General features: G+C 46.4%; 1 protein-coding gene and 1 long non-coding RNA gene across 35 annotated transcripts; one reads left to right on the top strand and one right to left on the bottom strand.

Annotated features, from left to right (window-relative positions):
* Window positions 1-31399: 31399 nt before the first annotated feature.
* LOC125515307 (uncharacterized) lies at window positions 31400-40486 on the bottom strand. 25 transcript variants are annotated; one of them, XR_007286954.2, is made up of 11 exons: window positions 39950-40484; window positions 39363-39482; window positions 38228-38397; window positions 37901-38079; window positions 37397-37493; window positions 36767-36835; window positions 35169-35356; window positions 34744-34861; window positions 33704-33800; window positions 33000-33630; window positions 31400-31863 (listed from the first exon to the last, which is right to left on the bottom strand). XR_007286954.2 is itself a non-coding variant. In XM_087528860.1 (7 exons), exons 2-6 carry the CDS (start codon window positions 39477-39479, stop codon window positions 35217-35219), a joined length of 549 nt encoding a protein of 182 aa, XP_087384986.1. In that variant the 5' UTR covers window positions 39480-39482; window positions 39950-40380; the 3' UTR covers window positions 34868-35010; window positions 35169-35216. The 25 variants fall into 25 exon arrangements, 4 of the variants coding, with proteins under 4 accessions (XP_087384986.1, XP_087384987.1, XP_048536712.2 ...); XR_007286958.2 differs by having other exon boundaries at window positions 35169-35230; window positions 39950-40483; XR_007286945.2 differs by having other exon boundaries at window positions 35169-35332; window positions 39950-40482.
* Window positions 40487-40556: 70 nt separating this feature from the next.
* LOC125515104 (uncharacterized) lies at window positions 40557-47005 on the top strand. 10 transcript variants are annotated; one of them, XR_015608883.1, is made up of 16 exons: window positions 40798-40932; window positions 41011-41149; window positions 41548-41603; window positions 41745-41882; window positions 42035-42114; window positions 42216-42354; window positions 42441-42760; window positions 42851-42975; window positions 43285-43371; window positions 43449-43527; window positions 43658-43732; window positions 43838-43929; window positions 44317-44436; window positions 45051-45613; window positions 45771-45830; window positions 46577-47005. It is a non-coding gene; the product is annotated as an uncharacterized LOC125515104 (long non-coding RNA). The 10 variants fall into 10 exon arrangements; XR_015608891.1 differs by having other exon boundaries at window positions 43658-43929; window positions 45064-45160; window positions 45235-45613; XR_015608890.1 differs by having other exon boundaries at window positions 43658-43929; window positions 45058-45160; window positions 45235-45613.
* Window positions 47006-72089: the final 25084 nt, after the last annotated feature.

Raw genomic sequence — 72089 nt, 5'->3', positions numbered from 1 at the left:
CAGATCATGAAAGTCCAGCCCTTAGTAGAACATGAGACCACAGACGAATGGATGGAGGGGAAACCCTAGTCCATGGAGGAAGTGGTGAAGGAAAACTACCCTCTCGTAAGGTTATGGGGTAGGGACGATCTGCCCTGCAGCGGGCAGCCGATGCGCGATGTTCGCGGCTAAGTATCCGGCTCTGCGCAGTTTTTTGATGTCTCCCTCCATGACGGAGGAGACCATCCACTTGCCTCCCGCTCCGGACATGGTTGGAGAAGGTTGAGGTGGAAGTGTGGACTTGGGCGCTAGAGCTCGAGTGTGCGAAAACGGATGAACAAAGGAGGAAGAAGGCGTGGATAGAAAGGTGAATCCTTATCCCTTTATATGGGCGGACGAAACTAAGCGTCCCCACTTGCCTGGTAAAACTCGCTTATCCCCCAAGCGCCGCAATTGATGGCGCGGTTGGGTTACCCACGCCCGTATTGATGAGAATCCCGTAATAAGGGGACACGATCTCTGCTTTGACAAGACGTGTTGAAAAACTGCCTCGCATTATGTGCGGGGCTGGTTAAAAGAAACGGTTCGAATAATCATCGGGCCATGACATAACGTCATGCTGCCAAAGCAAGCCAGCAAATTAGATCTGCGAAAATATTATTCTCTCTACGGTGGAATGTGGAACTTATTTTGCAGGGTCGGACACTATCCTCGTATTCAAATTCTTCTGTGATGTATTCGGAGAAGGAACCCGCCTTGCAATGCCGAAGACAATACTGCGCGCCGGACTCATCGTCATTGAAGCCTGGTTCAGGGGCTACTAAGGGAGTCCTGGATTAGGGGGTCTCCGGACAGCTGGACTATCTCCATTGGCCGGACTGTTAGACTATGAAGATACAAGATTGAAGACTTCGTCTCGTGTCCGGATGGGACTCTACTTGGCGTGGAAGGCAAGCTATGCAATACGTATATGGATATCTCCTCCTTTGTAACCGACCTTGTGTAACCCTAACCCTCTCCGGTGTCTATATAAACCGAAGGGTTTTAGTCCGTAGGACAACAATCACAACATACAATCATACCATAGGCTAGCTTCTAGGGTTTAGCCTCTCTGATCTCGTGGTAGATCTACTCTTGTACTACCCATATCATCAATATTAATCAAGCAGGACGTAGGGTTTTACCTCCATCAAGAGGGCCCGAACCTGGGTAAAACTTCGTGTCCCCTGCCTCCTGTTACCATCCGGCCTAGACACACAGTTCGGGACCCCCTACCTGAGATCCGCCGGTTTTGACACCGACAATAAGCAACTACAATCTCTAATTGTCATTGCAAACATGTTTATTCATAATAGGCCGAATCAGGAACGATGAACTAATCATATTTACAAAAACAAGAGAGGTCGAGTTCATACCAGCTTTTCTCATCTCAATAAATTCATCATATAATCATCATTATTGCCTTTCACTTGCACGACCGAATAGTGTGGATAATAATAATAGTGCACCTGCATTGGACTAAGCTGGAATCTACAGGCATTCAATTCAAGAGAGAAGACAAGGTAATATGGGCTCTTTGTTAGATCAACAATAATGCATATGAGAGCCACTCAAGATTTTAATCATGGTCTTCTCCTCTCAACCCCCAAAGAACAAGAAATAAATAAAACTATTTACACGGGAAAGCTCCCAACAAGCAAAAGAAGAACAGAAAATCTTTTTGGTTTTATTTTTAATTACTACTACAAGCATGGAAATTAAACTAGCTAAAAGCTACAACTAATTTTTTTTATTAAGGTTTATCAAACACACAAGAAGAAAGCATAAGAACAGAAAATAAACTAGCCTGGATGATACAATGAAAAAGTATGAGCACCGACAACTAGCAATGAGTGTGTGAACATGAATGTAATATCGGTGAGAAATACGTACTCCCCTAATCTTAGGCTTTTGGCCTAAGTTGGTCTATGGCCATGGCTGGCCTAGCGGATATCCAAAGTTGTAACTGGAGTCGTACTGTGAAGGATACTCAGATTGCCACTGGCTGGCGAGCTCTTCTGGATTCCACTGGTAAACAGACTGTCATAAAGGATCGAATTGTGGTTCCGGCTCTGGCTCTGTAGGTGGCTTGGGGCTTTGGTAAGCCTGAATGACCTTCGGCGGAACAAGGTACTTGCCTGTAGATAAATCAAACAAAGAGGGAGCAGGCAAAGTAATAATCTCAGGGCGAATTTTATCAAATATTAGTTTGTACTTAAGCGCCTTTTCCCTATTCTTAACGATAAAATCATGTGCTACCATACTCTTATAGTCTAGATAAACAGGAGGCAACAACTTTTCTTCCTTCTCATAATGCCTAATAGGTATGTTAAAATGTGAAGCTAGGCGCAAGGCGAAGATACCTCCCAAGATGGGGCCCTTTGTACGGTTTAGATTTAACCGTTTAGCAACAATAGCGCCTAGACTAAAAGAATTATCACGAAACAAGGCATGGCCCAAAATAACAATGTAAGGGGCACTAAGATTTCCACAGTTTCCGTGACCAATTAAACATCTACTAGCAAATATTGCAAAATAACATGGAACAGGAAAATGTATGCTAGTGATTCTTGCATCAGAAATTTTCCTAGTTTCCCCTACAGCAATCATATCAATAAATCCCTCCACATCTTTACGATGTGGTTCCTCTAAGCTGCCTGTAAAGGGTATCTTACATACCCGACAGAAATCAACAAGAGACATTTCCGTATGCTCATCATATAAATAAAATTCCACTGAAGGTATAGGTTTCCTAGCATGGAAATTAAAATTTTGCACGAAAATATTAGTGAGTAAGAGATACTGTTCGCACTGGTCGCGGAGGAAGTTGGTGAGGCCCGCATTCTCAACCAAAGAATAGAAATCATCATAAATCCCGGCTGCTGTTAAGAACTCATCACAAGACCATTCGCATGGTCAAACCTCCGCGGTGCAAGGGAAATTATATTTGGGCCTCTTATCCTCTTCACTTTGCTTGTCCTTCGAGCTTCGGCTCGACGGGCCCCTCAAAAATCTCTTCATCTTTTTCTGAAAATTTCTGAAATTTTTAGTAACTTCAAAATAAAAGTGAACCAAACTCAACAAAATTGGTAGCAACTACTCCTACGAGTGCCTAGAGACTATATCATGCATTAGAACTACTTGGAACCATATAAATTTGACATGCAAGCTCAAGAACAGGGTCACCTAAGCAGCAAAAATTTGCAATAATTAAAGCACTAGAACAAAGACTAATTGTACCATTGGAGGAGTCACATACCAAAGGACAATCCCCCAAAGTAGTTTTGTGATTGGAGCTTTGAGCAAGGAGATCGAAAATGGCAGCAAGATGAGCTAGAACTTGTGCTTGAGCTGGATGGTGATTTTTTTGGGAGGAAGAAGGAGTGTGTGGTGGCTGGAATAAGTGGAGGGGAGCCACCGCGGGCCCACGAGGCAGGGGCGCGCCCTGGACCCTCGTGGCCAGGTGCTTGCTCCCCCTGATGTGTTCTCGGTGCCAGATATTCTCAAATATTCCAGAAAAAATCATATTTAAATTTCAGGGCATTTGGAGAACTTTTATTTTCAGGTATTTTTTATTGCATGAATAATTCAGAAAACAGACAAAATATACTATTTTTTCTTTATTTAGTATAAATAACAGAAAGTAAAAAGAGGGTACAGAGAGTTGTGCTTTCTAACTTCATCCATCTCATGCTCATCAAAAGGAATCCACTAACAAGGTTGATCAAGTCTTGTTAACAAACTCATTCCGAATAACATGGAACCGGAGAAATTTTGAATAACACTACGTTGCCTCAATGGGGATATGCATGTACCCAACAATAAAAATATCATGTTTCTTCTTGAAAGTAGGAAGAGGAAATTCAAAACCTCCAATAGTAATAGTTGGAGTTTTTCCAATAGAATTGATACTATGGACTTGAGGTTGTTTCCTCGGAAAGTGTACCGTATGCTCATTACCATTAACATGAAAAATGACATTGCCTTTGGTGCAATCAATAATAGCCCCTGCAGTATTCAAAAAGGGTCTTCCAATAATAATAGACATACTATCGTCCTCGGGAATATCAAGAATAACAAAGTCTGTTAAAATAGTAACGTTTGCAACCACAACAGGCACATCCTCACAAATACTGACATGTATAGCAGTTGATTTATCGGCCATTTGCAAAGATATTTCAGTAGGTGTCAACTTATTCAAATCAAGTCTACGATATAAAGAGAGAGGCATAACCCTAACACCGGCTCCAAGATCACATAAAGCAGTTTTAACATAGTTTTTTTAATGGAGCATGGTATAGTTGGTACTCCTGGATCTCCAAGTTTCTTTGGTATTCCACCCTTAAAAGTGTAATTAGCAAGCATGGTGGAAATTTCAGCTTCTGGTATCTTTCTTTTATTAGTAACAATATCTTTCATATACTAAGCATAAGGATTCATTTTAAGCATATCAGTCAAACGCATACGCAAAAAGATAGGTCTAATCATTTCAGCAAAGCACTCAAAATCCTCATCATCCTTTTTCTTGGATGGTTTAGGAGGAAAGGGCATGGGTTTCTGAACCCATGGTTCTCTTTCTTTACCGTGCTTCCTAGCAACAAAGTCTCTCTTATCATAACATTGATTCTTTGATTGTGGGTTATCAAGATCAACAGCAGGTTCAATCTCTACATCATTGTCATTACTAGGTTGAGCATCAACTTCAACATCATTATTAACATTATCACTAGGTTCATGTTCATTACTAGATTGTGTTTCAGCATCATAAATAGAAATATCATTGGGATTCTTAGGTGTGTCAATAATAGGTTCACTAGAAGCATGCAAAGTCCTATCATTTTTCTTTTTCTTCCTCTTAGAAGGACTAGGTGCATCAATATTAGTTCTCTGAGAATCTTGCTCAGTTCTCTTAGGATGGCCCTCAGGATACAAAGGTTCCTGAGTCATTTTACCACCTCTAGTCATAACCCTAATAGCATTATTATTTTTCTTACTATTTAATTCATTGAGCAAATCATTCTGAGCATTAAGTACTTGTTCTACTTGAGTGGTAACCATAGAAGCATGTTTACTAATAAGTTTAAGTTCAACTTTAACATTAGCCATATAATCACTCAAGTGTTCTATCATACAAGCATTATGTTTCAATTGTCTCCCAACATAAGCATTAGAATCTTCTTGCTTAACCATAAAGTTATAAAACTCATCTAAGCATTGGCTAGCAAACTTAGTAGGAGGGATTTCAGCTTTATCACATCTATAGAGAGAATTTACCTTTACTACCTATGTCGGGTTATCAAGACCATGTATTTCTTCGACAGACGGTAAATTAAGACCATGTATTTCTTCAATAGGATGTAAATTATTAACATCTTCAGCTTTAATACATTTTTCTTTCATATATTTCTTTGCCTCTTGCATATCTTCAGGACTGAGAAATAGAATACCCCTTTTATTCGGAGTTGGCTTAGGAGTTGGTTCATGAAGTGTCCAATCATTTTCATTAGTCAACATATTATTCAATAGAACTTCAACTTCATCAACAGTTTCTTTCCCTGAAAACACAACCAGCAGAACTATCCAGGTGGTCTGTGGAAGCATCGGTTAGTCCATTATAAAAGATATCAAGTATTTCATTTTTCTTAAGAGGATGATCAGGCAAAGCATTAAGTAATTGGAGAAGCCTCCCCCAAGCTTGTGGGAGACTCTCTTCTTTAATTTGCACAAAATTATATATTTCCCTTAAAGCAACTTGTTTCTTATGAGCGGGGAAATATTTAGCAGAGAAGTAATAAATCATATCCTAGGGACTACGCACACAACCAGGATCAAGAGAATTAACCCATATCTTAGCATCACCCTTTAATGAGAACGGAAATAATTTAAGGATATAGTAGTAACGAGTTTTCTCATCATTAGTGAACAGGGTGGCTATATCATTTAATTTGGTAAGATGTGTCACAATAGTTTCAGATTCATAGCCATAGAAAGGATCAGATTCAACCAAAGTAATTATCTCAGGATCGACAGAGAAATCATAATCCTTATCAGTAACAAAGATAGGTGAGGTAGTATAAGTAGGGTCATATTTCATTCTAGCATTCAAAGACTTTTCTTTAAGCTTAACTAATAATTTCTTAAGATCACTTCTATCATTGCAAGCAAGAAAGTCTCTAGAAGTTTCTTCATCCACAACATAACCCTCAGGAACAACAGGCAATTCATATCTAGGGGGAGAATCTTCATCATCACTTACATCAATATTATCAGTTTCAATAATTTCATTCTCTCTAGCCCTAGCAAGTTGTTCATTAAGGAATTCACCTAGTGGCACAGTAGTATCAAGCATAGAAGTAGTTTCATCATAAGTATCATGCATAGCAGAAGTGGCATCATCAATAACATGCGACATATCAGAATTAATAGCAGAAGCAGGTTTAGGTGTCGCAAGCTTACTCAAAACAGAAGGTGAATCAAGTGCAGAGCTAGATGACAGTTCCTTACCTCCCCTCGTAGTTGAGGGATAAATCTTGGTTTTTGGATCTTTCAAGTTCTTCATAATGATAAGCAGATGTGAATCCCAAGTGACTCAAAGAATAGAGCTATGCTCCCCAGCAACGGCGCCATAAAATAGTCTTGATAACCCACAAATATAGCGGATCGCAACAGTTTTCGAGGGTAGAGTATTCAACCCAAATTTCTTGATTCGACACAAGGGGAGCCAAAGAATATTCTCAAGTATTAGTAGCTGAGTTGTCAATTCAACCACACCTAGATAATTTAATATCTGCAGCAAGGTATTTAGTAGCAAAGTAATATGATAGTAGTGGTAACGGTAGCAAAAGTAATATTTTTGGTGTTTTATAGTGATTGTAACAATAGCAACGGAAAAGTAAATAAGCGAAGAACAATATAGGAAAAGCTCGTAGGCAATGGATCGGTGATAGAGAATTATGCCGGATGCAATCGATCATGTAACAGTCATAACCTAGGGTGACACAGAACTAGCTCCAGTTCATCAATGTAATGTAGGCATGTATTCCGAATATAGTCATACGTGCTTATGGAAAAGAACTTGCATGACATGTTTTGTCCTACCCTCCCGTGGCAGCGGGGTCCTATTGGAAACTAAGGGATATTAAGGCCTCCTTTTAATAGAGTACCGGACCAAAGTATTAACACATAGTGAATACATGAACTCCTCAAACTACGGTCATCACCGCGAGTGGTCCTGACTATTGTCACTTCGGGGTTGCCGGATCATAACACATAGTATGTGCCTATAGACTTGCAAGATAGGATCAAGAACTCTCATATATTGATGAAAACATAATAGGTTCAGATCTGAAATCATGGCACTCGGGCCCTAATGACAAGCATTAAGCATAGCAAAGTCATAACAACATCAATCTCAGAACATGGTGGATACTAGGGATCAAACCCTAACAAAACTAACTCGGTTACATGATAAATCTCATCCAACCCATCACTGTCCAGCGAGCCTACGATGGAATTACTCACGTACGGCGGTGAGCATCATGAAATTGGTGATGGAGGAAGGTTGATGATGACGATGGCGACGGATTCCCCTCTCCGGAGCCTCGAACGGACTCCAGATCAGCCCTCCCGAGAGAGTTTAGGGCTTGGCGGCGGCTCCGTATCGTAAAACACAATGAATCCTTCTCTCTGATTTTTTTTCTTCCAGAACATGAATATATGGAGTTGGAATTGGAGTTGAGGTCGGTGGAGCGTCAGGGGGCCCATGAGGCAGGGGGCGCGCCCCCACCCTCGTGGACAGGTGGAGGCCCCCTGACGTGGATTCTTCTTCCAGTATTTTTTATATATTCCAAAATAATTCTCCATTGATTTTCAGGTCATTCCGAGAACTTTTATTTCTACACAAAAATAACACCATGGCAATTCTGCTGAAAACAGCGTCAGTCCGGGTTAGTTCCATTCAAATCATGCAAGTTAGAGTTCAAAACAAGGGCAAAAGTGTTTGGAAAAGTAGATACGACGGAGACGTATCAGGCCGCCGTACCCCCTGAGCCAAGTGCGACTTGTAGATCCCCGCCCGATGGTGCCACCGGGGACAGCAGAGAGAGCACCGCGGGGTTGGCCATCGGCTTCCGGCCAGCAGTCTTCTTGGGAGCACGCCTAGAGCCACCCGAGCTACGCCGTTCGGGCTGGGGGTGCGGAGAGGAGGGTCGTCGAGCACACATCCAGCATTCGAACCTTGCAGGCCGGGCGAGATCGGGGTAGGAGTGGGAGCAGATCCGGTCGCCAGCAGAACCACCGCGGCTGACTGGGGGGCAGCACCCGCTTTCATGTTTAAGCCATATTGATCAAAGGCCCGAGCCAGCCCACGGGCCGCCGGAGGACTGCTCCCAGCCGTATCGAGCACCGCGAGTGCTCCTGGCTCCGGTGTCTCCTTGTCCACATGTGGATCTTGAGCACTGAGTCCCAGCTGGTCCCAAGTCTCCGTGTTGATTGACGTGTCTGGCATGCTCTCATCGGGATCCTCGTCGCGACATGCCATCTCCACATCCTTGGCCTGGCCGTTAGGGAGCTCAGCCTGGCCCCCTAGGCCGCCTTGATCACCCTGTTTATGTGCCAGCGACCCACCAGTCCCCGAACCGGACGGGCCGCCGCGCATATCAAAGGGCCAAGGGAGTGCATCATTGGGACGTGGCGTCGATGGCCCGTCCCCCGGGCGCTTGGGCAGCGTATCCACCTCGACCTTGATGTCGTAACCCTCGTGATTGAACCACACTTGAACAAAGCCGTTCATCTTATCGGGAGCCTTGCAACCGAACTTCATCCTCACCGGTCCCATCCAGATGAGGGAAAGCTCGTCCACCACAATGGGCCTCCCTAGCATCTTGAGCCCCTCCATGAGCCGGTCCACGCATCGGTGTTTCTTGGGTATGCCGTGGAGATGGAGCCAGACCTTCGGCATCGAGAGGGGCACGATTTCTTCATGGAGGGAGTCACGGACCAGCATCATGATGTCATTGATAGACAGGAAAAGCTTGCCGCTGGATTTCGCCATATGCAGCAGATCAGCAGAGGGGAAGACCACTGAGAAATCATTGTCGCCTACCTGCGCTATCTGCCAATCCCAGTCCCCGGCCACCATATGCTTCAGCTCTTGCTTGGGCGTGCGGAGCGAGAGCCTCCGTGGCTCCGCCGAAAGGATGGCGCCGTTGACCGCCTTCAAAGCAAGGCCATTGTCCTCGTCCACATCTTCGAAGTCCATGCAGAAAAAACCTTCGCCGGGAATGGCGCTGCCCATGATCTGCATGTGGAGATGCTTGCCGGGGTTGGGCAATAAGTATAGGCATGTCCTTCCTGCTTGCAGATCACACAAAGAGGGGGGAAGGTGCATTTTGCTTGGAATTGGCCTGTCCGCCCGCACTTGAAACACTCGAACCTGATTTCTTCTTCGACTGCGATGGGCGCCGCCGCTGAGCCCCGGGGCGCATCGGGCAGGGCCACCGCCAGCGGCTCAGCCGACGCCCGCGGCTGCTTGGCCAAGGGATCCTCATGGCCCCCACCACAGACGGGATGCTCCTGAGGCTTTCGCTCGAGCTCGTGGCGCCGCTGGCCTTGTTTCCGCTTCTTCTTCTTCCTTTCTTGTTGTTGCCCCCACCACGGCGGAGGAGGACCCCAATCCCCCTCGCGCTCGTAGGGACCGAAACCTTGACCATGACCATAGTCGCCACCGTAGCCGTACCCGTTGCTGCCGCTGCCGCCGCCCTGGCCTTGCCCAGATCCGCCACCCTCGCCCCTATGAGACGTCCTGGCACGGAGCTCGCGCTTGGCCTTGTCGCGCAAATCCTTCTCGCGCCACCGCTCAGCCTCAGGAACCGGGGGCTCCATTGGCCACTTCTCCGCCCGCCGGTCTCCCATGGTCGTCACTGCGGCAAAGGACGGGAGAAGAGGGGAGGGGAAGGAGAGGGGTGGAGAGATCTGGCGGAACGACCGAGACGCTGCACCTCAGTTGGGGTAGCAGGAAGCCCTAGTGAGGGGTCGCGGGTGCCCCGTCGAAGGGCATAAATAGCGGGCCGCAGCAGGCTCACGGGCCAAAGGCAGGGCGGGCCGAGGAGCGGGAGCCAAGGAGAGGCTCGGCCTAGCTCCGCCAACCCCTGCCCCACCAACCGCAACAGCCCCCGAGCCGGGCATGGGCCCAAAACCAGAGGACGGCCCAAAACCAGCCGACGCGGCCCGGCCCATGGAGCATGGCATGGAAGGCTCGACACGCTCCTGCGCCAGCCCGCCGCCGCCTCCTGCGCCGGATGGGGCAGGGAGGGAAGCGCAGGCTCCTCCAGCGCAGCGCTGACGGGGGGCAAAGCCCGACGCGACCGGTGAGCCAGCTCCCTGCTGGCCCGAAGCCGAGGACGACGGCGGCCGCCAAAGCCGTGCTGCGGTCGCCCGTGAACCGCCGCCGCCCGGAGCAAAATGCCGCCACCGACCTCCCTGGCTAGCTCCTGACGCTGCCGCCTGCAGGATGAAGTCGCCCACAGTCGCGCCCGACGAGGGAGCACCGAGCTGCGGTGAGGGGATCCCATCCTCCTCGTCGGAGTCGGCCTCTACTAGCACCCAGAAACCATCGCACCACACGCATCTGTCGCCGGCGCGGAGACAACCGCCCCAGACGCGCGCACCGGAGAAACACCGGCGCCGTGCCGGACCTGAATCCACGCGCCCACAGCGACGAGATGGGGTGGGGGGAGGGCGCCGCCCGCGACACCTGAAGTCGCCTCCAACGGCTCTCTGCATTCGAAACCCATCGGCCTACCGTTCAACGTGGCTAGTGCCCATACTCGAAGGTCATCGATGATAGTAGTGACAAGTTCCGTGGCACTCCTCATTGCCGCTGTGTTGCGAAACACTCGACCGTTTCTTTGCTTCCAAAGTGTCCAGCATACTAGGATGACCAACGAGTCAAAGGCTTTGCGTTTCCTCTTGGTAGCCCTTTTGCGACTTGTACCTCGCCATTGCTCGAGTCTGTCCGTCACCCTGGGCATCAATGTTGGGTCAAGTCTAGTCTTGGCAAACGTCGTGTGCCACGCCTGCCTTGGTCACATAGGTTAAGTAGCAGGTGGTCAACATTGTCCTCCTCTTGGTCACATAGGTAGTTCGTGGACAGATCTCCTGTGATGTCCGATGCCCAACGGTGGTTCTGTAGCCCTTCTTTCACTGTCCTCCGGTTAACCACTTGCGTTCGGATAAGTCCCCTGATATCCAGCGCTAAGTCCGCCACTGTCGCTCCACATCCATCTGTCCTTCCAGAATAAAATTGTATCTCCCGAGCCAAGCCGCCAGTGCACTAGACTGTCGAATGCCAGTTGAACTTGGGGACCAGGGGAGGTCCTATCTGCCGCTTATTGCGGCAGACTATCGGGCAAACGCACAGGCGGCCCCGACTGGGCCGGCCCACTGGCGAATGACCGATGTGCCAGCGATCCACTACTGTAGCGACTACAAATTCGAAAAAAAAAAGAAGCAATACCCGAGGATCGAACATGAGACATTGAGCAAAGAACTTTTAGTGCTAACCACCGTAGATTATGGGAGTTAGTGATTACTACTTCTTAGCACAAGCCTATAAGAATCAATACCAACGCAGATCCAAACATTTCCTTTTCTTTTTGTGTTTATGATGATTTTTATTTCAGTCACAAAATATGTAATTGAACCTGAAATTTGTTCACGAATTCAAAAAAAGTTCTTGTTTTCAAATTTTTTGTGCAAATTAAAACAATGTTCATGTTTTCAGAACTTGTTCGTATTTTACCAAAAATGTTCAAAAACTTCAGAAATTCTTTGGTGTTTTGGAAAATGTCAGGATTTCAAAAATTCTTCATGTTTATAAAAAAACCGATTTTTGCAAAATGAATGCTTAATGAAACGTGAACACTTTTCACTAAAAACATTTTCTAAACACTTGAACATTTTTGAAATTTATGAACCTTTTTTGAATATAAGTACATTTTAAAAAACAGAAATATTTTTTAAAGTCCTAACAAAATTTGAAAAAACAAACAAATTTTGAAAAAGAGAACATTTTTTGAAACTCCAGAAAAAATTTGAATACAGGGAAATATTTGCAATTTTGTGAACTTTTTTTACAATGGGAACAATTGTTCGAAACACGACAGTTTTTTGAAAACATGATTTTTTTTCTAAACACGCAAACAAATTTGAAAACCTAAATTTCTTTTGAAAACATGAACAGTTTTTGAAACTCGTGAATAAATTGTAAATCATGAACGTTTTTGGAAAAAATAGCAACAGTTTTGAAACACACGAATATTTTCTAAAATAAAATAAAATTTAAAAATGAAAACAAAAAAATAAATAAATAGAAAAATAAAAAAGTTAATTTTTTGAAACTTTCTGAACAATTTTTTTTGAAAACATGAACATAAAAAATTTGAAAACGAGAACATTTTTAAAAATTACTGAACATTTTTTGAAATTTTGAACAAAATTTGAAAACAAGAACATTTTATTTAATTCCTCAAAGGCTTTTGAAACACGAATTTTCAAAAATTGTGGACAAAATTTGAAAATGATAACATTTTTTGAAACTGCGAGAAAATTTTGAAAAACAAGAACATGTTATAAGATTCTGAATAAATATTTGAAATTTTCAAAGGAAAATCAACATGAAAAAGAAAAAACAAAAGAGCAAAGAAAACAAAAGAAAAAGTTAAAACCAAAAGAAGCAGAAAAAGAACAGAAACAATAAGGGAAATAGGGGAAACAGAAAAACCGGTTCAGGAATCTTCTAGAAGGTTCCCAAAACCATAAAAAACCGGCTGAGAACCGCCTAGAAGATTCCCAAAACCGGAATCGCTCAAACGTTTGAACGGCCCGACCCATCTGAACGCTCGTCGAACTGCCCCTATGCGTCGCCCCGACTACTTGTCGCAGCGAGCGGCATATAGGAATTTTCGAGGATCAAGGGTCATTGTCAGACCTTGCCATGGCCGTGTTGGGTCAGTGTGTCTAAGCCATTCCCAGCGTAGACGCAGGGCCAACCCGTGTCTTTTTAGGTCCAATACTCCAAGGCCGCCAAGTTCCTTGGGCCTGCAAACTCTTTGACATGCCACTAGACATTTGCCTTCGTTAATTTCCTCGGTTCCCTCCCAGAAGAAGGCGCGACACCTTTTATTGACGCGCTCTAGGGCCCATTGCGGGGCCTCAGCGATGAGAATGTGGTGCACAGGCCTCGCCATTATAACGTCTTGGACCAGCACTAGTCTACCTGCTCTAGTAAGCAATCCTCTCTGCCAACCCGGCATGAAATTGAGCACGCTATCTACCACTGATTGCCATTCGGATCGTGTTAATTGCCATATAGATAGCTGCAACCCCAAGTATCTCCCAACCCGTAGCCTAGAACCAATGAACCACGTAAGGAATCAAGATGATGACGTCTCAGTCCAAACCAAAAACAGAATGGGGCAAAAGACTCACGGAGAAGATGTTGATACAACCGAACCTTCGTCCATGACTCCCCTTTCTCCTTGCTCTTCTCCAGCCTCCTACACAACGATATGGAGAACAAACACCAGTCAATCTCGGGAAAAAGGGACAGCGTTCCCGGGTAACAAACATGGTAGGTCAGAGTCGTGGATATTGGAGGGGGAGCAAAATGCACTGGTGTATTTCTGTCGAAAGCTCACTTTAGTCACTATACTTAAGAATATGATCAATGCGGTCACTATATACGCCTTCTGGTGATTATATGGTCAGTGGCTCATTATATAGCTTCGTATTTGATCTATGTTGACTAGGCAATCATCCTACGTTCCAAATAATGTAGTTTAATCCTCTCTCCAATATGTGGGTCCTACCTGTCAATGGGTGGGATGAAAAAATTAATAGAAGAAACTTTTAGAGAAAAGAAAATCTCATTAAAACACTTAACCTCGGTTACATTCAGAGGCAATTACATGCATCAAACCGTGTGGCACATTAGCTAGAATACAAAAATCACCATTGACTCTATCAAAGGCAGCTAGCTCATGCGCGGCCACATTGCATTCTCCATAGGTTTTGGATACAGTGCATGATCCAAAACTCCTTGAACATTTCCATCACCTTCACATAACAAGCCCACCAACTGGCTCTACTAGTGTTGCAATCATTCACATCAGTTACTACGACGGAACAATCTGTTTCCAAATTCACATGGTTCAAAGCTAATTTGTGTGCCTGGGTGAGGCCAAACAACAAGGCCTGAGCTTCAACTTCCTTAGCTTCAGTGCATCCATGAAAGCAGCAGCCCGATGAGAAGACCACCGCACCCGAACTGTCTCTGCCAATAGCTCCCAGCGCAGCTAATCCTAATGCTTGTATGAAAGAAGCATCGACATTAATTTTTATGTGATTTTTAGAAGGCTTTGACCATCTAATAGCATGGCAAACATGACTAGTACGCTGCATTTGAACTTTATGCATTTTCTTCTTCCCTTTGGCATCATTTGCAATCGGATTTGGGGTGGATAAACACTCCCAATAGCTTCTCAAGAAACTCATTGAATCCCGAACAGTAGCCTTGCCTTTGTTATGAATGACGTCATCTCTTAGGTGTCATGCCCTCCACAGAACAAGCATAAACTTTTCCCTCATCTCATTAGCTCAAGTTTTGCAAGAGCCAATCAAGGGAGAACAACAAGAGCGCTTTACCTTCAGGTAGTTTCCAAATTTTACACATTTTCTCCCAAAGTGCTCTCTGTTTTGTGCAGGTTACAATAGCATGGTGAGCATTTTCAACAGTCGTTCCACAAATATTGCAGGTACCATCTAGCTCAAGTGTCCTCTTGTGCTTATTTTCCTTTGTAGGAAGTGAGTCAGTGGCAACCCTCTAGGTGAAGATACGAATCTTGTGTGGTACATTTGCTTTCCAGACTAGATTCCATAAGTGATCCCTGCCTTTACTTGTGTTTGCCGAAGATCCCTCACTCTGACCGCCTTACAAAGAAACCCCAAGATGATATGCACTTTTAGCCGTGAAGACACCGTTCTTTTCATAATCCAAAGCTAGAGTGACTTCCAAAGGGGTTTGGGGAAGTTTGATCTTGCATATTTCTTCTGCATCAAAACTGTAGAAACTTTGACTGTTGGGGAATCCGAATCGAACTAGGAACATCTGTGACTATACTGCCCAAAGGGTAATGCTACACCTACGTAGGAGAAGTTACGTACTTTATGTGATTAGCAACGTGGATAATCATCATTGGGGAAGAGGGATGATGGGGGCCCACCCACCTGGAAATCGGGGGGTGGGGGCAGAGAAGGATTTAGGAAGGTTGTGTAGAAATCTTTGGTAGCTTTACGTGGGTATAGGATTATCGCTGCCCAAACAAGCTAGCCAGTTGGACCAGCTGTACAGCGTGTTTGGTTGGGGGTAATTAAGAGATAGGGAATGGGAATTGAAGGGGTAGGAGACTTTAAATCTATTGTTTAGTTGGAGGGATTGGGAATTCATAAGGAAATAGTCATGGGACTTGAGACTCTAACTCCCACTGTTTTATTAACAGGGGAGGGGGTGGGAGTTGGGAGGGAATTGTTTTAGTGAGTCAATCTTAACCGTTCATCATAACTTATTTTAACTTCCTTTGTCTAGTCCCTCGTCAATTCCCACGAACCAAACAAGAGAATACAGTTTGTCCTTAATTCTCACACATAATTCCTATCGTGCGCCAAACAGAGGATTGGGAATAAAACGACTCATCCCATGTCTAATCTTAATACAACTCCCTATTCTAAACTCCCATTCCCCTTCCCAAATATTGCCAAACACGTTGTTAGTTAGAGCGCGTCCTTATTATTAGCATGCACACAATGTGTGATTTAGTTGGAGCCCGCCCGTATTATGAATGTTAGAAGGGATAGAGGGGTTGGCGGAATATGATGGATGTATTATTGAGCCTCGAGGGCGAGTATATATTGAGTACAAGATTTGGAGGGCAAGAAACCTCTCCTGGAGATAAGGTAGGAGACGGGTTAGATGAGGCGGATCGCGGCGGCGAGCGGGCGATCAAGCCGATCGCGTGCAAGGTCGGGGACGCCGCTCGGTGGAGGCGGGGTGTCGGCGTAGTCCGAGATGAAGCCGGTGACGACGGATGGCATGGGATGACATGCGGACGAGCGCGTCAGCACCGGCACCCGAGCTCGAGGCAGCCGACGAGCCTGATGCAGCCGGCCCGACGCAGTTGGGGACGAGGCCGACGAGGCACACCGTAGGGCCGCCATCTAGACGCGACGGAGGCGGGTGGCGATGGACGACGTGGATCGACGGGCGGGCCGGTGCGCGAACGACGGCTGTGATGGGTCGCCGCATCGCGCGAGGCCGCCGGGTCGGGATGATGAAGGAATCCGGTCAGAGCAGGGCGCCGACAGCCGACGCAGGTCGACGGCGGGCCGACGCACGGACGGCGGGTGGCCCTGACGGGCCGCCTCGGCGCGCGTGGCCGCAGGGTCGGAGAAGAGGCCGACCGGTCGCATCGGTGTTCGAGTAGAGATGCGCAACTATGGTCGACGGCAGCGATGGGCGACGCAAACCGATCAAGCATAGATCGGAAAACCAAAAAGAAACCGTCGATCAAGGTGACTGGCGGGAGAGAGAGAGAAACCCGGATCAAGAGATGGGGAAAAAAATACTCTCTAGGGTAGCCGGTCAACATGACCAGCGGACGAACTCTAGGTACGGGCGGTGCGGTCCCCGGCGGCGGACATGGAGGCCGACCGCCCCGGGGGCGACGCGCGGATGCGGAAGCGGTGGGAGGCCGCTAGGTTTGGATCGGTTAGGCTGATACCATGTTAAAAGGGATGAAGGGATTGGTGGAATATGATGGGTATATTATTGAGTCTCGAGGATGAGTGTACAAGACTTGAAGGGCAAAAAGCCTCTTTTAAAGATAAAGTAGAAGACCAATTACAAATCCTAGACTACCATACAAGTAACCCAAATACTCTTATCTTTATCAATGAAAACACACAACGCACACTAGCACGCATGCACACACTCGCTAGCTAGCACACGCACACACCAGTGACGAAGCTGAGACCGCCAGGTCGTGCTCCGACAGCCGTGCCGCCCTCGTGCGCACGGCGAGGAGAGCGACTCCATGTGGGTGTCGCCACTGTCGGCCATGTGGCCACCTCACGCAGGCAAAGAATTAGTATGCGTTCGCCACCTTGTCCGGCTGATGGTGACGCGGGGAGCGCTCATGAGGCGTTGGCGAGGACTCGATGAGCTGCCTAGCGAGGCAGTGAAGGGATTGGACTGGAGACGGCGGCATTGCATGCGTGCGTGAGAATTGCGTGTTACGTGTTGCCTGTTTGTTTATCAAAAAGTATCACTATCCTCTTACCGCCGAAGTTTGTTGTCTCAGTTGGCTAGCGCGGCTGAATGTCCACCCTAGGATTTCAGTCTCGATACACACCGGCGCGCACAGCTTTTTTTCTTTATTATTTCTTTCAGACATCACGCAGGTGGGTCCCGCATAAGGTTGGCTGACTAAGCTGCGTCATTTGCCACATAGGAAGCTTGACCGGTCAACAGAGTCAAAATACCGTGCTATATGGTGAGTCAGTGACGTGACTGTATTGATCGTATTTTTAAGTACAGTGATTAAAGTGAGCTTTGAACACAAATACGATAATCGTAGATGCATTTTACTCTTGCAAGGGAGGCGACTAAAGTTATGCATGACTCGAACGCGGATCTGCGGAAGCGCGGAAGCGACATGGCGGCGCCGTGATCCATGCCATCAGAGCCTGGCATAGAGAGCGTGTCGAGCACCATGAAGAGCAGCAACACCACTGACGCCATTAGCAACACCGCCAGGATCGCCATGGACGGCTTTCCCCGCCTCCCGGACCATGCCATCGTCCTGTTCACATGTGAACAAATATAGGTATTGCATTCAGCTAATGAAAGGGGAGGTCGTGAGGGCTGGCAGAAAAACATGTAGCCACGGTGATAACCAAGGAAGTGCCTTGAAGAAAAAGATTGGATAGGTGTCAAACATTCCCCCCGCTCCTCGCGATTAGGGTTCCTCCTCCCGCTCCTCCCCGTCGCCGCCGGCCGCCCTCCCCTCCCGCCGCCTCTGGCCACCGGCCGCGCACGTCGCGCCCCTCCTCCCCCTCATCCCCCTCCCTCTCTTCTCCCCCCCCCCCCCTTGTCCGCTCGCGCGCCCCCCTCGCGGGCGTCGGGCGGACCCCTGCAGCCTCCTCCCCTCCAGCCCCACCTCCCCGTCCCTCTCCTCCCGCCCTCGCTGGCGGCGGCGGGCCGTTCTTTCCCCGGGCGCGCTTGGGGAGGCGCGGGGGCCCCCTGCTGGCGGCGGTGCAGCTCGGCCTGGAGCGGTGCAGCTCGACGGCGGGCCGCGGGGTCCTCAGTGCGGCGGCGCGGCCGTTGGTCGCGGGGCGGCATGGCGGTGCTGGTGGCTGGCGGCGCCCGGGCGGCCCAAATTTGGGCCCTTTTGGGCTCCATATGGGCTAGGGCGGGCCGATGGCTCGGTGCACGGCGACGGTGCTCCCTGGTTGATGGCGAGGAGGCGGTGGTCTGCGGGCGGTGGTGGCTTCGTCGGCCGGCGAGCTGTAGCGTGACGGCAGGGGCTGTCCGGACCCTTTTTGGGTCCGGCTGGGCCTTGGCGCCTGGCAGGCCCCTTCTCCGTGCGTCCGGTCGGCTCCGCAGCGGTGGTGGTGGTTGTCCCCTCACGTCGGCGATGTTGCGGATGCCCCCGAGGCCACTATCTCTTCTCCCGTCCTCCAGGTCTTGTGTCGGTGACCTCAGGAGACAGCGAAGTTGATTCGGTGACCGTGGTGGCACATGTTGGTGGGCTGAGTGATGGGCGGTGCACTATGTTTCGTCTGGGGTGGTGGTGGGGGTTTGGGTTGGAAGAAATCACTGGCGGCTTGTCCGGCCCCGATTCGGCGACGCCTGTGGGTGCCGCCGGACCTTCTTGAAGGGCGTCGGGTACACCCTCCCCCCACTGCCCCCGCGTACCGGGGGAAACCCTAGGACTAGTCCGGGCAACAGCGGCGTCATCGTCGCCTCCTTCTTGAAGGTGTTGCTTGGTACGCGGCGCTTCAGAGTGCTGGGAGAGTGGTGGTACTTCTCCGAAGGGTGCAACGGTCGCCGGTCATCTTTGTTCTGTTGTTCTGCCATTGTTGGCATTTGTTTCTCTTTCTTTTTTCTCTGTTTCTCTTTGGGCTTATTTGTGCTGCTGCCCCAACACCTATCGTTGGATGTATTGGTGGTTGCTTTGTAATACAAAGCGGGGGAACCCTTTTTCGTAACCAAGGAAGTGCCTTTGGCAAAGCTGTTCCTCTTCCTTGGTTCATGTATGTGTGTGTGTGTGTGTCTTCTCTGAGTTGTTTTGGTTACGCGCAAAGGAAACGAGATGTCAGGCTGCCATGTGATGCGGCGCCAACAAATGGGTCCTCAAAAAACTATAGAAAAGATTAATAAAATCTCGAAGAGAACTTGAGAAAGTTATGTGTGGTCCCATGAATGATGATAATGATGTGAAAAGAGCGGAACTGGCCGAACTCATTGAGTATCTGCTTGAGTTGGAAGAGATCCAAACCAGACAAATGTCGTGGTGATCAAAATACTGCCTTCTTTCAGGCATTTGCTTCTGCGAGAAGGAAAAGAAACTTCATCAAGAAACCAAAAGATGGAGGAAATTGGGTAGAAGGTATGCCGGAATTAAATTCTCATAATCAGACCTATTTCTCACATTTGTTCACATCTTGGGTGCAGCATGCAAACCCAAATGTCTTGGAAAAAGTACAACATAAGGTGACGGAACAAATGAATAACTTCTTGATGGCGCCATTTACTGCCGAAGATGTTAAAAGGTTGTTTTCAGTATGGTGATTTGAAGGCTCCACGCCCTGATGGATTACATGCAATTTTTTTCAAAAAGTACTAGCATCTTGCCTATCAATTCTTGCCAGATTCCGGAGGAGTGGAACGCTACAACTATTGTCATGATTCCCAAGGTGGATAATCCAGAGCTGGTAGCCCAATTCTGTCTCATTAGTTTATGCAACGTTTTATATAAGATCATCTCTAAAATGCTTGCATTCCGACTCAAGAGTATCTTGCAGAGTGCTTTTGTACCTGGTAGGATGATAACGAATAACATTCTCATAGCTTATGAATGTGTGCATAAAATTAGGAATAAGAGGGCTGGTCAGACAGGATTGATGCAATAAAGTTAGATATGCACAAGGCTTATGACGAAGTGGAGTGGTCATTTTTGCATGATATGATGGTGAAGTTAGGATTCCATGACCAATGGGTTGAAATGATGATGGCATGTGTGAGTTCTATTAAATATATAATAAGATTCAACTCGCAGGAAACAGATGTGTTTGTTCCGAGTAGGGGCATTAGGCAAGGGGTCCACTTTCCCCTACCTTTTTCTCTTGTGTCTCCTCTCGCCCCCGCGGTGCCCCCGGGCGACATGGGGGAACCCTAGCGCAGCCGTTGCCAGATCCCCCTCGCCCCCTCCCTCGCTTCGCCGCCGCTGGAGGGGCCGCCAGTGAAGTCCGCGCACGCCCCAGGGAAGGTGGCGGCGGGGCGTTTCCTCTTTCCACGGCGTTGCGCGCGCATGCGCTGCCTGCGTTGCCTCGAGCGCGGGCGAGATGCAGGGCCACGGGGAGAGGCCAGATCCTGACCGGGCTTGGCCAGATCTAGCTTCTTTGCCCCCATTGGCCGCCCTCGATGGGGCTCGATGGCTTCGTTCCGGCGGCCGGTGAGGGCTGGATCGTGGGGCGGCGGCCCCGGACGGCGGAGGATGTGTCGGCGGCTGTGGACTCGTGATGGGCGACGCGGCAGCCACGGTGGTGGACGATCCGTGCACGAGACGCTTGATGGAGGCCATTGGAATAGATCTGGGTGAAGACCTGCTCGCGGCTGCTGCCGAGGCCGGCGATGGCAGCACTATTCGGTGTCGTTCCCTTGTTGAAGGCATCGTTGTTGAGAAGTTCCAGGCCACTATCAGCTACCTCCGGGGGAAACCCTAGATCAGTAGATCGGATGACGGAGGCATTATTGTGTCGTTTCCCTCTTGTGGCGTCATTCTTGGAGGTGTACATGGGCTCGACGGACCAGTGGACAGAATAATTGGTGGAGCGGTGTTCCATCCTACACATTAATGATGGCGTTTCTCGGCGGCGTGGCGCAATGGAGACTCGGTGCCCGATGTGTGGCGAGGGACTCGCGCAGGAGGGTGACGTTATCAGGCGTCGTGCTGGCGTCGATGGCAGCGAGGCCGGGCAAGGTGGTGCAGCAGTACAACACTGAAGATTGATTGGTGGCAAGTGGCTGCGGTGGCCTCATACCCGGCAGGCGTCCTGGTTGAGGAGTGCGCCGGACTGGTAGGTGCCCCATACCCGGCAGGCGTTCTGGTTGGGACCTCGGGTCTTAGATGTTTAGGTTTGCCTGCGATGTCTGTTTCGTATTAGGCCCAAACTATCAGTGTCCCTTCATCATTTGGATAGGAGTAGCGACAGTTGTTGCTTAGACGGTGGCTTTAGTCTTACTGTTGTATGACTTTATAAGGTCTTGTGAGAATAACTAATAAAATGGCCGTATGCATCGCCCAGATGCAGAGGCCGGGGGTCCTCCTCCTTTTCTAAAAAAACATTTTTCTCCTGTGTGCAGAGGGTTTTTCTAGTTTGTTGCAATTTGAAGAAGAAGCTTGTGGCATAGAGGGAGTCATAGTGTGCAGAAATGGACACTCATTATCACACGTTTTATTCGCTGATAATTCTCTGATTCTGATGAAAGCAGATCTGTTAAATGCAGTTTCCTTACAATAAGTCCTAGAAGCCTACTGTCAAAGCTCGGGGCAAATGGTGAGTTTGGTTAAAAGCAGTATTTTTTAGTCCTAATACACCAGTTACATCTAGGACTGAGATCTGCCGGGAATTACACATTGACACTGAGGCTCTATTTGATAAATATCTTGGGCTCCCAACAATGGTAGGTGCAGATAGAAGCGGCTGTTTCAGGCATTTCTATGAAAGAATCATAGAGAAATTAAAGGGATGGATGGAAAAACAACTATCAACTAGGGGTGAAGATATACTACTAAAATCTGTGGCACATGCTATTTCACTGTTTGCTATGTCTGTCTTCAGCCTACCTAAGGGTCTATGTAAAGAGATAAGTGATTTGATTGCACAGCTCTGGTAGGGAGATGGTGAAGAACACAGGAGGATGCATTGGTACACATGGTGGAAGCTATGTTACCCAAAATGTGAGGGTGGAATGGGGTTTCATGATCTCTATTCATTTAACCTTGCCATGCTTTCTAAGCAGGTTTGGAGATTGATTACCAACCCTGAATCCTTGTGTGCTAGAGTATTGGAAGCAAAATATACCCCAATGTGAGTTTACTTCAAGCTAGTCTGAAAAGCGGAGCCTTGTTTACCTGGTAGAGTATTATGAAAGGTCTTGAAACTTTCAAACTAGGGTACATATGGCGGATTGGAACAATGGAGAATGTGTGCATATGGTCTGATCCTTGGATCCCTACATGTCCAGACAGGCGAGTCATTTCGAAAAGGGGGCAAACTTTGGTCTCAAAGGTAAATCATCTTGTTGATCCTATGACCAGAAGGTGGGATGATGATTTGGTTAGATAAATCTTCAATCCAGTGGACGCGACCAGAATACTTCAAATTTCTCTTAATTATGGTGCCTTTGAAGATTTCATAGCCTGGCATCCAGATCATAAAGGGTATTTTTCAGTGAAATCAGCTTATTGGATACAGTGGATTCATACTTTTCAGGTTCATGCAACATTGATGCAACAACCCAGTGGCTCAGAAACTCCGCCGGTATGGAGTATGCTTTGGAAACAAAAGGTTCCACGTAAAATTCAGATTTACATTTGGAGGGCTCTGCATGGAATCATACCGCTAAAGTCGGTTCTCGCTAATAGGGATGTGAGAACAAATGGCGCTTGCCCTATATGCCACCAAGATGTGGAAGATGTTCGTCACCTCCTGTTCGATTGCTGCAATGCTAGAGAGCTATGGGAACGCCTTGGTATGTCAAGTATAATACAGGAGGCAATGAGGGTAGATCGCTTGGGCTCGGTCATCCTTAAGCATTTGCTCCTTGCGCCAGACATGATCCTACCTATCAAACCGAACATACAAGTAAAACAAGTGCTCATGTTTGCCTGCTAGTATCTATGGTGTATTCATCGAGAACTTACACATGATGGTAACCCACCACCACCCATGAGATGGCATACAACGTTGTTGGCAATAGCTAGCAACTTCCATGAGGCAAATCTCCCCAGAAGTGTGACTAACCCACATGGATGAAGCCTGATATTGGGTTTGTGAAATTAAACGTTGACGCGGCCTTTTTTGCAAAAGAAGGAAAAGGAGCGACAGCGGCTGTTATCAGAGGTGAAAAGATAACTTTCTTGTTGCACAGTGTATCTATATAACTCATACGTCTGATGCTATGATGGCCGAATCAATGGAAATGAGGGACGGGCTAACCTATGCAAATTCCTTGGGCCGGGTTTCCTCGAGTCGAAGCTGAATCGGACTCACTAAATGTTATAAATTTCTGTGACGGCCAATCTATATGGTGGGATGCAGCGATAACAATTTTTGCGAAGTGTTTGGATGTGTCTACTTCGATTGGGGAGATCGTCTTTAAACATTGTTTTCGTTCTCTTAATAAAGCAGCGCATGTGCTTACTAATTGCTCTTATTGTAATAATACTTCTCTTAGTTGGACTGCGGAGCCCCGAGCTGCCCGGTCTCGACACTTGTGGACGGTGTAATGCCTGTGTTTAATCATAAAGCTAGTCATGATGGCTTTCTCTGAAAAAATCTGACATGTGTGTAGCAAAGGAACATGCGCTGGTGCTATCCTCATCGGTCTCTTTTCTTATTTTTGTGTTTTACCGGATCAGAGCATCTACAACCGGAACTTGATAATTTGAACCCCTAAACAGCGGGTGCGTCCACGAGCACTGATCAGACACATATTAATTTTTTTGTTCGCACATGACACCTCAATTTTTTTAACCTCAATTAGCACACCTCAAGTTCATACAAAGACAGGCAAAGCTTATATAAACAATGCAACACACATCGTCCAGCTATTACATCATGACTACCAAAATTTGGCATGTTCTACTACGTACCAGCTATGGAGAAGACCATCCACGCCTGCCCATCCAGGCGCTCTTGTCGTCCTTCTCGTGGAAGTAGCGGTAAAAACGCAATAGGGATCAAACCAGATCCGCTCTTTACCGAAGCTGTCTGACCCGTCGTTGTCCTCCTTCTCCTGTTTAGGCGGCAGTCCGGCGATGGCCCGGACCGCCCAATTCTTCTCTTGGGCGAGGACGCACGTGCTCCTCCGCTGCCGCTTCTTTACGATGCGGGCGAGGCTTCCTACTCCGCGACTGCACACACCGTCGCATCCGCTGCCTCCACCGCCACCATGTCCACGGTGAGGCGGGCCTCGAATACCCTCATCTGCTCCTTCCCACGGCGGGCACAACAGTCCCGTTAGCTCTCATACTCCGGCCCCTTGGAGATGGGAAAGCTAAGGGACCACAATGATCTGGCCCTGGAGGATCCGAGCGCCCGTTGTGCTAACGCAATGGTTTTGTGCCAGACAAATCCCACCGTCGGTCGGGCGCAGTCCTCCCAGGAGCAGTGGAGGGCAATGAGGACGACCATTACCTCCTCCAATCCGCATGGAACCACAACCCGGTTGACGGATCCGGATTGGTCTGAGTCAAATCCGCTGCCTTCCATGCTGGGGAAGGTCGGAGATGTCCGGACATGAGCTTGGGGCGGAGTGGAGTGGAGTGGAGTAAAGTGAAGTAGCTAGGGCCTGGTTCGGGAAGCGAATGGGGACGAATATATGTGGGGTTGATGGGCCAGCATGAGCCAGGTCTGACGTGGCGGACGCGCCCGATCGCACCCGGGCCACCCATATCCGCCACATATTTGAGTTGGATATGAGGGGTGCCGATCATCTTGGGCGTTTGAGGCGTACGTCTGGGTCGGATTTTTTTCCGGTTAGTAACCGGTCCGTCTGCCCGAGCGTTTGAGGGACGTTTAAGGCTCCTGAATGTAGATGCTCTCAGATATGTTAGCTTGCAGGTAACAAGTGAAACTATTTCACTGTTGTAATAGTTGCCATTTATGGCGATTTAGTTCTGTGTGGTGAGTGGGGTTAGCCCTCGGCCAAAGTTTACCAAAATAAAATGGAGGCTTAGCTGTGACATATTGTTGATCTGTAATATATTTATATGCAGAATTGATTTTTCATGCTTCTTTTTTACTCCAATGATTACAAACACTGCACTTTACTGCTAGTGTTAATAGAATAACAATATTAATTTCTTATCTAACTTATTCATTGATTATGAATTGGTCAATCATTTGTATATATTATCATTATCTTTTTAGTAATGAATCTAGAACGTTTAGCCTTCTTTTTACGAATCACACTTTTTGTTTTGACTATTAGGTTAACTTATTTTGACCATTAGATTAACTTTATGTAAATAATTTATGCTCCATATTATTACAAGGCATTCTATTTGTAATTTAGATTGTGGTCAATAGTATGCTTTTGATGGCACTAATTTCCAAGTAATCCCAACCTGCAATATTCTTTTGTCAACGGTCTGCAAACCAGATTCTCACTGTGGCTATTCTGGAGAATCACAAACAGTAGATGTTGTGTTTTTTACTTATATGAACATGAAAAGAACACTTCATCTAAGGAAGGAGAAGAATTGTGTTGACGATCAGAGAGAGGTATCAATCTGAAGATATCAATTTTAAGCCCCTTTCATCATTCTGGGAAAAAATCGCATAGAAGATTTATTTATTTTTAGAAAAGGAGGATGACCCCCGGCCTCTGCATCTGGGAGATGCATACGACCACTTTATTGATTATTATTCTCGAGGACCTTACAAAGTGTTACAACAATAAGCCTGAATCCACCATCTAGGCAACATATGCCGCTACTCCTATCCATATAATGAAGGGATGCTAGCTGGACCACTACCCAGACCACTCACCTAATCCTATCATCAAAAGCCGGAATCCCCAGCCTAGCCACATACCGGGTCTGGAGCATAAACCGGTCTGACGCACTCACAGGTGTCGTCTTCACCATCTTCCACTGGTCCATCTCCAAGCAGATTGAGGTGCCAACCTTGGCAGGCTCCTCCGCCATCAACGCCACCATGACGCCAAATGACGACCACCACCTACGCTAGAACATCGCAAAGCAAATGGAGCGCTACCACAAGATGAAGATCAGCGGTAGAATAGATAAAACGCCGCACACATTGCCGCCGCCAAACACCTCACACACAGCACAAAGCGCCCACCGTGATTCCGGGAACCCCAGGAGACGCCTTCAAGAAGGAACGCGACGAAAGTACGCCGCCATCGCCCGCAAGGGAAACTAGAGCTTTCTCCCAAATGAAGAGCACAGTGAGAAACGGGATAGGACCTCGACAAGGCCTCCAAGAAGGGAACCGACGCCCACAAGGCGCCGCCATTGTCGTGGCCTCCGCCGACGGCCAAGGGTTTCCCCCGATCCCGCCCCTGTCCCATCCACCCGGCCAAAGACCTGGCCAGGGGAGCGCACGCAGCCGGAGAAGGCGTTGGACTTCATCGAAGCAGGCACGCCAGGTGACGGGGCACCCCGACCCACCGTAGTAGACGTCCACCGAGACCTCGCCACCCGCACAGCCGAAGTCGCGGACCACCAGCTCCCACGGTCGTCGCCCGTCGAGAGGCCACGCCGTCCACACCGCCCGAGGCCGCCGCCCCGGCATCCACCCACCGCGCACATCCCGTCAAAACACGGAGAACGGCCCACACCGCCGCCACCAGGGAGACCACACCGTGAGCACCCAAGCCGGGCGACGAGGCAGGGCCGCGCCGACCAGATCCGGGCGGATCCGGCGATCCCCGGCCCACCAGCCGCCAGAGAGGAGCCGGCGCCGATCCAGGGCCGAGTCGGCCTGATCTGGTAGTCGGACCTTCCCAGGAGACCCCCACACTGGATCGGGAGGAGGGCTAGCGACAGCTCCGACGACCGACGGCCGCCACAGAGGGCCTGCGTCAGTGGCCACCAGGAGCTGGGGAGGCGGGCGGCGGCGTCTGGTGCGGGGTGGGGGCGCCTCCAACGTCGAGGCGGGTGCGCGGGGAAACCCGCCGCCGCCTACCGCCGCGCGGGCGGCTACCGGCGGTGGCGGGGGAGGAGGAGGGGAGGCGGGGGGAAACCGGCGAGCGGCTAGGGTTTCGCCCTCGAGTCGCCCGGAGCGGACGACGCAGGGGGGGGGGGGGTTGATCAGCGACATTTTATTCACTCTATTGGCACGAAACCAAGTGGCCTAAGAACATAATACACAAATGCATATTCTACTGTTCTAAATGTCTTACTCCAAACATGATGAGTGCTTTCATTGTCATTTATCATGAGGCAAAAGATGTGCGTCTTCAGTTGCTCAACTTTTGCTTTTATTGTGTGAAAGGCGAATCAAGCGCTAGCACCAATAATGACAAGCACGGTGAACATCGGAAGGTTCTTCGGATCACGTAGTGACCACGGCTTGTGGCGTGATCACCTTTCTTCACGCTCTTCGTCATACGAGCGTTGCAACACCCCTTCAAAATATATTCAGGTGGGGAGCCTGACCATTTCAAGAAAAAGGTATTTTCGCCGTGCCTTACTAGATGAACATCTCATTGAGGTTGTAAATCTGATTGTACCAAATGCATAAAATAACTTTTCAGAATTATAAGGATTTTGTAACAGCTGTGATGGTACATTTGCTAACTACTTGATTTGCATCATACCCTGCAACCTTGAAAATACTTCTATATTTTGGCTTCCTTACAGTACGGAAGTTGCTTCACCATGATGTTACGATCTCTCTTTTTTTAGAATAATAAGCATAACAAATTGTATGACGGCTGAATTAAATTAACATGTACACGTGGCTATAGCCGGACTCAGCATAGCGTGCCTTACTTTCTCCTATATATATACATGATGATGGTTATGCAAGTGCTTTGCATGTAAAATGCGGGCGCATGCATAGGTAACTAGTTTTAGCCACTTGACTAGATAATATCTAACACTACTGTCTAGCATTACTAGAACGGCTCTCTCAAAAAATGAAAAAAAAAAAACTACTACTACTAAGGGTATCTTCAATGGCAACCCTCAAACCTCAAACCGCCCACAACCATCTAGACCATGCGGTCCTGATGTGTCGTGTCATCCAACGTGGTCCTGCATCGGTCCGCAGGATGGTCTGGACGCACTTTCTCCCGTAAGCCAGAGACAAACGTGGGGGTTTTGTGGTTGTCTGAACAACACCCACACCCACTTCTGACCATCCTGGCCCACCCAAAACCCCTCCCTCGTCCGCGCGCGCTTCCTGCCCGAAACAGTCGTCGATGCTCCAAAGCGTCAGTTCCGCGTTCATGCCCAGCCAGAGCGGACGCGACCTCTAACTGGCACCGACATTGAAGCAGTGCACCGACCGAGAGAGCGCCGCCCGCGCCGCTTCCCGGTGCACGCAACTACTCGTTCAAACGACACCACGGTCGGTCGGTCGTCTGTCTTCCGCGCACATTAATGCCACGTGGTTGCGAGGAACCTACTCCGGGTGGCGACCATTTGCCTCACGCCCGCTATATAAACTGCAGCCCTGGCCATAACCACATTCATCCTTCTCCGGTCCCTTTCTCCTCTTCTGCACCACTCCCGCCATGGCCTCCTCGCGCGCCAAAGCTCTCCGGGATGGCATGTCGCTGGAGCATAAGAAGGAGATGGCCCCATTGTTGCCTGCCAGGCAGCCGGAGGCCGATGACGTCCCAATGGAGGATGCGGCCGAAGACGAGTCGACGCCAGCCTCCTCACTGGCGCCACCCTCTCCGGTGCATTGCACCATGATCATCGGCGAGGCCCGTGCCCATTACGTGGACATGGTGTAGGAGGGACGGGAGGAGCAATTCCGGTAGGCGCAGGCCGACGCCGCCTACAACATCGGCCTCCTATAGGAGCACCAACAGGCAGTGGAGCAGCTCAACACCGGTAGGGAGATCGCGTCGGACGCGGACGTGGCGGAGCAGGAGGCGTTGCTCGAGTCGTACCGCTCCGCCCGCGAGATCCGCCTCGCCCGCTGGCGGTACCGCCAGCGGCAGGCAGAACTAGAGGCCGCCTAAAGGAGTTCGACGAGGCGGCGGACGAGGTGATGATATGCTCTGTTGCAATGGTGACCGGTCCTTGCAGCGTCGCGCGTCCCTCTTGCAGCAACGACGAGCTTCGACCGTCCGGGCTTTGCAGCATCGTGTGTCGCGTCTTGTTGCAATGGTGACCGACCCTTGCAGCGTTGCGCATCCATCTTGGAGCAACGACGAGCATCAAGCGTCCGGGCTTTTTCAGCATCGTGTGTCACGTCTTGTTGCAATGGTGACCGACCCTTGCAGCATCGCACGCCCCTCTTGCAACAACGATGAGCATCGAGTGGTCCTGGCTTGCAGCGTCATGTGTCTCGTCTTGTAGCAATGGCGACCGGCCCTTGCATCGTCGCGTGCCACACTAGCAGTAGCTTAGTAATAGCTAGTGCATGGCATCAAATTCACTAGCCTGTGTATATAGTAGTAGTAGAAAAACGATGAGTATACAGTACGTAATAGTAGATCAGCTAGCCATGACAAGGAGACCACGCACGCGAGAAAAAAAAACAAGGCTGAGCACGCTGTCCGCCACGAGACAACGGAATCACAGTCGGGCGATCGGACGGTGCACCGCGCGGCCTTCTTTTTTTTTTCTGGAAGGCGAGGGTAGCTTCCGTGATTGGATGGTACTCCTGGTCCGGGGTGCCCAACGGTCGAATCGCCCCCCACCGCCTTTGCGGGAGTAGTATACCGTATCCGTATATATATGCCCCCGAGCGCCGGCGCGTGCCGCGCTTCCGATCGGGACTCGAAACCCTAGGAAAGTACTACTTCCGAGGATTGGCTGCAATCCACGATCGACGCGACCACCATGGCTGCTCCCCTCTGCAGGATGCCTCCGCTCGCCGCAGCTACTGCGGAGTGCAGGCTGTTCGGGGAGCTCGGAGACCAGCCAGTGACGCTCACCGCGACGGCGAGCGACCGCTACTACAGCAACCTCCGCCTCCACGGCGACCTCTCCGTCCTCCACTGGAAGCGGCTGGTGGGACCCCTCCTTGACCCTGAGCCTGAGCCTGCCGCCGCCGCCGACGACGATGACGACGATGACGACGACGACGACGACGACGACGAGCCGCCCCTCAAGAAGATGCCCGACTTCGTGCACGAGGAGCCTGACGACGATGATGATGACGACGACGACGACGATGAGCCGCCCCTCAAGAAGATGCCCGACTTCGTGCACGAGGAGCCTGACGACGATGATGACGATGACGATGACGATGAGCCGCCCCTCAAGATGCCCAACTTCGTGCACGAGGAGCCCGGTCGTCCTTTCGACCACACCTTCCCTCTCCTCGCCGGCCTCAACCTCAACAACCCCTCCCTCTGCCGCGACGCCATCAACAACGTGCTGCTCGGCTTCGGGGCGGGCAGTTGGGGCACTTCGCAGGGGGAGGGGCCGTTGGCCGGCCGGCTGGCCACGCTCGCGGTAGACGCGGTCCGGCTCCGGCGGGAGGGCGGTGCCGGCGTCTCCCAGCGCTTCGACATCGACGTAGATCTGACCGTACGGGTGGGGATAGTCTACGAGAGCCCAGGGCGCTCCTCCTCGCGTGCAGTAAGCAGCCCGAGGTATTACCAAAGGAGAATTGCTCAGTTTGCCTCGAGGCTTTCAAGGCACAACAAGAAACCTTGAGTCTGGCTTGCCTGCACTCTTTCCACCGCAAGTGTATCAGAAAGTGGTTCGACAAGAAGGCCACCTGCCCAATATGCCGCCAGGACATGTTTCCCTACTTGACCGAAGTCACCAAGGCAGAAGTTGGAACCGCTCCTGGCCTAGGGCCTTGATCACACTCAAGATAACAAGTGTGATTTCGTGTATGAGTTTAGGAGTTGCTGCTCAGAACTTTTGCTAGGGCTTAGGATCATGGTTGCCACTTGTGACCGTAAGTGTTGTAGATATTATGGAAAACTTAACTCTAAATGATGAGATACGGATATTACTTCTTTATACTTGCGACACTAGAATTTCTTTTGCATGAGATTGTTTGTTTAGTGTGGTTGTTGTCTTGTTGAATTGTGTTGCCTAAAAATTATCCACACAAAAAAGATAAAAATGAGTGAACAAACACATGTCCAACAAAAACAGAATTGCAAATATACATTCAGAACTACTCCCTCCGTTCCGAAATAGTATATGGCGTTAAAGAGTTTTCCGACAACCACCAAAAATCGCCTAAATGACCTGTCTGCCCCTCCCAGGTCAAGGGAGCGAAAGAAGCGACTCGTTACAGGAAGTGAGCGAAGCGAATCGTTACAGGGAAATAATAGAAACAGAGGAAACAATCTGAATCTCTGCGGCTTGCTCATCGCCGGCCAAGAGCTCGCCCATCTCGCCCTGCAGATCCTCACCCAGCAGATCTCCCAGGTTTCGCCGTGGCTGCTTCTCCTAGCCACCACAAGCAGCAGCCGGGGCCCCAGGTTCCTGCCACCCAGGCTAGCAGAACCTGGGAGATCTCCTGGCCGTTGCTGCTTCTCCTCGCCGCCACAAGCAGCAGCTGGAGTCCCAGGTTCCTCGCCGGCAGATCTCCCAGGCTAGTAGAAACCTGATCAGGGAGTATTCAGAGAGATGATCCATATAACAGTATGATGATATTCAGATTGAAGCAGAAACATAATGGAAAACAGTCCAATCTTAAAAAATGGCCTGTAATTTTATCATTTACTCCAAATCACGAAGAAACGAGAGGGCCCGCATATGTCCAAATCATGAATCACAACAAGAAACTCTAAAGTTGAATGATGTGAAGTGAATGAACTAAAGAGGGACCAAGCATGTTGTGTGCTGTATGTACTGTATTTGCTACTGCTGCTAGCAAGCAGTGCAAGCAAGCACTTGCTACAGCTGCTAGCAGTGCATATTCCTTTAATATTGCAAATCAAGGAATAGACAGCAGCAATTTGCTTCAAGTGTCAAATGTGTATTCATGTGAGGCTAAACTGCTATTGTATCTAATCCTGCTATTGTACTTATACACGTGCTGGAGTACTTATGTGCTGCTATTGTACTTGTATATATTCCTGCTGGAATACTTATGAACAACTTTGTATTGGAGTATTGTCAAGCAACACAAGCAAGTTAAACTAAATTTATTTGAGTTAAGCATCTACTGAATTTTCACAGATTAAGTTAAGTTTGCAAATTTGCAAGGAGTATAAGTTCAGTTTGCAAGGAAGTAAATTCAGTTCAGTTTGCTTGCAACCCAATTTCAGAGTACTTCTTGCAAGCAAACTTACTGCACTGGACACATTAGAGCAAGTAAGAATTTTAAGCAGCAAGGAGTAGAACAAAGAACCTGTAAGCAAATAGGGGTACAACTAGAGCAAACAATCTGTAAGCAACTGATTTTTTTGAATTTGAGTACTCCACTTAAGCATTTACTGAATTTTCTGAAATTATTTAAGTACAAGTGTTCAACTGAATTTTGACAATCACAGCAGTCTCAGGATTTTTTACAGCTACTGGGGGCAACAATTACATCAGATTTCAGTTAAGCAACAATTTTGTCTTGGACAACAATTATAGTTAAGCAACAATTATAGTAGTCTCAGGATTTTTACAGCTATTTCCAGGCAAACAACAATTAAATCAACAATAGTTAGAAAAATTGCAAGCAAACAACAGATCTAGCACACACACAACAAGGAAGGGAGGCAGGACGGGGACGACAAGAATCGTCACCTGAGAGGGGTCAACCCGGGCGGGCGGGTGCGCGCGAGACGTACAGCGGCACGCGATCCGCGAGAAGACGGAGGTGAAGGCATCTTAGCTTCACCGTGCGAGTACACCACCACCGTGCTCCCCCTTCGCTGCCTTCGCGCCTTCTTTCTCCACCGTCACCGCCGTCGCGGACGCTAACAGATCCATCACCGCCGCCCACGGATATGTGCAGCCGCAAAAAAAGAGAGACCTTTCATCTCGCCCACTATGCTGTGGCTGCGACCAGCTGTGGCGCTGGCAAGAGCGAGGAGCACGTAGGCGTCAGCAAGAGACAGGGACGGGAAGTGCAGTGGAAGAGGAAGAGAGCGAGTGGGTGAGGAAAGAGCGACTGCTACGGTCGGTGGAGTCGTGCGAGTGGGAGGGTAATTTGGGAAAGTGAAGAAAGTCTGTAACATGAAATAAATTGAACTAAGATTGCTTAAACGAGGTATAAATCGGAACGGAGGGAGTAAAATGGAAGCGATGTTGCTACAGCTCTCCTTCCCCTTCCTGCTCGTCACCCTTTTCCTGCCGGCACCACCCCTCCAAGTCACTCTTCCTGCTGGCATAAGATTGAAGCCTGCCTTCTGACAATTGCACCGACAGTCAGTAGCTGCAGAGAAGGGCATATACGTTATTTAAATGATGATATCTTCTGCAATTGCTGAAATGATTTCAAAAATTACCTTACATGTGATCCATGCATTTATTCTTTGAAAATTAAAGTCCTGCAGGCGGTGGGCTGCCACTTTGATTTTTTTTCTGGGCCTGCAATCTGTTTCACTGGGAAAGCAACAAACATAAGTAATGGATATAGTTGTAAAAGTTTGAAGCATAGGAGGCAGAGGTGTTACTCATTTAATTTTTCTTCGTTAGATGGCGGTGAGGCAACAGTTTCAGTGAAGGCATGCTATGGTAAGTCGATCGACATGAGAAAAGTAAGGGATGAATGTCCATTTGCATGTAAGATGGTATGCAGCACTACAGAAATGCAAGTGAAAAAGCCAACAATACCGTGATTACCTCATTTATTGATACATTTACTGTTTAAATAGGAGACATGGCTTGGCGCACGTTATCCACAGAAGCGGTAGGCAAACCGGAACGAATAGCCAACATGAATCCCAATAAGATTAAGATTTAAACATGTAAACACATGTTTATGATAGAGCAAAATTGTACATTCATAATTGATTTAGCTCAACTTGAGTTGTGGCAACTCGTAACTGACAAGGACAGAAGTTGTTGAGATTACATAGATAGAAGTTTAAAGTGACATGTAGCATAAATCTAAATAATATAGTGGAGTCGATGTCGAGGTGAAACATCTGGAGAAGTATCTTTTGAATTCATCAGCTCCTTCGAGGCGGCACAAATTTTTAAGCAACGGCAGATCCCAAAGCAATTTCGTAGAGTAGAGTGAGTAACCAAACCATACGAACAAGATATCCTACTTCGTTGATCTTCGTCCACATGATCTAGGTGGATTGAGTGATTACCTGGGGGGGGGGGGGGGGGGGGGGGGGAGGGGGAAAGAACCTTGACCCTGTAATGCTATGGAGTGAATCGAATTCTACTCTCGACAACCAAAAATTGTCCGCTCATACTAAAAAGTGTATTCATCAGGCAACTTAGTTATATTATGTTCTGAACTGTGGTCCATGCAGCATTTGTAGGCAAAAACTGACCACAACATGAGCAATATGATGCATAAAGAATATCCTACCTGAAGATTCTTCTGGCTAGGACCCAACATCGACAGTTGCAACGAAAACGACTTCCAGCTCTGCTTGTTGTTGATTTAGTTAACCATATTGGGCTAAGCCGCTAAGGTCAACCAGCATCTGTAGCAGGAAAATAACTATTTTCAATGTGAACAGGGCTCGATGGCCTCATCACTGGATGAGCCGTTGTAATAAAATTAGCATTCGCTTGGCAGGCTTCACTAAGTTTATGATGGCAACAGTTGATAACTCAACTAACATGAAAACCCCTGTACAAGTAGAAGCAACGCTAATTATGAACTCACCGTTTTTAATGCAGGCTATAGCATAACATAGTTAATATAGTGGATATGAAGTAAAAATTCAGTAAAATAAATAATTAATGAAAACATGCCAAGCTCCAGCGTACACGCACACACGATGTTACCTGAGGCGGCAGGACGCTATGACGTTGGAGCCAATGCCATCAATCTTGTCACCCCGGACTCCCTGGAAGTTGTGCACCGGTAAGCGCGAGATAGATGCTGGACAGGAATGGCGGGTGGACAAACAACATTGGTGGCCGAAGAAGTGGTAGGGCTTGGTACAACTCTGGAAGGATAACATAAAAAGCCACTAATAGCATTTTAATAAACTAGGTAGTAGGCAACCTGGTACAATTGGTAGCTGGTAGCAAACCATGAACTATAAATTAAAAAAGGTTATAAAATTAGGCAAAGACAAACGGGAGTGAAGACATGTACTGAAGATCGGTCCCTTTATTTATCCCAACAATAATTAGCAACTCGGGATATGGAAATTTGATCAGCAATATGTGTAAGCAATTAAGCTAGCTTAATAACAGGACTTGATAAACTAATCATGGCATTGTGTATATTTCAGTAACTATAGAATTCATGTGGACCAATCAGGAAGAATGAGCAGCTGAGCGTGCCCTTGATATATACTTAACCATCTTTCTCATAACCCAATGTATCATGTAACTAATTGAGTTACTTTTGCTTTTTTGTATGACACATGTTCATAAGAATATGAATTCAGAGAATGCTTATTTAACTATATATTAAACTTTGTTATATTCTGATGTGTCTTGTTAGGAGTGGAGACTGACAGAATGCAGAAAGGGAGAGAGTAATACAGCCATACGTAATAAATTAACACCTATCTGCCTTTAGTCCTTTGAAGCTGGCTAAAGTCCAGCAGAAAGTATAAATGATGACCAAACCATGAACTCTCTCTGAAGAGTAAGAGAATGTATAAATCCTGATCTAAAAAGTCATGCATAATAGGGCGCAAACTATGCAGAGGGAAAATAGTTAGAAGAAGACATCAGTCTCGTGCAGGCATACATATATGAAAATGGCAGGTACCCAAACAAATGATGCACAAGTTTCACAGCGACCACACATACAATGAAGTAATAGGAAGGTCGCCGTGATCCTAGGAAACAGAGGAACAAAACTATTTTGTTTACAAAGATGAATCAGCAGAAAGAAAACCAACACAATGGTGAACTACGAACAAGGCGTCGCAAAAACACCACAAAAGGAGGCAACAGAGGAAAAAATCTCAGGAAAAAAGCTACTTCTAGTCCCTAAAAGCCCCACCCTCTATAAGTAACATCATAGTCTCTCGATGTGACATGGACACATTGCCATATAACTAATCATGGGTGAACACAGGCTTTCGAGGTATATACCAGCAAAAGACAGAGTCTCACCCTATATCTTTTTCGTAGGATACAATTGCACAACACATGGAATTGTTCTCGTTTCAATATGAAAGGTCATCGTGATCGATCTATAGCATTGCACAAACTAACATCCTAGTCGATATGTGGGTTACACTAAAGAACGAGTGAGCAGTTCTACCACCAGGAAGAACACACCTGAATGCAAAACAAGCATGCCTATGGATTTTACATGATAACCAGAAAATTACGAAGTTACCAATGAACACAAAATAAGCGAAGGCACATAAAACAAAAGACATGATAAAGAACAAAGAAGAAAAGATGGATTATACCAGCTGATAGCCCCATGCCCAATAGTAGTCCAGCAAAGAGAATACCACATACAACCAGTGAAGCAAGGACTGCAAAAATGAGTTGACTTGATCAGATGTAAGCAGTGACGAACAGACTATGCTACTATGTGCTACAAAAGAAGTCAATTGCGACTATAAGAACCGCATATTATATGTGCACTGGAAGTCCGAAACACACATCTCAAGCAAAATAATGCATACACTTGCCACTGACCAGACAGAGGACACATCTGATCTGACAAATGAAGAGTTCAACATTCACTTATGACACTACAAAGAAGGCAACACAGGATGCTAGACTAACCAATCGACGCAGGAAAAAACTACTTTCTGAGAGGCAAGGCACTCCACTTTCTGAGAGGCAACGCACTCCTCGAATCTGGCTCTCCATGCCGTCTACATCACAAAGAGAAAAGCAAATACCAAAATAGGCCCCAACAAAGGAGAGAAATCGATGGGTGGTAAATCTGGAGTAGGAGGAGTAAGAGAGAGACTAAAGTAGTGTACCCGCACAACATGACCAATTCAACCATTATATCAAGCAAATGGGCAAAAGAGAAGGAATGTGCCATTTATGGTCCATTCAGTGCATTCATAGATCTCACGCACCTAGTACCAAAATTCTCAAATCATGGATAACAACCTAGACGGACCTTCAGTTTTTATGCATCTTCCAAAGTTTGAAGTATATTCAGTCACTGGAGATCTGAAGTGGAATACTTTTCATTAATAGTTTGCACCACATACATGACTCAAAACTATACAAAAAGGTTATCAAAGGCACACACATCAGTGATTCGTTGCATAATAAAGGGTACAACAACCAATGTTCCATTAGTAAATGAGTAACAAAATATAATAGTTTCATAAAGAAATATGACGGCAGATACTTGCCAATAGACAATTGTAGAAATATAGTGAGTGAACATAATATTTATTTGAAAGATAGAAAGTTAAAATGTATGACACAACACATACGGTAGAGTGGGGTCAATGTAAAAGCATAATCTAGGTACCAAACAGACGCGTCAATTTTTTGTGAAATTATGAGATGGCAGTACTATAAAAAGATACTGACACTCAATTCACAGTACATAAATAATTAATCCATACCCGCAAGTCAAAGATATATTTCACAGTGTTACCAAAGCCATCTTGAGAAGCAAATACCAGCACTTCAAATATACTCATAGAATGGTAGCTTTTGCCAATGGACTACCATGGTCCTGATAAACATTATACATCATAATCCTTGCTGAGTAAATCAGACTTCACGAGACACAAACAAACTCCTGAGAATAATCACACAATTTCAACACTATATCCCAGAATTTCTACATCTGAAAACAACTGAGAGAAATATCAAAACTTCAACACCATATCAGTGCCCATTACAAGATTACTAATGGCTGGATGACAGAAATAGCAAAGAAATCTCACCGTTGGTTGAGAAGTAGAGGAGGCGGTGCTGCTCGGGTGATGAAGCGGAGGAAGAACTGCTCAGGCGAGGAAGTAGTGTTGAGGCGACAATACTTGAGGGCGGCGCTATCCAGGGAAGATGACTTAGTCGACACGTCGCTGCTTGGTGCAGAGGATGAATAGGAGGCATGCTGCTCAAAGGAGAGGAGGACCAATTACACAACATAACATACAAATCAAAGGACTAAATCAAGGGTGCAGCCATGATAAACCAAATGTAAGCCACATGGATCCTCAGATAACGACATACATATCTGAAGCATGTGCATGAGTGTTAGTGGCAAGTGGGCGCAACACATCGGTTCTTGTTCAAGTAACATCTAATAAATGATAAACAAACTATTTCAAGATTAGTTTCACAACAAATTCTACGTCCTCTACTGATATAACAGACCAAAAAAAGGAAGCTTAGGCAGATTATTGTGGATATGGGTCTAGATATTTCCTAAATAGATCCAGACGTATAAAGTAGAATCCCGACAAAGTAGATATGCTATGTATCTTAGTGTCCGATACTGCAACTAATAGATATAACCCCAGAACCAGCTATTAGTTATTTAACATCAGGTAGCGGTTCTTGATAAGTTATGAATGCTGGGGATGTGAATGCTCTGATAATGATTAACTGGTAGCCATTCCTTAAAAAAATATTAACGCCCACCATTTTCCATCACTTGGTCTTAAAATGTAATGAAATGAGAGAAGAATAAACAAATACGCGACCAGAATGCGAGCAATAATATCAGCTCCTTGTCAGTGTTCAATTGTAGAGGGATTTAATCATATTTTGTTAAAAAATGTAAGGAATAGCATCGATATAGAAAAAATAGTGTACTTATCAATAAGGTGGTATATAAACATGGAAACTTATATTATGTGGAAGTGTCCCAGGGCAAACCCAGCTATAGAAAGCAGCAGTAACAGAAATTGCAGAAACAAACACAGCTCAGCTGGTGAAACTGAATTTTCCTACTACAAATGTATGAATTCGGTAAAAAAAAATATGTATGTACCCATCTTAATTCCACTGGAGTGATGATGCTAACAAACAAAACTACCGATGTGTGAGGTTTCAACCTGTTTTCAGAACTTATACCTGTCGAAGAATGTCGTTTGTAATTCTAGTGCCATGGAGATCAAGTGTAGTAAGCCGCCAGCACTTCTTGAATAAGGACGGTGGTAGGGAATTAAGACCATTGTTCCTTAGATGCATAGTCTGTTGGAAGAAACTTTTTACAATAGAGAATAGAAATATGCAACACAGCTACACAAGAGACAAATAATTGTCTGTTTACACTACAAGATAGCAATTATTGACCAAATAAAACAAAACCAGTCAGTCCAGTCCATGCTCAAATTTAGTAAATATATCATGCAATACCACCAAAGCCTCTACTCTACAGAAAATAACTTCCTATAATTTCTTAATATCTTCAACACCAAGTGCAAGGTTATATGGCAGATGCAATTTACATTTTCTGCTGTCTGCAGATTAGAACGGACATCTAAACAACACATTTTTGAAGTAGTAACTAAAAGCGATGGCAGTACCAGCCACAACATCTAACTAAAGTGCATAATTTAATCCATCAGCATCCTAACCTTGGTACTGTGGTGCACGTCACTCCTGCTATCTAGTTTAAGTGTCCCCAACACAAGTCCTTCAGAAAACAGATCACTTACCCAAGTGCGTAGAGGAGGCTAGTGGAGGAGAAGGTGCTGCCGGGAGAAGGAGCTCCCTGGAGGAGGAAACGGGTGCTTGAGGATGTGGGCTGGTAGAGAATGGCGGAACAGCTGGGTCGCGGTGCTGCGTGGGGAGGTGCCTCTGCTTGGGGTGGTCACAGGAGGGGGGGCGGGGGGGTGCTCGGCGACGGCGTTAGTCGGGGAGGAAGCGGAGGATGCTCGGCTGCCGGTGCTGGGAGTTTGGGGAGGAACCGACATAGGCTCGCCTCTTGGTGGCCCGGCCGGGGACGAAGACGACGCTAAGGTGAGGTGGTTGGGGCCTGGGGGCAGCGGACGGTGGTCGAGGAGGAAGGCGGCGCTGCGGTGAGATGGTTGGCGGCGACGGAGGGAGGCCGTCGGTGGGGATGGTCGGGTTGGAGGGTAGAATGCGGCGGAGGGTGGCCTGTGGCGGCGCGGAGAGTGGTAGTCGGCCCCGGCGGCGGCAGTGGTTCCAGGGAAGATTTGGGGGCGGCGGTGAATTTGGGAGGATTGGGGATTTCTTTCTTCTTTTGGGCCGAAAATTTTCACCAAATAACCACAGTGCTGCTGGTCATCCAAAACAATAAGGTGTGCATCAAGGTCAATCGCTCGCTCGTGCCACATCTGCAGATTTTACTGTCGCGAGGGAGGACAAAAACAAACGCTCGCACCCTATTCTTTCGTTCCCTCCTCCCAGCTAGGGTTCCCTCCGCCGCCGCCTCCCCGCCCCGCATGCTACACCTCCTCTGACGCCTTCCCCTCCCTCTCGCCTCGTCTCCCACCCACCATGGCCGAGGTCGCCGACGCGCCCCGTCACGCAGCGCCTGGAGCCTCCACCTCCCTCCTCCCTCTGCTGCCCTCAGCGGCGACCTGCGGCCGCTCCTCGCCCGTGCTCCAGCCGCCACCCTCGTGTTGAAGCCTTGAAGGTGCGGGCCCAAAAGGAGGCGCCGATCCCTCCCTTGCAGGTACCCATACCTCTATATTAACCTGATTTGCCTCCTCTGCCCCCTTTGATTTAATCTCCTACGGTGAATTGGGCGAAGGAGGAGCAAGGCACCAAGCCTCGAAGGTCACAGCCTGATGGCGCCTACCCCGCCGCTTCGGCCTGGGGCCGTTGGGGAGTCATGGCCGACATCGGCCTCAAGTTCTTTGCCTGATGCTGTCGGCCAACATATACTATAGGTAATGTATGAACCAAAGTATTGTACTGCCAGCCTCTTTTAGTCTCTGTGTGCATAATGTGGCAATGAATCCTAGATGCTAGAATGTGGTAGTTGTGGGACTTCATTAATTATTAGGAACTTGACAGTCGTTAGTTTTGAAATGTTGATGCTATCTGAACTTCGCCATGTAGGTGCTGAAGGGTAGTATCTCGGCGGTTCATGTCACATATGTGCTTACGGATTTGCACTGAATCTGCTAATTGTCATTGTGAAGGCTGCAACTTTACTAAACAAGATGAAATATGATGATGCATATATTTTAGTTTTCAAGGAGACAAATCATAATTGTTGCGTGCATATCAGGTGAAGCAAACTTCATAGTGTTCTTTCAGCTAATTCTCTTTGAGGTTTGTGTAGGTTTTTGATTTTTCACGACTCGTGGACAGTTGCCGGGAATGCACCCAGAATATGCGGTAGGCCAAAATTTCTCTACATTTATATCATTCCATAGAAAAAGGGAAGCTGCATAAGAATTATCAAGTCGTTGGATATGTAAATACATACAGATGTAGCTTGATTTGGTCTTTGAGTTCTTTTTTGCACGGGATCGATAGGTGGCTGCATCTGGAGGTCGTCGCCGTGGTGATCGCAGTAGATCGTGTAATGTCATGGCATAAATCACAGAGACGTTCCTCTGTTCTTCTTGCCCTTCGAGTCCGCACCAGAAGCAGGGGTCCTCATCGATCGATCTCGTAAGCATCTGCCTTGCAGAATCAAAATCTTGTTATATATATATATATATATATATATATATATATATATATATATATATATATATATATTCGTGTTCTTTCCTGGAATTTTCATGGTGACTGAATAATATATGCGGTGAGGATGAAATTAGTCTCGGTTCTGTCGGCGTTAGCCATGGTGTTGTTGGGGTTCTTTGTCAGCTTCTCTTTGCCGGCATCGATGACGCCCAATGTATGATAAGAAACATCAAAAGGTTTTCATATTGGTATATTTCCTTCAAATTAACTTGGCATCATGATAATTATATTGGTCATGTATGTATGCTACTTCAGTGTGGCGTACAGCCTTGGAGTAGCAGCGGACAGCGGTGCTGCAAACTCCAGCTCCAGTGGCATTGACAGCAGCTTCCTGGGCAGTCTGTGGGCACCGTTATTCAGGAACAGCAGTAGCACCTTAAATGCCACTTCAGGGGTACATTACATGCATACATGTAGTTCTGAACTTTCTGAAATAATGCAGTTTGAACTTTCTAAAGAAATTACACTACATGTTTGCAGATGCCTTAGCTTCTCCTCACCATCGACGACCTCCCCTCCTCCTCGCACCAGATTGAGCAGCAGGCTAGGCAGAGCAGAGCGGAGCAAACGGGTCGTGCCAGAACCAGCATAACACGGTCGCGGGCGGTGAGGGCGAGGCTGAGTCGCTGGACTACGGACTCGTGGAGGAGGAAATCCAGGGCTCGGGTTTCATCTACATGGTTGACTGCTCGGGTGCTGTGCAGCGGGTCAGTGCTTGGACGCTCTTCAAAGCCTTCATCTTTATTGTCTCGTACACCTTTGGCTACACGCTCGGCCAACATGACGGCCCATGCAGCAAGGTAACTACTACCGTTCGTGCTTGCACTTATATTAATTCTGAATTTCATTCGTGCTTGTACTTGTATTAATTCTGAATTATTTTAGTCCAGTTCTAGGCCGGCCGCAACCACGACATTGACGGCATCCATAACAATCATGTATCCTTCAACATCTGGATCGACTACTGCTCCCTCCTTGACTACGACGACGGGCTCATCGACATCACAGTCTCCAGGTTGTTCCCTTTTCTGTTGTTTGTCCCTGTTACTAAATCACTCACATGCTTGCTTTCTCTAAAAAAATCGCTAATTACATTGGATCATTGTGTTGTGCTGATGAAAATAATTTTGTGTATGTGTATGTGATTGCATTTTTTGTTTGATTGATATTATTATGGTTACTCACAATGTACACTGGGCGATCAAACTAATATCCATATATCTTACATCAATATTATAGTTACTGATGAGATAACTTGTAAGGAAAGACCATGGTAAATGAAGAGACAACAGTACACTGACTTTTATCTTTGTGAGGTCTGTAGCAATATGGTCATTGATGCAACAAACAAGGAGAACAAGTCCAGGTTCATCAATCATAGTTGTGAACCAAACACAGAGATGCAGAAATGGTTAGTTCTATTGTACTTCTTATTTTATATCCATGCTGATGACCATGATATTTGCTACTGGTCTCATGTTATTTCAGGACTGTAGATGGAGACCAGAGTTGGAATGTTTGCTCTTCTTGACATGGAGAGAGGGGAGGAGCTGACATATGACTATAAGTATGTTCATTCAGTTTCCTGGTTACTTTATAAGTCTTTCTTTTGATTATAAACAAACTTGTTTCGGCTTGCTTTATTGCATTGTGCACACAAAACGGTTGCTGCTTCTAATCTCTGTCCTTGTCTACAGATATGTCCAATTTGGAGCAGATCACAATTGTCATTGGGGATCTTCAAACTGCAGAAAAATGGTTGGCATGTCTAGGTCGATCAACTCATTTGTTCTCCCCAATGCGTCATTCCTCATTTGTATATATGTTTGTTTTCGATTCACACATTCGGTTCGTCCGTCGATCCCTTGCGTTCACAGGAAGACAGGGCTTCTGGCAGGAGGGGATCTGCTTTTCCTCCTGATCTTCTCCGCAATTGGGAGGTTGAGCCATGGCCTACCCGTGCTTCTAAGTAAGAAAATAAGGATGCACTGATTCTCTATAAGCTTGTCAAACATTCTCTATAAGGTTGTCAAACGACTTGTGGAAGACGATGCAAATGGGTGAAAATAGTAACTTAGAAATAGAAAGTTGAACCAAATAATTTAAGCCTGTGAGATACTCTGTTCATGTATTTTTAATGGAATCCTTTAAAATGATATTATTACCAGTATGTGGATTTGCATTTCTTTTTAACTGTCCAGCTCCTAACCATTGTTGCTTTGTAGTGGCCGTTGATGAGAACAACTTTTAGTTAGATTTCCTATCGCACACTGAATTAATACAATGTATGCGTTTACGTCTCATCTCAACTATGTGATACCGCAAAAGTTGAGCGCCGTGATAATTCACCATGCAGATACTTCATTGGAGAAATGTATAGCGATAATTCACTTAGGAGTACAATTTCAGTAGTAATGACAAGAAGCGACAGTGGGACTACAACACTATGTTTCATGTGCCTTGGAGATGTGAACGGGTATATATCTCACTTGCAAATATGGTCGCTTCTTTGTACCCTATACATTACTCTCTCCGTTCCGAATTACTTATCTTGGATTTATCTAGACACGGATGTATCTAGACTCATTTTAGTGCTAGATACCTCTGTATCTAGACAAATCTAAGACAAGTAATTTGGCACGGAGGGAGTAGATATTTTGTTTTTTGAATTTTTGGGCCATGCTAATTATTTGAGTAATTAGGGTCATCCTAATTATTTCCAATTTTAGGCCATTCTAAATTATTTGGAATAGTCTGCCAGCATTGCTGGAGATGAATCCAATAGAAAAAAGTGTATATAATCCCCACAAGCAATATTTCTGGAACCATGTTATTACCACATATTTTAACAAAAATGAACATGATTAATTCAAATCCTTATTAAGATAGGGATAGATACAAATGGTATGATTTTGCAGTACTTAATGAATTAATAAAAATAATGTTTCAGACAATTCCTTTGAACTTTCCTTCAAAAGGATGAATTTGATTACCATATTCAGAAGATAGCTAAATGATTCAGTTTAGTAACTCTAGATGTAGCATGTTTTGTAATAATGGGGAGATGTTTGATTGTGATCAATGCTTCAGCTAATAGTTGCAGGATTCTTTGTCTGCTTGGAGTGCCCCGATGCAGGCTCAGTCCACATGAGGAGCGAGCTCGCTGTGGATCTTACCCTTGTGCCAATGCCATGGACAAGGTGCCCTCTCCACCTCTTCTCTCTGTGTGTTAGTGTGTTCGATTTGAAGCTGGTGCTCTGTTCGTAAAGCTCAGGGCGGGGGCAGGAGGTCATGGCGAGCCCGACGCCCATAGGCAGAGGCAACAGGAGTTGGTGGAGTGGCGGATGCGGCCGGTGTCGGCAGTTGAGGGAGGCTTGCCGGCCGGAGTGACATGAGTAGTCCGATAATCGCGTCGCAAGAGGCTGCTCTCCTTTGCCGAGGTTGCTCTGCCTCTTTCCATTGTTTCCTTTTGTGCCGTTAGATTGTTGCTCGTCACCTGTCATACATATGCCTGTGGGCCTGTGTGTTTCTTTGTAGTCCATATCATGTGATTCACAGCCTGCTCTAAAATTTTGTTTGTGTTGGACAAGTCGGCTACTAATTCCAGTTTGTGTGCGGTTGCGTGTGTGAAGTGGCTGCCTTGTGCAGTTGAGGTGCGCATCGATTTCCTTTTCATCAAGCTTTACTAGCTTCAGTTTAGTTTCATTTCCGCATTACTTCTTTTCCGTATGGGTTGGAGTGGGAGCTATGATATTCTCTTTTGAGTTATGACTATCTGAATGGGTACTAAGCAAACAATTATATTTTTAGGAACAAAACAGAAAAAGGAAAGGAGTCAATACAGACCTGACCAGCAGGAAAGCACATGTGGTGAGATGCATTGATTCCTTTTCTTTCTGAAGTACTTGTTGAACAATTTACACTTATACATCTGGGTGTAAGAATGTGCATGTACGTGTTATTCACTTATTTGGTTTATGTCAAGCTATGTGTCAGCCTACTCCTTACTTCTGCTTCTTCTAGAAGCATAATTTTTGCTTGCACATTATATAATTACCAAATGCATAATTTTTGCTTGCAGGCTAAATTCTGTTATATGGTATGTGATATGCAAAATCAAAGACACTGTATATTGATAGTGTCCCATGTTACTTAAATCTATTTGAAGTAACATTTCCATTATTATCTCCCGTTCCCACTAAAGTGGTTTCAAAGGAAATAGAGCGAATTGACCAACTTTTTCTATACATACGTTGATAGCTCATCCAGCATGATTGAGTAAGTTTTTTCATAGTTTTGTCAAACACTTGTTTGCAATTATTTTTGATGTATACTCATGGTAGCCGTCCTTCCATTTAGAATTTCTACATATACTCTCCAATTAGGGATATATATGAATCGCTCGATACTTATGGTAAAAACAAGAGTTGTTTTATATGAATCACTGTAAATAGTAATTGAATAGTTTTCAATGCTTATGTAATCTCATTCATGAAAATGTATATTGTAATCGATACATGCCATTTCGATGCAGCTGAATGTTAGCTTCAAACAACTCCATCATGCGAGCAGATTTGTCCCCTGTCTAAATACATCATTTCATTTACTGATTTTAGGTCTGCTATGGGTGTTGGAGGAGATAGATTTTGGTCCATCAGAGTCTACTTGGAAGCTGACAATACATGCTATGCCTCTGTTCAGACATGGGTCCTATTTGATAATAAAGCAGGAACCATGGTGGTTGGATACAATGCAATACTTTGATAGCTGGCCGAATCAATCCATCCCATGAGTGAAGAGTATACTTCTATAATTTCCTACAAAATATATGGGTAAGCATTCTCACTTCACTAGCTTGTTTATTAAGAGGTACAAGTGGGTGGCCAGCTGCATACTCTAGATGGCAATGTCAAGACCTATCTTATTTAGATTTATGTTGGTTTGTTGATTTCATTTATTTTCAATGGATGGATATTAAGAAATTTTTATATCGTCATTTTGTGGCTGGATGAACAAGGAGCTGGAAAAAGTATTTGCAAAAATAATGGTTGCTTATTACAGGGTAAACCCAATAAATTTGTATGTTGCATTTAGATGACCTTATCTTTGTTTCTGGATTGATTAGTTAAGCCACTAACATATCCTTATGTTATATACTCCCTCTCGGAGTATCTAAATAAACTAGCATTTCTAACTCAAGCTATGGAGCGACATTGGGGACCAAACAAGGTGGCATAATGTGCTGAGAAAAGATAGGGGCGCACAAAAACGCCTCAAGAGGCGCATGAAAGTGCGCCCCAACCACTAGTTGAAGTTATCTTGGATGAGCTGGCTGGAGCACGCTGGTTCTTCAAGTTAGATTTGCGCTCGTGCAATCACCAAATTCGCCTGGCGGCAGAAGGGGAGGAGTACAAAACAGCTTTTTTTTAGAATCACAAAACAGCTTTTCAAACACATTCTGGCCATTTTAAAGGTGGTGCATTTTGGCCTCGGTGGAGCACCCGTAACCTTTGTTGGGCTATGAATGTCACATTACAGTACAGCCGGTGTTACGCCTTTGTGTCATGGTTTTGTCTGTTTTTTGTCCGCTTGGATCGGCCGAGCGGACGAACGCGTCCGTTTTTTGATTTGGGTAGACCGATGCGCTCAATGGGTGCCAAACCCATTTTTTCCCACGCAAAAAAAGAATTTTCGAGAACATGTGGCCGAAATGAACATAATTAAGCATTAATGGTCGGTGAACCACAGGTCGAATCCACTTAAAAATTAATTAAACATTAGAAAAAATACCACACCCGCACCCGCACACTGCCCTAGTCCCTGTCCTTGCCCTAGCATTTGTCGCCGTCGCCGGTGAGGTTGATGAATGTTGGTGGTTGCCCAGCCCACGCGAACGCCTCTGCCACGGTGCCAACGCGGCCTCTCCGGCGTCTGCTGCAGCGGTGGTATTGCGGTGCGCTTCTCCTCACGCTCCCACAACATCTGTTGCTCGCTGCCGGCCTGCTCCTTGACGAGCCGGTGTTGTTTCCGCCGCTCCAAGTGGCTCTCCTCCTCCTCCGGCGTCGCGTCGAAGTGGACGGGGCGCTCTCACCCACTTGCGGACCGCGCCGGTCCATGAGTACGACTCGTCGGGCCAAGTGAGCGGCGGCGGCGACCGCTTACGACTGGCCTCAGGCTCGGCCATGGGCTGAAGGATAGGCCGCAGCGGTCATGGGGGGCGTGGACGGAGTCCCCCGCAGCCGACAGGGCGAGGGCCTGCTCCAAGTTGTCCCAATGCGCGTACTCCTCGAGCCAGCTTTCCTCGAGCGCGCATTGCAAAGCCGCCTCGAGGGCGGCCTGGTACGCGGCCTCTCCTCCTCCTATGGCAAGACTTTTGGGGGCGGTGGGGGAAAGGCATGGTTGACCTGCACGTCGCGACGGTGCTCCTCCTTGTGCTACAACGCGAACCAGCGCTCTTAGTTGGGATAGTCTGATGCGTAGGCACGGAGTGCGCGTTGCTTCGGCGTAAGGAGCTCGCGGTGCCGGCGAACCTCCTCAGCGCGTCCTGCGACGAGCACGGCACCGCCGGAATGGAGATGCACTGCGGGTCCAGATGCCAGTCGGGCGATAGGCTAACATCTGGATACTGGAGAGGCTGGTGGTACTGCCAGTGCCCCCGCGCCTGGTGAACTAGCATGTACAGCCACTCCCGCTCTCGTGGTGACCCACCGCGTCGATGAGCCAGCGGCGGACGAGGAGGAGGCGCGCAGGAGGAGCTCGCACCAGGGCAGAACTTGCCCTTGCCCTCGCTGTTGAATAAGCCCATGGCACGCTAGGGTTTGTGGTCGCCGGCGAGGGAGCAAGAGCGGTCAGACGTGGAAGGATGATGGAAGTGAATAAGGCTACCCCCCCCCCCCCCCGCACGCTTGCATTAAAAAGGACGGTGACCCGGCGCTTCCACCCACTGCCAGGCGGGCCCGAGATTGGTGGTCGCGTTTAATACGACCGCTGACGGTGGTTGGTTGACCGACAGGTAGGTCCACGGCGGACACCGATAGGACGTGCGCCGTGTTTGTTTGGTGACCGCGTGGACACAAACCAGACGTAAATTTGGGCCTGAAATGTGTCCAGACCAACACCGAGCGGACGTAGTTTGGGTTTGGGTCCGCGCGTTGGACCGGCACTTGGGTCCGTTTCGATCAACCCAGACGTATAAGTGGGGAAAATTTTGGTTCGCCGGCTGGAGTTGCTCTTATATAGTAGTAGATCACTAAAGGGAGTACTTGAAAAGACATGTTTCCCCCTGAAAAGACACTATTCATGCCACGGACACCCGCACCCCCCTGTGTCACGCGCTGACGAGCATTGCCACGTCCGCGCGCTGGTGTTCATTCCAGAATGGCGGCACCGACGCTGAGCAGCACCACGGCGTCCACGGAGTAGTCCGTGAGCCGCTGCTGGAGATGAGGTCGGCCTTGCCAAGAACATTCTCCGGTGGCACACGTGCGTGTTGATACGTCTCCAACGTATCTATAATTTTTGATTGCTCCATGCTATATTATTTACTGTTTTGAATGTTTATGGGCTTTATTATACACTTTTATATCATTTTTTGGGACTAACCTATTAACCCAGAGAGCCCAGTGTCAGTTTCTGTTTTTACCTTGTTTTAGGGTTTCGAAGAAAAGGAAAATCAAACGGAGTCCAATTGACCTGAAACTTCACGGAACTCATTTTTGGAAGGAAAGAAGCCCAGAAGACTTGGAGTGCACGTCGGGGGATCCGCGAGGAGGTCACGAGGCAAGGGGGCGCGCCCACCCCCCCTGAGCGCGCCCTCTGCCCTCGTGAGCCCCTCGTGGCCCCCCTGACGTACTTCTTCCGCCTATATATCTCCATTGTTGGGTTTCGTAGTAATTTCAAAAAAAATTCCTACGCTCACGCAAGATCATGGTGATGCATAGCAACAAGAGGGGAGAGTATGATCTACGTACCCTTGTAGATCGACAAAGGAAGCGTTTGGTTGATGTAGTCGTACGTCTCCACGGCCCGACCGATCAAGCACCGAAACTACGGCACCTCCGAGTTCTAGCACACGTTCAGCTCGATGACGATCCCCGGACTCCGATCCAGCAAAGTGTCGGGGAAGAGTTCCGTCAGCACGACGGCGTGGTGACGATCTTGATGTACTACTGCAGCAGGGCTTCGCCTAAGCACCGCTACAATATTATCGAGGACTATGGTGGAAGGGGGCACCGCACACGGCTAAGAATATGATCGCGTGCATCAACTTGTGTTTCTCTGGGGTGCCCTTGCCTCCGTATATAAAGGCTCAAGGGGGGAGGCCGGCCGGCCATCATAGGGCGCGCCAGGAGGAGTCCTACTCCCTCCGGGAGTAGGACTTCTCCCCCAATCCTAGTTGGAATAGGATTCGCGAGGTGGAAAAGAGAGAGAGAGAGAGAAAGGAGGGGGGCGCCGGCCCCCTCTCTCCTTGTCCTATTCGGACTAGGGGGGAGGGGCGCGCGGCCCAGCCCTGGCCGCCTCTCCTCTTCTTCCACTAAGGCCCACTAAGGCCCATATAGCTCCCGGGGGGTTCCGGTAACCTCCCGGTACTCCGGTAAAATCCCGATTTCACCCGGAACACTTCCGATATCCAAACATAGGCTTCCAATATATCAATCTTTATGTCTCGACCATTTCGAGACTCCTCGTCATGCCCATGATCACATCCAGGACTCCGAACAACCTTCGGTACATCAAAATGTATAAACTCATAATATAACTGTCATCGTAACCTTAAGCGTGCGGACCCTACGGGTTCGAGAACAATGTAGACATGACCGAGACACGTCTCCGGTCAATAACCAATAGCGGAACCTGGATGCTCATATTGGCTCCTACATATTCTACGAAGATCTTTTATCGGTCAGACCGCATAACAACATACGTTGTTCCCTTTGTCATCGGTATGTTACTTGCCCGAGATTCGATCGTCGGTATCCCATACCTAGTTCAATCTCGTTACCGGCAAGTCTCTTTACTCGTTCTGTAATACATCATCCCGCAACTAACTCATTAGTTGCAATGCTTGCAAGGCTTAAGTGATGTGCATTACCGAGAGGGCCCAGAGATACCTCTCCGACAATCGGAGTGACAAATCCTAATCTCGAAATACGCCAACCCAACATGTACCTTTGGAGACACCTGTAGAACTCCTTTATATCACCCAGTTACGTTGTGACGTTTGGTAGCACACAAAGTGTTCCTCTGGCAAACGGGAGTTGCATAATCTCATAGTCATAGGAACATGTATAAGTCATGAAGAAAGCAATAGCAACATACTAAACGATCGGGTGCTAAGCTAATGGAATGGGTCATGTCAATCAGATCATTCAACTAATGATGTGATCCTGTTAATCAAATGAAAACTCTTTGTCCATGGTAAGGAAACATAACCATCTTTGATTAACAAGCTAGTCTAGTAGAGGCATACTAGTGACACTCTGTTTGTCTATGTATTCACACATGTATTATGTTTCCGGTTAATACAATTCTAGCATGAATAATAAACTTTTATCATGATATAAGGAAATAAATAATAACTTTATCATTGCCTCTAGGGCATATTTCCTTCATCCATATACCCTAAAAACATCCGTGAGCACAATAGATCGGGAGTTTTGCCGCCAGAAGCCTCCGTAGCCACCGAAAACCAATCTAGACCCGTTCCGGCACCCTGCCGGAGGGGGCAATCCTTCTCCGGTGGCCATCTTCATCATCCCGGTGCTCTCCATGACGAGGAGGGAGTAGTTCTCCCTCGGGGCTGAGGGTATGTACCAGTAGCTATGTGTTTGATCTCTCTCTCTCGTGTTCTTGAGGTGATACGATCTTGATGTATCGCGAGCTTTGCTATTATAGTTGGATCCTATGATGTTTTCTCCCCCTCTACTCTCTTGTAATGAATTGAGTTTCCCCTTTGAAGTTATCTTATCGGATTGAGTTTTTAAAGATTTGAGAACACTTGATGTATGTCTTGCCGTGGATATCTGTGGTGACAATGGGATATCACGTGATTCACTTGATGTATGTTTTGGTGACCAACTTGCGGGTTCCGCCCATGAACCTATGCATAGGGGTTGGCACACGTTTTCGTCGTGATTCTCCGGTAGAACTTTGGGGCACTCTTTGAGGTCCTTTGTGTTGGTTGAATAGATGAATCTAAGATTGTGTGATGCATATCGTATAATCATGCCCACGGATACTTGAGGTGACATTGGAGTATCTAGGTGACATTAGAGTTTTGGTTGATTTGTATCTTAAGGTGTTATTCTAGTACGAACTCTAGGGCTGTTTGTGACACTTATAGGAATAGCCCAACGGATTGATTGGAAACAATAATTTTGAGGTGGTTTTGTACCCTACCATAATCTCTTCGTTCGTTCTCCGCTATTAGTGACTTTGGAGTGACTCTTTGTTCCATGTTGAGGGATACTTTTATGATCCAATTATGTTAGTATTGTTGAGAGGACTAACACTAGCGAAAGTATGAACCCTAGGCCCTGTTTCCTATCATTGCAATACCGTTTATGCTCACTTTTATCATTAGTAACTTACTGTTTTTATATTTTCAGATTACAAAAACTATTATCTGCTATCCATATACCACTTGTATCACCATCTCTTCGCCGAACTAGTGCACCTATACAATTTACCATTGTATTGGGTGTGTTGGGAACACAAGAGACTCCTTGTTATTTGGTTGCAGGGTTGCTTGAGAGAGACCATCTTCATCCTACGCCTTCTACGGATTGATAAATCTTAGGTCATCCACTTGAAGGAAATTTGCTACTGTCCTACAAACCTCTGCACTTGGAGGCCCAACAATGTCTACAAGAAGAAGGTTGTGTAGTAGACGTCACGCGCTCATGTCCACGGTTTCGCTAATCCAACTCAAGCTCGGGCTGTACGAATACTACAACAAGGGCACGTATGGTTACATCACAATGATGATACATGGCGGGCCCCTTGAAAGGAAGCTGTGCGTGTATTTCTCCCTTTTAAAGAAAAAATTCTCAACTTCATCTCAAAATTAATTAGAAAACTTTTTCACAACACGTGACCATCACATCCATCTCAAAAAGAAAAAGAAAAATCCTAAAAATATATTCTTAAAATGGAAAAGAAACAAAAGTCTCACTTCCATCTTTCAAAAATAATCTCAAAAAATATCTTTCCAAAAGAAAAAAAGTCTCAATTTCATTTTCCAAAAAAATTAAAAAGTTTCTCAGTTTCATCTTCCAAAAAAATTTAAAAAGTTTCTTTTTCTGAAAAGTTTCTTTCTAGGGCCATCCAGCATGCGCCACGTGGCCATGTTGGTTGGCCACCATTCTCGCGTAGCTTAATGGGTTTGACATGCATACACGAAAAAACGACGCGCTGGAGCCCGGCTGTCTCAACGATGTCTTCGAGGCCAGCTCGCCCACTGTCGTTGTGGGCTTGTGGCCCATTCGCCGCCCATCGGGGGCAAAATTTCGTGTTTTGACCCTTTTCACGTATAAAATCGAGATCTGACCCCTGTTTGAATTTTTTCGAAATATGACTCTTTTGCTACCGCCACAGGGCTCGGCGTAGGGTCAGGCAGCCTACCGCCAGGGGTTTTGGCGGTGGCATGGACGGCCCACTGCCGTTACCTAACGGCCAGCGCACCACCTCACCGCCAGGGACCCCGCGGTAGCATAAGACACCCTACCGCCGTAGGGCTCGGCGATAGGGTCGGTGCATCTGGCACCCGTTCTGTGACGAGGAATGTGCAATCCAGGCCGGTAGGGTTGCACATCCTACCGCCAGGGCCTTTGGCAGTAGGGTCTTACCGCCATGATGTCTGGCGATAGGGTGTGCAACTCTACCGCTGATTTGGTGGCAGTTTTGGTCACAGGAGGCAGGCGTGCGAGGGGAGGCCCCTTACCGCCAGAGGGTGTGGCGGTAGGATGTACAAACCTATCGCCATGGGGCCTGGCGGTAGGCCCCTAGTACATTTTTTGCACCTCCTAACTTCTCTTGTCTTCAATTTTTTACACATAACAATTCAATACTTATAAACATGAAGCACATAGCAATTCCATACTTATCACATAGCAAGCACACATCCACAAATCCACAAATAAGAAAGTTGGTTACATAGCAAGCACACATCCACAAATGTTTCACGAAGTTTTACATAGCAAGTTCAACAAATACGAAACAGTTTCACGAGCAAATGGTTCACGAAGCAAACATGAAAGTTTCTAGTTCAAGGGCACGACATGGCAGCAACTTCAGTCCCTCCTTCCCCTCTTCGCGGTCCGGTCCTTGTTGGTCTTTGATCGCTTCTTGGCCGCCCTTTTGCGGTGAGTAGGATGGGCTTTCTGAAACGGGGATGGACTCTTCCAATCCTTCTTCGGCACATTCCTCTTCTCACGCTGGGTTGTCTGAGTTGGTGGAGGTTTGTCTTCATCATCGTACTCCTCCTCATCATCGTCCTCTTCCTCTTCTTCAACATGTTCTTCTTCTGCTCCCTCTTCCTCGCCCTCTTCTTCATCTTCCTCTTCATCATCATCGTCCTCACCCTCCTCCTCGTCATCTTGAACCGCCATATACGACGAGGCGGCCTGGCTCGATGAAGTGAGGCTATGCATCGGTGTTGCAGGAGCAAAAACATCAGCGGAGGAGGTGGCACACCCAAGCAGGGCCACAAGCTTGCAACATTTTTTGACGAACTTCTGCAATGAGAACGAAACAATAAGCATAATATGGATCAACTTTATTGTTAAAAACGAAAATGAACTTAAGAAAATGAACTCCATGTTACCTTCACCATTATCCTCAACTTGTTCTCACTAGCTCGAGTCCCCGGGGATAGAACTAAGTGTTGGGGAACGTAGTAATTTCAAAATTTTCCTACGCACACGCAAGATCATGGTGATGCATAGCAACGAGAGGGGAGAGTTGTTGGAAATATGCCCTAGAGGCAATAATAAATTAGTTATTATTATATTTCCTTGTTCATGATAATCGTTTATTATCCATGCTAGAATTGTATTGATAGGAAACTCAGATACATGTGTGGATACATAGACAACACCATGTCCCTAGTAAGCCTGTAGTTGACTAGCTCGTTGATCAATAGATGGTTACGGTTTCCTGACCATGGACATTGGATGTCATTGATAACGGGATCACATCATTAGGAGAAGGATGTGATGGACAAAGACCCAATCCTAAGCCTAGCACAAGATCATGTAGTTCGTATGCTAAAGCTTTTCTAATGTCAAGTATCATTTCCTTAGACCATGAGATTGTGCAACTCCCGGATACCGTAGGAGTGCTTTGGGTGTGCCAAACGTCACAACGTAACTGGGTGGCTATAAAGGTACACTACAGGTATCTCCGAAAGTGTCTGTTGGGTTGGCACGAATCGAGACTGGGATTTGTCACTCCGTGTAAACGGAGAGGTATCTCTGGGCCCACTCAGTAGGACATCATCATAATGTGCACAATGTGATCAAGGAGTTGATCACGGGATGATGTGTTACGAAACGAGTAAAGAGACTTGCCGGTAACGAGATTAAACAAGGTATCGGGATACCGACGATCGAATCTCGGGCAAGTATTGTACCGCTAGACAAAGGGAATTGTATACGGGATTGATTAAGTCCTTGACATCGTGGTTCATCCGATGAGATCATCATGGAACATGTGTGAGCCAACATGGGTATCCAGATCCCGCTGTTGGTTATTAACCGGAGAGTCATCTCGGTCATGTCTGCATGCCCCTCGAACCCGTAGGGTCTACACACTTAAGGTTCGGTGACGCTTGGGTTATAGAGATATTAGTATGCGGTAACCCGAAAGTTGTTCGGAGTCCCGGATGAGATCCCGGACGTCACGAGGAGTTCCAGAATGGTCCGGAGGTAAAGATTTATATATGGAAAGTCTTGTTTTGGTCGCCGGAAAAGTTTCGCGCATTATCCGTATTGTACCGGGAGTGCCGAAAGGGGTTCAGGGGTCCACCTGCCCCGGGGGGCCACATGGGCTGTAGGGGTGTGCGCCTTGGCCTATATGGGCCAAGGGCACCAGCCCCAAGAGGCCCATGTGCCAAGAGATAAGGGAAAGAAAGAGTCCTAAAGGGGGAAGGCACCTCCTAGGTGCCTTGGGGAGGATGGACTCCTCCCTGGCCGCACCCTTCCTTGGAGGAAGGGCCAAGGCTGCGCCCCCCTCTCCCTTGGCCCTATATATAGTGGGGGAAGGGAGGGCAGCCGCACCTAAGCCCTGGCGCCTCCCTTTCCCTCCCATGACACATCTCCCTCCTCCCGCAGCGCTTGGCGAAGCCCTGTTGGAATCCCGCTACTTCCACCACCACGCCGTCGTGCTGCTGGATCTCCATCAACCTCTCCTCCCCCCTTGCTGGATCAAGAAGGAGGAGACGTCGCTGCTCCGTACGTGTGTTGAACGCAGAGGTGCCGTCCGTTCGGCGCTAGGATCATCGGTGATTTGGATCACGACGAGTACGACTCCATTAACCCCGTTCTCTTGAACGCTTCCGCGCGCGATCTACAGGGGTATGTAGATCCACTCCTCCCTCGTTGCTAGATGACTCCATAGAAAGATCTTGGTGACACGTAGGATAATTTTGAATTTATGCTACGTTCCCCAACAGTGGTATCAGAGCTAGGTCTATGCGTAGTTTCTATGCACGACTAGAACACAAAGTAGTTGTGAGCGTTGATTTTGTTCAATATGCTTACCGTTACTAGTCCAATCTTGATTCGGTGGCATTGTGGGATGAAGTGGCCCGGACCGACCTTACACGTACTCTTACGTGAGACTGGTTCCACCGACTGACATGCACTAGTTGCATAAGGTGGCTAGCGGGTGTCTGCCTCTCCCACTTTAGTCGGATCGGATTCGATGAAAGGGTCCTTATGAAGGGTAAATAGCAATTGGCATATCACGTTGTGGTTTTTGCGTAGGTAAGAAATGTTCTTGCTAGAAACCCATAGCAGCCACGTAAAACATGCAAACAACAATTAGAGGACGTCTAACTTGTTTTTGCAGGGTATGCTATGTGATGTGATATGGCCAAGAAGAATGTGATGAATGATATGTGATGTATGAGATTGATCATGTTCTTGTAATAGGAATCATTACTTGCATGTCGATGAGTATGACAACCGGCAGGAGCCATAGGAGTTGTCTTTATTTATTGTATGACCTGCGTGTCATTGAACAACGCCATGTAATTACTTTACTTTATTGCTAACCGGTAGCCATAGTAGTAGAAGTAATAAGTTGGTGAGACAACTTCATGGAGACACAGTGATGGAGATCATGATGATGGAGATCATGGTGTCATGCCGGTGACGATGATGATCATGGAGCCCCGAAGATGGAGATCAAAAGGAGCAATATGATATTGGCCATATCATGTCACTATTTGATTGCATGTGATGTTTATCATGTTTATACATCTTATTTGCTTAGAACGACGGTAGTAAATAAGATGATCCCTCATTAAAATTTCAAGAAAGTGTTCCCCCTAACTGTGCACCGTTGCGAAAGTTCGTCGTTTCGAAGCACCACGTGATGATCGGGTGTTAGATTCTAACGTTCACATACAACGGGTGTAAGACGGATTTACACACGCGAAACACTTAGGTTGACTTGACGAGCCTAGCATGTACAGACATGGCCTCGTTACACAAGAGACCGAAAGGTCGAGCATGAGTCGTATAGAAGATACGATCAACATGAAGATGTTCACCGATGTTGACTAGTCCGTCTCACGTGATGATCGGACACGGCCTAGTTGACTCGGATGATGTAATCACTTAGATGACTAGAGGGATGTCTATCTGAGTGGGAGTTCATAAGATGAACTTAATTATCCTGAACATAGTCAAAAGGTCTTCGCAAATTATGTCATAGCTCGCGCTTTAGTTCTACTGTTTAGATATGTTCCTAGAGAAATTTTAGTTGAAAGTTGATAGTAGCAATTATGCGGACTAGGTCCGTAAACTGAGGATTGTCCTCATTGCTTCATAGAAGGCTTATGTCCTTAATGCACCGCTCAGTGTGCTGAACCTCGAACGTTGTCTATGGATGTTGCGAACATCTGACATACACATTTTGATAACTGCGTGATAGTTCGGTTAAACGGCTTAGAGTTGAGGCACCGAAGACGTTTTGAAACGTCGCGAAACATATGAAATGTTTCGAGGGCTGAAATTGGGATTTCAGGCTCGTGCCCACGTCAAGAGGTATAAGACCTCCGACGATTTTCTTAGCCTGCAAACTAAGGGAGAAAAGCTCAATTGTTGAACTTGTGCTCAGATTGTCTGAGCACAACAATCGCTTGAATCGAGTGGGAGTTGATCTTCCAGATGAAATGGTGATGGTCCTCCGAAGTCATTACCACCAAGCTGCTTGAGCTTCATGATGAACTATATCAGGGACATATATGATGATCCTTGAGATATTCGCGATGTTTGACACCACAAAAGTAGAGATCAAGAAGGAGCATCAATTGTTGATGGTTGGTGAAACCACTAGTTTCAAGAAGGGCAAGGGAAAAAAGGGATGCTTCATGAAACGGCAAATCAGCTACTGCTCTAGTGAAGAAACCCAAGGTTGAACCAAAACCCGAGACTAAGTGCTTCTGTAATAAGGGGAACAGCCACTGGAGCAGAATTACCCTAGATACTTGGTAGATGAGAAGGCTGGCAAGGTCGATAGAAGTATATTGGATATACATTGTGTTGATGTGTACTTTACTAGTACTCCTAGTAGCACCAGGGTATTAGATGCCGGTTCGGTTGCTAAGTGTTAGTAACTCGAAATAAAAGCTACGGAATAAATGGAGACTAGCTAAAGGTGAGCTGACGATATGTGTTGGAAGTGTTTCCAATGTTGATATGATCAAGCATCGCACGCTCCCTCTACCATCGAGATTGGTGTTTGCGTTGAGCATAGACATGATTGGATTATGTCTATCGCAATACGATTATTCATTTAAGGAGAATAACGATTACTCTGTTTATTTGAATAATACCTTCAATGGTCTTGCACCTAAAATGAATGGTTTATTGAATCTCGATCGTAGTGATACACTTGTTCATGCCAAAAGATATAAGATAGTAATGATAGTACCACCTACTTGTGGCACTGCCACGTAAGTCATACCGGTATAAAACGCATGAAGAAGCTCCATGTTGATGGATCTTTGGACTCACTCATTTTTGAAAGGATTGAGACATGCGAACCATGTTTGTTGGTAGATATGCATGAAGAAACTCTATACAGATGTATCGTTTGGACTCACTTGAGACATGCAAATCATACCACATGGGCAAAATGACTGAAAGCCTCGTCTTCAGTAAAATGGAACAAGAAAGCAACTTGTTGGAAGTAATACATCTTGATGTGCGCAGTCCAATGAGTGTTGAGGCATGTAGTGGATATCGTTATGTTCTTACTTCACAGATGATTTGAGTAGATACTGAGTATATTTACTTGATGAAACATAAGTCTGAATTATTGAAAGGTTCAAGTAATTTCAGAGTGAAGTTGAACATCGTCGTGACAAGAGGATAAAATGTCTATGATATGATCGTAGAGATGAATATCTGAATTACGATTTTGGCACAGAATTAAGACATTGTGGAAATTGTTTCACAACCAATACAGCCAGGAACACCATGGTGTGATGGTGTGTCCGTACATCATAACTGCACCCTATTGGATATGATGCATACCATGATGTCTCTTATCGAATTACCACAATAGTTTATGGGTTAGGCATTAGAGACAACCACATTCACTTTAAAAGGGGCACCACGTAATTCCGATGAGATGACACCGTATGAACTATGGTTTAGGGAAACCTAAGCTGTCATTTCTTAAAAGTTTGGGGCTGCGATGCTTATGTGAAAAAGTTTCAGGATGGTAAGCTCGAACCCAAAGCGGATAAAATGCATCTTCATAGGACACCCAAAACAGTTGGGTATACCTCCTGTCTCAGATCCGAAAGCAACAAGGGATTGTTTCTGGAATCGGGTCCTTTCTCGAGGAAAAGTTTCTCTCAAAAGAATTGAGTGGGAGGATGGTGGAGACTCGATGAGGTTATTGAACCGTCTCTTCAACTAGTGTGTGGCAGGGCACAGGGAGTTGTTCCTGTGGCACCTACACCAATGAAGTGGAAGCTTATGCTAGTGATCATGAAACTTCAGATCAAGTCACTACCAAAGCTCGTGGGATGACAAGGATGCGTACTACTTCAGAGTGGTACGTAATCCTGTCTTGGAAGTCATGTTGCTAGACAACAATGAACCTACGAGCTATGGAGAAGCGATGGTGGGCCTGGATTCCAAAATGGCTCGAGGCCATATAATCCGAGAGAGGATCCATATATGAAAACAAAGTGTAGACTTTGGCAGAACAGCTCGATGGTCGTAAGGCTGTTGAGTGCAGATGGATTTTAAGAGGAAGACGGACAATGATGGTAGGTGTCACCATTAAGAAAGCTCGACTTGTCGTTAAGAAGTTTCCCGACAAGTTCAAGGAGTTGACTACGGTGAGACTTTCTCACTCGTAGCGATGCTAAGAGTCTGTTGGAATTATATTAGCAATTACTGCATTATTTGTGAGATCTTGCAGATAGGATGCCAAAAACCATTGTTTCCTCGACGATTTTTGAGGAAAGGTTGTATGTGATACAACCGGAAGGTTTTGTTAATCTTGAAACATGCTAATAAGTATGCAAAGCTCCAGCAATCCTTCTAAGGAATGGAGTAAGCATCTCGGAGTTGGAATGTATGCTTTGATAAGATGATCAAAGTTTTGGGTGTATACAAAGTTTATGAGAAACTTGTATTTCCAAAGAAGTGAGTGGGAGCACTATAGAATTTCTGATAAATATATGTTGATATATTGTTGATCAGAAATGACGTAGAATTTCTGGAAAGCATATAGGGTTATTTGGAAAGTATTTTTCAATGGAAAGCCTGGATTAAGCTACTTGAACATTGAGCATCAAGATCTATAAGGATAGATCAAAATTCTTAATGGTACTTTCAAATGAGCACATACCTTGACATGATCTTGAAGGTGTTCAAGATGGACCAGTCAAAGAAGGAGTTCTTGCCTGAGTTGTAAGGTATGAAGTTAAGACTTAAAGCTCGACCACGGCAGAAGAAAGAGGAAGGACGAAGGTCGTCCCCTATGCTTTTGTCATAGGCTCTATACGGTATGCCATGCTGAGTACCGCACCTGATGTGTGCCTTGCCACATATCTGGCAAGAGGGTACAAAGGTAATCTAGGAGTAGATCACCAAATAGCGGTCTAAATTATCCTTAGAGGAATGAGGATATGTTTCTCGGTTATGGAGGTGATAAAGAGTTCGACGTAAAGAGTTACGTCGATGCAAGCTTAACACCTATCCGGATAGCTCTGAATAGAGATACCGGATACGTATAATGGAGCAACAATTTAGAATAGCTCCAAGTAGAACAGTTATTTGAAATGGCTCCAAATATAGCGTAGTAGCTGCATCTACAAGATGACATAGAGATTTGCGAAGTACATACGGATCTGAAAGATTCAGACCCGTTGACTATAACATCTCTCACAAGCATAACATGTTCAAACCCAGAACTCATCGAGTGTTAATCACATGGTAATGTGAACTAGATTATTGACTCTAGTAAACTCTTTGGGTGTTAGTCACATGGGGATGTGACCATGGGTGTTAATCACATATCGATGTGAACTGGATTATTGACTCTAGTGCAAGTGGGAGACTGTTGGAAATATGCCCTAGAGGCAATAATAAATTAGTTATTATTATATTTCCTTGTTCATGATAATCGTTTATTATCCATGCTAGAATTGTATTGATAGGAAACTCAGATACATGTGTGGATACATAGACAACACCATGTCCCTAGTAAGCCTGTAGTTGACTAGCTCGTTGATCAATAGATGGTTACGGTTTCCTGACCATGGACATTGGATGTCATTGATAACGGGATCACATCATTAGGAGAATGATGTGATGGACAAAGACCCAATCCTAAGCCTAGCACAAGATCATGTAGTTCGTATGCTAAAGCTTTTCTAATGTCAAGTATCATTTCCTTAGACCATGAGATTGTGCAACTCCCGGATACCGTAGGAGTGCTTTGGGTGTGCCAAACGTCACAACGTAACTGGGTGGCTATAAAGGTACATTACAGGTATCTCCAAAAGTGTCTGTTGGGTTGGCACGAATCGAGACTGGGATTTGTCACTCCGTGTAAACGGAGAGGTATCTCTGGGCCCACTCGGTAGGACATCATCATAATGTGCACAATGTGATCAAGGAGTTTATCACGGGATGATGTGTTACGAAACGAGTAAAGAGACTTGCCGGTAACGAGATTGAACAAGGTATCGGGATACCAACGATCGAATCTCGGGCAAGTATTGTACCGCTAGACAAAGGGAATTGTATACGGGATTGATTAAGTCCTTGAAATCGTGGTTCATCCGATGAGATCATCGTGGAACATGTGGGAGCCAACATGGGTATCCAGATCCCGCTGTTGGTTATTAATCGGAGAGTCATCTCGGTCATGTCTGCATGTCTCCCGAACCCGTAGGGTCTACACACTTAAGGTTCGGTGACGCTAGGGTTATAGAGATATTAGTATGCGGTAACCCGAAAGTTGTTCGGAGTCCCGGATGAGATCCCGGACGTCACGAGGAGTTCCAGAATGGTCCGGAGGTAAAGATTTATATATGGAAAGTCTTGTTTTGGTCGCCGGAAAAGTTTCGCGCATTATCGGTATTGTACCGGGAGTGCCGAAAGGGGTTCAGGGGTCCACCGGCCCCGGGGGGCCACATGGGCTTTAGGGGTGTGCGCCTTGGCCTATATGGGCCAAGGGCACCAGCCCCAAGAGGCCCATGCGCCAAGAGATAAGGGAAAGAAAGAGTCCTAAAGGGGGAAGGCACCTCCTAGGTGCCTTGGGGAGGATGGACTCCTCCCTGGCCGCACCCTTCCTTGGAGGAAGGGCCAAGGCTGTGCCCCCCTCTCCCTTGGCCCTATATATAGTGGGGGGAAGGGAGGGCAGCCGCACCTAAGCCCTGGCGCCTCCCTCTCCCTCCCATGACACATCTCCCTCCTCCCGCGGCGCTTGGCGAAGCCCTGTTGGAATCCCGCTACTTCCACCACCACGCCGTCGTGCTGCTGGATCTCCATCAACCTCTCCCCCCCCCTTGCTGGATCAAGAAGGAGGAGACGTCGCTGCTCTGTACGTGTGTTGAACGCGGAGGTGCCGTCCGTTCGGCTTTAGGATCATCGGTGATTTGGATCACGACGAGTACGACTCCATTAACCCCGTTCTCTTGAACGCTTCCGCGCGCGATCTACAAGGGTATGTAGATCCACTCCTCCCTCGTTGCTAGATGACTCCATAGAAAGATCTTGGTGACACGTAGGATAATTTTGAATTTATGCTACGTTCCCCAACAGTGGTATCAGAGCTAGGTCTATGCGTAGTTTCTATGCACGAGTAGAACACAAAGTAGTTGTGAGCGTTGATTTTGTTCAATATGCTTACCGTTACTAGTCCAATCTTGATTCGGTGGCATTGTGGGATGAAGCGTCCCGGACCGACCTTACACGTACTCTTACGTGAGACTGGTTCCACCGACTGACATGCACTAGTTGCATAAGGTGGCTAGCGGGTGTCTGTCTCTCCCACTTTAGTCGGATCGGATTCGATGAAAAGGGTCCTTATGAAGGGTAAATAGCAATTGGCATATCACGTTGTGGTTTTTGCATAGGTAAGAAATGTTCTTGCTAGAAACCCACAGCAGCCACGTAAAACATGCAAACAACAATTAGAGGACGTCTAACTTGTTTTTGCAGGGTATGCTATGTGATGTGATATGGCCAAGAAGAATGTGATGAATGATATGTGATGTATGAGATTGATCATGTTCTTGTAATAGGAATCACGACTTGCATGTCGATGAGTATGACAACCGGCAGGAGCCATAGGAGTTGTCTTTATTTATTGTATGACCTGCGTGTCATTGAACAACGCCATGTAATTACTTTACTTTATTGCTAACCGGTAGCCATAGTAGTAGAAGTAATAAGTTGGCGAGACAACTTCATGGAGACACAATGATGGAGATCATGGTGTCATGCCGGTGACGATGATGATCATGGAGCCCCGAAGATGGAGATCAAAAGGAGCAATATGATATTGGCCATATCATGTCACTATTTGATTGCATGTGATGTTTATCATGTTTATACATCTTATTTGCTTAGAACGACGGTAGTAAATAAGATGATCCCTCATTAAAATTTCAAGAAAGTGTTCCCCCTAACTGTGCACCGTTGCGAAAGTTCGTCGTTTCGAAGCACCACGTGATGATCGGGTGTTAGATTCTAACGTTCACATACAACGGGTGTAAGACGGATTTACACACGCGAAACACTTAGGTTGACTTGACGAGCCTAGCATGTACAGACATGGCCTCGTTACACAAGAGACCGAAAGGTCGAGCATGAGTCGTATAGAAGATACGATCAACATGAAGATGTTCACCGATGTTGACTAGTCCGTCTCACGTGATGATCGGACACGGCCTAGTTGACTCGGATGATGTAATCACTTAGATGACTAGAGGGATGTCTATCTGAGTGGGAGTTCATAAGATGAACTTAATTATCCTGAACATAGTCAAAAGGTCTTCGCAAATTATGTCATAGCTCGCGCTTTAGTTCTACTGTTTAGATATGTTCCTAGAGAAATTTTAGTTGAAAGTTGATAGTAGCAATTATGCGGACTAGGTCCGTAAACTGAGGATTGTCCTCATTGCTTCATAGAAGGCTTATGTCCTTAATGCACCGCTCAGTGTGCTGAACCTCGAACGTTGTCTATGGATGTTGCGAACATCTGACATACACATTTTGATAACTGCGTGATAGTTCGGTTAAACGGCTTAGAGTTGAGGCACCGAAGACGTTTTGAAATGTCGCGAAACATATGAAATGTTTCGAGGGCTGAAATTGGGATTTCAGGCTCGTGCCCACGTCAAGAGGTATAAGACCTCCGACGATTTTCTTAGCCTGCAAACTAAGGGAGAAAAGCTCAATTGTTGAACTTGTGCTCAGATTGTCTGAGCACAACAATCGCTTGAATCGAGTGGGAGTTGATCTTCCAGATGAAATGGTGATGGTCCTCCGAAGTCATTACCACCAAGCTGCTTGAGCTTCATGATGAACTATATCAGGGACATATATGATGATCCTTGAGATATTCGCGATGTTTGACACCACAAAAGTAGAGATCAAGAAGGAGCATCAATTGTTGATGGTTGGTGAAACCACTAGTTTCAAGAAGGGCAAGGGCAAAAAGGGATGCTTCATGAAACGGCAAATCAGCTGCTGCTCTAGTGAAGAAACCCAAGGTTGAACCCAAACCCGAGACTAAGTGCTTCTATAATAAGGGGAACAGCCACTGGAGCAGAATTACCCTAGATACTTGGTAGATGAGAAGGCTGGCAAGGTCGATAGAAGTATATTGGATATACATTGTGTTGATGTGTACTTTACTAGTACTCCTAGTAGCACCAGGGTATTAGATACCGGTTCGGTTGCTAAGTGTTAGTAACTCGAAATAAAAGCTACGGAATAAACGGAGACTAGCTAAAGGTGAGCTGACGATATGTGTTGGAAGTGTTTCCAATGTTGATATGATCAAGCATCGCACGCTCCCTCTACCATCGAGATTGGTGCTTGCGTTGAGCATAGACATGATTGGATTATGTCTATCGCAATACGATTATTCATTTAAGGAGAATAACGGTTACTCTGTTTATTTGAATAATACCTTCAATGGTCTTGCACCTAAAATGAATGGTTTATTGAATCTCGATCGTAGTGATACACTTGTTCATGCCAAAAGATATAAGATAGTAATGATAGTACCACCTACTTGTGGCACTGCCACGTAAGTCATACTGGTATAAAACGCATGAAGAAGCTCCATGTTGATGGATCTTTGGACTCACTCATTTTTGAAAGGATTGAGACATGCGAACCATGTTTGTTGGTAGATATGCATGAAGAAACTCTATACAGATGGATCGTTTGGACTCACTTGAGACATGCAAATCATACCACATGGGCAAAATGACTGAAAGCCTCGTTTTCAGTAAAATGGAACAAGAAAGCAACTTGTTGGAAGTAATACATCTTGATGTGCGCAGTCCAATGAGTGTTGAGGCATGTAGTGGATATCGTTATGTTCTTACTTCACAGATGATTTGAGTAGATACTGAGTATATTTACTTGATGAAACATAAGTCTGAATTATTGAAAGGTTCAAGTAATTTCAGAGTGAAGTTGAACATCGTCGTGACAAGAGGATAAAATGTCTATGATATGATCGTAGAGATGAATATCTGAATTACGAGTTTGGCATAGAATTAAGACATTGTGGAAATTGTTTCACAACCAATACAGCCAGGAACACCATGGTGTGATGGTGTGTCCGTACATCATAACTGCACCCTATTGGATATGATGCATACCATGATGTCTCTTATCGAATTACCACAATAGTTTATGGGTTAGGCATTAGAGACAACCACATTCACTTTAAAAGGGGCACCACGTAATTCCGATGAGATGACACCGTATGAACTATGGTTTAGGGAAACCTAAGATGTCATTTCTTAAAAGTTTGGGGCTGCGACGCTTATGTGAAAAAGTTTCAGGATGATAAGCTCAAACCCAAAGCGGATAAATGCATCTTCATAGGACACCCAAAACAGTTGGGTATACCTCCTGTCTCAGATCCGAAAGCAACAAGGGATTGTTTCTGGAATCGGGTCCTTTCTCGAGGAAAAGTTTCTCTCAAAAGAATTGAGTGGGAGGATGGTGGAGACTCGATGAGGTTATTGAACCGTCTCCTTCAACTAGTGTGTGGCAGGGCATAGGGAGTTGTTCCTGTGGCACCTACACCAATTGAAGTGGAAGCTTATGCTAGTGATCATGAAACTTCAGATCAAGTCACTACCAAACCTCGTGGGATGACAAGGATGCGTACTACTTCAGAGTGGTACGTAATCCTGTCTTGGAAGTCATGTTGCTAGACAACAATGAACCTACGAGCTATGGAGAAGCGATGGTGGGCCTGGATTCCAAAATGGCTCGAGGCCATATAATCCGAGAGAGGATCCATATATGAAAACAAAGTGTAGACTTTGGCAGAACAGCTCGATGGTCGTAAGGCTGTTGAGTGCAGATGGATTTTAAAAGGAAGACGGACAATGATGGTAGGTGTCACCATTAAGAAAGCTCGACTTGTCGTTAAGAAGTTTCCCGACAAGTTCAAGGAGTTGACTACGGTGAGACTTTCTCACTCGTAGCGATGCTAAGAGTCTGTTGGAATTATATTAGCAATTACTGCATTATTTGTGAGATCTTGCAGATAGGATGCCAAAAACCATTGTTTCCTCGACGATTTTTGAGGAAAGGTTGTATGTGATACAACCGGAAGGTTTTGTTAATCTTGAAACATGCTAATAAGTATGCAAAGCTCCAGCAATCCTTCTAAGGACTGGAGTAAGCATCTCGGAGTTGGAATGTATGCTTTGATAAGATGATCAAAGTTTTGGGTGTATACAAAGTTTATGAGAAACTTGTATTTCCAAAGAAGTGAGTGGGAGCACTATAGAATTTCTGATAAATATATGTTGACATATTGTTGATCAGAAATGACGTAGAATTTCTGGAAAGCATATAGGGTTATTTGGAAAGTATTTTTCAATGGAAAGCCTGGATTAAGCTACTTGAACATTGAGCATCAAGATCTATAAGGATAGATCAAAATTCTTAATGGTACTTTCAAATGAGCACATACCTTGACATGATCTTGAAGGTGTTCAAGATGGACCAGTCAAAGAAGGAGTTCTTGCCTGAGTTGTAAGGTATGAAGTTAAGACTTAAAGCTCGACCACGGCAGAAGAAAGAGGAAGGACGAAGGTCGTCCCCTATGCTTTTGTCATAGGCTCTATACGGTATGCCATGCTGAGTACCGCACCTGATGTGTGCCTTGCCACATATCTGGCAAGAGGGTACAAAGGTAATCTAGGAGTAGATCACCAAATAGCGGTCTAAATTATCCTTAGAGGAATGAGGATATGTTTCTCGGTTATGGAGGTGATAAAGAGTTCGACGTAAAGAGTTACGTCGATGCAAGCTTAACACCTATCCGGATAGCTCTGAATAGAGATACCGGATACGTATAATGGAGCAACAATTTAGAATAGCTCCAAGTAGAACAGTTATTTGAAATGGCTCCAAATATAGCGTAGTAGCTGCATCTACAAGATGACATAGAGATTTGCGAAGTACATACGGATCTGAAAGATTCAGACCCGTTGACTATAACATCTCTCACAAGCATAACATGTTCAAACCCAGAACTCATCGAGTGTTAATCACATGGTAATGTGAACTAGATTATTGACTCTAGTAAACTCTTTGGGTGTTAGTCACATGGGGATGTGACCATGAGTGTTAATCACATATCGATGTGAACTGGATTATTGACTCTAGTGCAAGTGGGAGACTGTTGGAAATATGCCCTAGAAGCAATAATAAATTAGTTATTATTATATTTCCTTGTTCATGATAATCGTTTATTATCCATGCTAGAATTGTATTGATAGGAAACTCAGATACATGTGTGGATACATAGACAACACCATGTCCCTAGTAAGCCTGTAGTTGACTAGCTCGTTGATCAATAGATGGTTACGGTTTCCTGACCATGGACATTGGATGTCATTGATAACGGGATCACATCATTAGGAGAATGATGTGATGGACAAAGACCCAATCCTAAGCCTAGCACAAGATCATGTAGTTCGTATGCTAAAGCTTTTCTAATGTCAAGTATCATTTCCTTAGACCATGAGATTGTGCAACTCCCGGATACCGTAGGAGTGCTTTGGGTGTGCCAAACGTCACAACGTAACTGGGTGGCTATTAAGGTACACTACAGGTATCTCCGAAAGTGTCTGTTGGGTTGGCACGAATCGAGACTGGGATTTGTCACTCCGTGTAAACGGAGAGGTATCTCTGGGCCCACTCGGTAGGACATCATCATAATGTGCACAATGTGATCAAGGAGTTGATCACGGGATGATGTGTTACGAAACGAGTAAAGAGACTTGCCGGTAACGAGATTAAACAAGGTATCGGGATACCGACGATCGAATCTCGGGCAAGTATTGTACCGCTAGACAAAGGGAATTGTATACGGGATTGATTAAGTCCTTGACATCGTGGTTCATCCGATGAGATCATCGTGGAACATGTGGGAGCCAACATGGGTATCCAGATCCCGCTGTTGGTTATTAATCGGAGAGTCATCTCGGTCATGTCTGCATGTCTCCCGAACCCGTAGGGTCTACACACTTAAGGTTCGGTGACGCTAGGGTTATAGAGATATTAGTATGCGGTAACCCGAAAGTTGTTCAGAGTCCCGGATGAGATCCCGGACGTCACGAGGAGTTCCAGAATGGTCCGGAGGTAAAGATTTATATATGGAAAGTCTTGTTTTGGTCGCCGGAAAAGTTTCGCGCATTATCGGTATTGTACCGGGAGTGCCGAAAGGGGTTCAGGGGTCCACCGGCCCCAGGGGGCCACATGGGCTTTAGGGGTGTGCGCCTTGGCCTATATGGGCCAAGGGCACCAGCCCCAAGAGGCCCATGCGCCAAGAGATAAGGGAAAGAAAGAGTCCTAAAGGGGGAAGGCACCTCCTAGGTGCCTTGGGGAGGATGGACTCCTCCCTGGCCGCACCCTTCCTTGGAGGAAGGGCCAAGGCTGCGCCCCCCTCTCCCTTGGCCCTATATATAGTGGGGGGAGGGAGGGCAGCCGCACCTAAGCCCTGGCGCCTCCCTCTCCCTCCCATGACACATCTCCCTCCTCCCGCAGCGCTTGGCGAAGCCCTGTTGGAATCCCGCTACTTCCACCACCACGCCGTCGTGCTGCTGGATCTCCATCAACCTCTCCTCCCCCCTTGCTGGATCAAGAAGGAGGAGACGTCGCTGCTCCGTACGTGTGTTGAACGCAGAGGTGCCGTCCGTTCGGCGCTAGGATCATCGGTGATTTGGATCACGACGAGTACGACTCCATTAACCCCGTTCTCTTGAACGCTTCCGCGCGCGATCTACAAGGGTATGTAGATCCACTCCTCCCTCGTTGCTAGATGACTCCATAGAAAGATCTTGGTGACACGTAGGATAATTTTGAATTTATGCTACGTTCCCCAACAGTGGTATCAGAGCTAGGTCTATGCGTAGTTTCTATGCACGAGTAGAACACAAAGTAGTTGTGAGCGTTGATTTTGTTCAATATGCTTACCGTTACTAGTCCAATCTTGATTCGGTGGCATTGTGGGATGAAGTGGCCCGGACCGACCTTACACGTACTCTTACGTGAGACTGGTTCCACCGACTGACATGCACTAGTTGCATAAGGTGGCTAGCGGGTGTCTGCCTCTCCCACTTTAGTCGGATCGGATTCGATGAAAAGGGTCCTTATGAAGGGTAAATAGCAATTGGCATATCACGTTGTGGTTTTTGCGTAGGTAAGAAATGTTCTTGCTAGAAACCCATAGCAGCCACGTAAAACATGCAAACAACAATTAGAGGACGTCTAACTTGTTTTTGCAGGGTATGCTATGTGATGTGATATGGCCAAGAAGAATGTGATGAATGATATGTGATGTATGAGATTGATCATGTTCTTGTAATAGGAATCATTACTTGCATGTCGATGAGTATGACAACCGGCAGGAGCCATAGGAGTTGTCTTTATTTATTGTATGACCTGCGTGTCATTGAACAACGCCATGTAATTACTTTACTTTATTGCTAACCGGTAGCCATAGTAGTAGAAGTAATAAGTTGGCGAGACAACTTCATGGAGACACAGTGATGGAGATCATGGTGTCATGCCGGTGACGATGATGATCATGGAGCCCCGAAGATGGAGATCAAAAGGAGCAATATGATATTGGCCATATCATGTCACTATTTGATTGCATGTGATGTTTATCATGTTTATACATCTTATTTGCTTAGAACGACGGTAGTAAATAAGATGATCCCTCATTAAAATTTCAAGAAAGTGTTCCCCCTAACTGTGCACCGTTGCGAAAGTTCGTCGTTTCGAAGCACCACGTGATGATCGGGTGTTAGATTCTAACGTTCACATACAACGGGTGTAAGACGGATTTACACACGCGAAACACTTAGGTTGACTTGACGAGCCTAGCATGTACAGACATGGCCTCGGAACACAAGAGACCGAAAGGTCGAGCATGAGTCGTATAGAAGATACGATCAACATGAAGATGTTCACCGATGTTGAATAGTCCGTCTCACGTGATGATCGGACATGGCCTAGTTGACTCGGATGATGTAATCACTTAGATGACTAGAGGGATGTCTATCTGAGTGGGAGTTCATAAGATGAACTTAATTATCCTGAACATAGTCAAAAGGTCTTCGCAAATTATGTCATAGCTCGCGCTTTAGTTCTACTGTTTAGATATGTTCCTAGAGAAATTTTAGTTGAAAGTTGATAGTAGCAATTATGCGGACTAGGTCCGTAAACTGAGGATTGTCCTCATTGCTTCATAGAAGGATTATGTCCTTAATGCACCGCTCAGTGTGCTGAACCTCGAACGTTGTCTATGGATGTTGCGAACATCTGACATACACACTTTGATAACTGCGTGATAGTTCAGTTAAACGGCTTAGAGTTGAGGCACCGAAGACGTTTTGAAACGTCGCGAAACATATGAAATGTTTCGAGGGCTGAAATTGGGATTTCAGGCTCGTGCCCGCGTCAAGAGGTATAAGACCTCCGACGATTTTCTTAGCCTGCAAACTAAGGGAGAAAAGCTCAATTGTTGAACTTGTGCACAGATTGTTTGAGCACAACAATCGCTTGAATCGAGTGGGAGTTGATCTTCCAGATGAAATAGTGATGGTTCTCCGAAGTCATTACCACCAAGCTGCTTGAGCTTCATGATGAACTA

Source organism: Triticum urartu, chromosome 6A, assembly GCF_056163025.1.
Source record: "Triticum urartu cultivar PI428250 chromosome 6A, HENAU_Tu73, whole genome shotgun sequence".
NCBI lineage: Eukaryota > Viridiplantae > Streptophyta > Magnoliopsida > Poales > Poaceae > Triticum > Triticum urartu.
This window is presented reverse-complemented; position numbering and strand designations above follow the sequence as displayed.

What these genes read in the sequence shown, in the direction of transcription:
- LOC125515307 (XM_048680755.2), bottom strand. Translation starts at nt 39,463, where the DNA reads ATGGTCTTAATTCCCTACCACCGTCCTTATTCAAGAAGTGCTGGCGGC. An exon ending in GTTTTTTCCTGCGTCGATTG is followed by an intron (nt 36,836 to 37,091) that starts GTTAGTCTAGCA and finishes TCATTTTTGCAG; the next exon opens with TCCTTGCTTCACTGGTTGTA. An exon ending in GGGCATGGGGCTATCAGCTG is followed by an intron (nt 35,357 to 36,766) that starts GTATAATCCATC and finishes AAATGCTATTAG; the next exon opens with TGGCTTTTTATGTTATCCTT.